The sequence below is a fragment of the Pagrus pagrus genome (assembly GCF_965226575.1).
Source record: "Pagrus pagrus genome assembly, chromosome: 17".
Lineage (NCBI taxonomy): Eukaryota > Metazoa > Chordata > Actinopteri > Spariformes > Sparidae > Pagrus > Pagrus pagrus.
Window position 1 is genome coordinate 20,289,109 of NC_140201.1, and position 53,654 is coordinate 20,342,762.

The 53,654-nt window shown below is 41.5% G+C and overlaps 2 protein-coding genes across 7 annotated transcripts; one reads left to right on the top strand and one right to left on the bottom strand.

The window, feature by feature from the left end:
• Positions 1-2,887: 2,887 nt before the first annotated feature.
• On the bottom strand, positions 2,888-19,625 carry topaz1 (testis and ovary specific TOPAZ 1). 6 transcript variants are annotated; one of them, XM_084379610.1, is made up of 21 exons: positions 18,642-19,625; positions 14,991-17,826; positions 14,849-14,898; positions 12,808-12,908; positions 12,329-12,375; positions 12,174-12,241; positions 11,926-11,984; positions 10,621-10,707; positions 10,291-10,348; positions 9,977-10,128; positions 9,741-9,833; positions 8,768-8,874; positions 8,534-8,597; positions 8,264-8,435; positions 8,081-8,181; positions 7,468-7,633; positions 5,880-6,032; positions 4,348-4,551; positions 4,044-4,227; positions 3,639-3,697; positions 2,888-3,441 (listed from the first exon to the last, which is right to left on the bottom strand). In XM_084379610.1, the coding sequence occupies exons 1-21, from the start codon at positions 19,459-19,461 to the stop codon at positions 3,422-3,424; spliced, it is 5,601 nt and encodes a 1,866-aa protein (XP_084235736.1). In that variant the 5' UTR covers positions 19,462-19,625; the 3' UTR covers positions 2,888-3,421. The 6 variants fall into 6 exon arrangements, with proteins under 6 accessions (XP_084235736.1, XP_084235735.1, XP_084235738.1 ...); XM_084379609.1 differs by having other exon boundaries at positions 2,888-3,697; XM_084379612.1 differs by having other exon boundaries at positions 2,888-3,697; positions 19,182-19,623.
• A 23,980-nt stretch (positions 19,626-43,605) lies between these two features.
• abhd5b (abhydrolase domain containing 5, lysophosphatidic acid acyltransferase b) lies at positions 43,606-47,705 on the top strand. Its single transcript, XM_084378786.1, has 7 exons — positions 43,606-43,675; positions 44,462-44,544; positions 44,743-45,139; positions 45,378-45,529; positions 46,153-46,264; positions 46,346-46,526; positions 47,335-47,705. The coding sequence occupies exons 1-7, from the start codon at positions 43,632-43,634 to the stop codon at positions 47,479-47,481; spliced, it is 1,116 nt and encodes a 371-aa protein (XP_084234912.1). The 5' UTR covers positions 43,606-43,631; the 3' UTR covers positions 47,482-47,705.
• The last annotated feature ends 5,949 nt before the right edge of the window (positions 47,706-53,654 follow it).

A 53,654-nucleotide genomic window follows, 5' to 3' on the forward strand; every position in this document is an offset into this window, starting at 1 on the left:
AAAGAACAACAGTGACTGGGACAAAAAGGGGGAGATGGCGAGTTGATTTACAGCAACCTCATGAGGTGATCAAAGTAAGCGAGGGCAGATAAAGGGATGACGCTTTTGACAACATGCCAGAGGTTATGTTGATACACCAAAGTGAGGACGCATTCCTCCTGAAGGAATACTCCACAAAGCAGTATGTTTCACACAGGCCCTTCATGAAGCCACCGCAGGCAACTCATGAGTCCTTTTGACTCAGGCTGCAGAATCAGCACATAAAGTTCTCTTTTCTATGAGACAGAAGAAGAATTTGCTCTTTCATTCGAGGCAGCATCAGCCCTGAGATGACACATGCTCAGGTCTGGAGGGCAGTCAAGGTTACAGTGAGACTTGAGGCAACGTGGTGGTCTTAACTTGTTTAAGACGGCACACACACACAAACAGTTCTGTGTGAGGATTATCTCTATCCCTGGATGACACACCCTTCAGCAGCAGTGTTTTGGCTCTGGTTTTTTCCATTATTTCAAGCACATCATCTGACTTTAAGCCCTCCTAGTTAGAATCACAGTAGAATGTATCCGCCTGCAGTGTTCATTCTTGTATATGTAAACAATCATTACTTTGCCAGTGAAGACGATGATTTTATATCATTACAATAACAGCTGTTATAACTGTTTAACAATATTTTCACTCAATATCTGTGTATACAGCAGCCTACACTTAAGGGTGTCTGGGGTTGGGTAGTTGGGGATTATATGTAATAGAGACTATGTAATCAGATTACGATAATAAGTGACTAGAATCAGCCCAGAATACATTTTAAAATCTGTGTAAACAGATTATAATTACATTGTCAAGGATTACTTGATTACATTTCGGATAACGTCTTTAAACTGTGGCAATTTTAAAGCTATGAAACTTTTGTAACACTTTGTAATAACCATCATTAAAATGGTAAAGTTATTGTTAATTACATTTTTGTTATTTCACTGTTAAAAACAATAAAAATGCTTATTGTTATTAACCGCTCTGTATTATAAACATTGTATAAATTGTGAAATAACTATTAACTAAAGTTTAATAAACTATACATTTTATATTTATTAATGATGGTTATTTAAATTTAAACTTTTACTCATGATAACCAACTCTATTAAAGCAACATTATGTTGAAATTGGCATTTTGTGTGATTTGGCGCCCCCCACAATTTCTGAGTGCAACACCACTGTTGCAAATACAAATCCAAGGTCTGTAACAATCCATCATATGTAATGTGGGTGCTAACTACAAGCAAAACTGAAAACGTCATAACAATGTTATGACTTGAAACTTGTATGTTGAAGTTAACATGTATGTAACAATGTGATCCTACTCTCACTGAAGTTACAGTGCAGAAACAAGTGATGGGGGGCAGAGTGGCTGAGACAGAGACACCATTCACCCTATTACAAGACACTGTACCATCAACATGATGTTGAAGCTGTTATTTTAAGGTAAAAAAAAGTTGCATAATGTTGCTTTAACTGATAAAATTTACTTTTATGAATTTTTCTTTTTTTTACATTGACATTCACATTTTTACTAATGGACATTTTCCATTAGTGCTCCTCTTTAGTGCTCTTTAGAGTCCACACAGTACAACTGTAGTTTATGTCAGTACTGTTTTTGTAACGGTAATTTGTCCTCCACGTATACCCCAGTCCCGCTTTCTTTCAATTGTTATAATTATCAACAAATACATTATTAACGTTTTATCAAATATTTATATACTGCTTTTTAAATGCTGACTGAAAGTGCGCTTATTGGTGTGGGCCTACAGGGCCTGTGTTTGCTGCCATTAGTCTCCAATTTGCTGCAGCACTGAGTGGGACATCACATGGTGAAGGGCAAGATGTCAGATAGAAAAGCTGCATTTTTAGCGTGTGTTTCCTGTGTCAACTATGTAATGTCTCCCTCCACTCTGGTTATCATAGACATGTAATTGTTGCCAAAGAAATCAAACTGTAGGTGCTGGGTGAGTGTTAACTTAGTTTCTACTTTTCTGAAAAATAATCACCATTTTTTGTGGCATCTCATTAATCATGCTTTAAATGACTACTCATCTGACCACAGATCAGTACTTCCCCCTGGTGGTTCAGTCGCTCTGTAACACCTTTAAGCACTAAGAGAGGGAGCCACCTGCAGCTCTTTGAACTGACCGCAAAAAAATGAGAAAAATAATCAAAATTTCTTTTTAAATCTGTGAAAATGGATGCAAGTCTTGTGTTTGATTAAAGTTACTCCAAACACATTTTGTCACTGCTTCTAAAGCACAGAGGAGTACGTATGTCTGACTAATGTAGCCTTTGAAACAGGTAACACCGTGCAAGTGGATCAACAGCACTTCTGCATAACCACTGTCCTCATAGGTTGTGTCATGGTAACTGTAAACATTATCAAAAATAGTGTAGGCTCCATGGAAGTGCAGCTACCATCATTAGTAATGAAGGCTGCAGAGGCTAATTATGCGTCAGCTGGACATGAAAACAAAAAGCTATTTGTCTTTAATTAGAGCACCATCATTAGTCTAACCAACTGTGACTGTAGGATTTCGCTGCTTGAAGAGCAAACGTGTTATCATACTTCACTGTCGGCCATGTCACAGTTACGCATGATGAGGACGTAGCGCCAAAAAGGTTCACCCGTTCCAGTCTTTTGACAACCTTATGGAGTATTAGGAAACTGGGCTCTCTACTGCAGGGGGTTAGCAGTGATACTACATTTTCACACCGCTACCCTCATCACCACTGAGTGGTTAAACACACCACCATGCAGATACGATGAATGAAGACAGACACAAAAAGCACAAAACAATGGCAATGTATTTTAAACACAAATCAAGAAACACTACAGACTCAAACTTTTTGGAGCAGAACAGCTTTTTTTTAATATATAAAAACTTCATACAAAGAAAATGTAAATCACAGCTGTTAGACCAGCAACATTTGAGGTTTTGAGAATCAGTAATATAATTTGGTAACATAATACTGTCAGAGACTAAACACCTTCATAAATATTTACCTATATACACTCAGATGTTATTTACATATTTGTTTTAAACCAAATCTACTAACCTGACAAAATGATGCTGCACTTTGTTCCCCAACAGACTTATTTTTTCAAACAGTAAATCACACAAACACTGAGTGACATTAAGCAAAGACAAAACAGCTAAAAGAACTCTTCAGCAAACAACAAGGAATTAACATAAAAATCCTTCAACATATTTTAAAACAAATTTGAACAAAAATAAATTGTCAGCTTTGAAAAAAATGAAAGTTCTGGCGTCAGTCTTTGGTTGTGATTTTCTGCTTCTTAGTCAAAAAATTTAATTATGACCATCAGTGTCACAGACGTACAGCCAACAGAAATGCACGGGTTCGTTTTTTCCTGATTTCATTGGATGTTTTCAGAGTCTGGATCATAAGCAGTTTCAAGGGAAAGAAAAGTATTTGAGGGACTGCAGTTTGGGTTCAGTGTGCCCACACCTCTTTGGCCCACAAATGATTGTGTCGAAGCCAGCACCGAGCAGAGGAAATGTCGAGGGTGAACACTTGCTCCTGTGAGGAGTTTACTGCTTTGTAGTGAATAAGTAGTTTAGGCTGAAGGATACAAGCTGCAGAGAGGAGGCGGCTTCCGGCTGAGAGGTACTCACTCTCACAACTTTGAGTCCTGGAGGAGGAAGCAGCAACACAATGTAAATACACATCATGTAACATGACCATGGTTGTTGCTCAGGCTGCAATTAATGAATATTTTCATTATTGATTAATAAATCTATTAACCATCAAGTCTATGAAGGGTAAAAAAATGAAAATGCTCATAACAATTCCCCAAAGTGCCATCTTCAATTCACTTATTTTGTCCAAACCAGTCCAAAACCTAAATTGAACCCAACCAGCAAATGTTTGACATTTCTGCTTGTAAAATCAGATTTTAAAATACTTAGCAACTTATTTTCTTTTGATTGATTAATCATTGCAGCTCTAGTTCTCACACACGTAATCACACACATTACCTTTTGAGAGTGATGCTGAGGCAGCAAGGGGTCGTCTCTGAAAGATGGATAACTGTTGCGTTGACAGTGATTAGCATCTCAAAGGTGAGAGCCAGCTCCACCTCCCCCAGTTCACAGGGAACGATCAGTGCCATGAAACCAGGGGGGGCCGACACACCCGGGTAGTACCCCACACTCAGAGAGTCTGATGAATAGGAGTTAAATTAAAATTAAAATATTAATCCAACAACAACAGCCAAACTCATTCATTTGTCTAGTCTTTCTGGTCAATGTTAATATAACTGAAGTAGACTATGATACTCACGTCTGAAGACTTCCCGTGCCCGGAGCCAGAGGTTTTGCTTGGCCAGTTTGTGTAGAAGTATCTGCAGCATAGCTTGGTCAACTGCCAGGTTTTTAGAGAGCATGAAGTCCACCGTGTCCGACGCTACAGGTAGTTTCTGTCTGTCCACACACACTTGCAGGTGAGAGTTAAACAGAGGGCAGTACCTGGAGATATTGATCAGGTCTGAGGAAAACAAAACACACAAACAATTAAATGCAAAAACATTCTGAAGGCTGCAAGTGGAATCTTCTTAAGGCTTTACAGATAAGCAACTAGACCTACTTACCTATTTAACTTTAAGGTCAGCCAGCATATTAAAATTCCATAAGGATTTTACATAAATATCATTGTTTTTTACCTTACAAGTAGGGGTGGGCGATATGGCAAAAATATCATATCACGATTTTTTAAAAATAAAATCACGATTTCGATTTTATCACGATCCTAAATCGAAAAAAGAACGATTTAGGCCAAAGAACCTTTCTGAACAGATTTTAATTTAAATAGTTGCAGTTTTGCCAACATGTGCAAACAACGTCAACATACTAAAAGGTAAACAACACTGATAAAGTGCACTCTTGCAACATAAAAGGTAGCTTTCAATAAACATGAAAGTAACATATCAATGAAGACATTACTGTTTGTTTTATTCAACACAGTCATTTGAACAGGATTTAAGTATATCAAAACACTAAATAGCTTATTGAAAAGGGTCAAATAAGTCCGTCAGTGGTCGGACTATCCGACGGGGGGGGGGGATATAGCGCATTTACCGTTTATTAGCGGCCAAGCGCGACCTGTGTGTGTCCGCACCCAAAAGAGGCGGCAGGTGGAGGGGCTAACTGGCAGAGATGAGAGATGGTGAAACGCTGTTTTGTTTTTGTTTTTTAAAAAGCGGCCAACTCCTCCGTCTGGCTTTCAGCCATGACTCTCCATGCGACTACCGCTACACACATAAACAAGGACGCGGGTAAGAAAGCACGTCACTGCTTGTAATTCGCTACGATTGGTCGGTCAGGTTGACGACGTAATACGTTTGGTGCGTCGGTGCATAAGCATAGAACTACAATTTATAGAATGTGCCCTAGACGATCCCTACGATCTCTGCACTTTGGCAGATCGTCTACACATTCTAATCCTTCACGATCTAATATCGTCATATCGCACACCCCTACTTACAAGTACTACATCTATTTGTCTTTTTTTTTTACTGCAGTGGGAAAACATGACAAAACACAGCTGCTCAGATTGATAAATGATTTGCCTAAAATTTGAGTCAAAGTCTTGTAAAATGTTTGGGAAAGTGTTGAGAGCTCACAGGATTGACTTCTGTCATTTACAAACAAGCTACACGTCTCAGCGTTATCCAAACACAGTTAGTTTATTCTGGGTCACACTGACTGATAGACGTGTCAAACAACCTCAGCATACATAGGTATAAAAATGGCATGTTTAATTTCAAAACAGTGATTTTTAACATTAAAGGCAATATTTATTTTTAATTCTCTCACCATTCGGCTCCTTGAGTCCAGGGAGGTTACAGAGAACGTCCAGCGTGTCTCTGTGAGATGTTTTCTCAGCCAGACGCATCAACACACGAGCCCTACTCTCCAGGTCAGCGGGCTCACACGGCCACAAGCTCGAACTCAGGAACCATTTGTTTTCTGAATTAACAGATGGAAAGACAAAACACAAAATATGCCATGTACAAGACAACAAGTAAAAGGACCAAAAACAGATGGTACATCTTGGTATATATTTCAAGTATCCCATAAAATATTGAATGGATGTAGTCTTTTTCGCTTTCTTTTCTACAACAGGGCATGTAGAGTACTTCTAGAGTACATCTGTCAGCTCACACTTAATGCAGAGAATTTACTACCCTGATTCGAAAAAAGTTGGGAGGTTGTGTAAAATATAAATAAAACCAGACTGCAAAGTAACTGTTGACCGACAACAGTTTTACTTTTTATGTATTCCCCTTAACTTAGACACACTTAATTGTCATTCAGTGAGCAACAAGTGAACACGGAACGAAATTTCGTTTCAGAGGCTCAGCATAGAATTAAAAAATGAAAGTATATCAAAAAAAACAAAAAAAATACCACAATAAGAATAATACATATCAAAAACAAACATATTGGAAGTGCAAATTATTGAAAGTGACATTAAGAGTACAGGTTAAGTGGTCTGGCTGCTCAGAAGCACATTTCTCCATGCTGGTAAATTCTGCTTCATAGAGCTGATCTTTATAATAACCTCATGAATTCATAAAGTATCGCCTTTTATGTGTTCCTGACACGCAGAACGGTGCATCTTTGGCAACAATGAAATTAAAGGGACAATGGACTTGTACAATCATCAGTAGGGAGAGGTTTTTTGATGCCTGCAGCCTGTATGACTGTGTTCAAGTGTCTGCTTCTCATGTCTGAGGATTAAATACATAACACAACTACAAACAGCAGTGACACGATGTTCAAGAGATGATCAGTGTGTTTTCTTGCCACATTTGCTAGTGGCACGCAGATAAAATTTAACAGAAAATGAAACTATCACTGCAGAATGTGAGCCGACCACGGAGCAACGCACCACAGCACAACACACTCTGTCTGAACAGCCTGATTAGTTAAATGGGCGCTATGGGTCATATTGCTAACATTTTTATGTAGACCATAAAACCATGATTATGATTGTGAATTAATAATTAATTAATTAATTAATAATTTTTACATGAAAGCCATTTTAGATTTGTGGGAATCAGCATCGAGTATTGTATTATTACCAATCTGAAAATGTCTAAAATGTCTGACAGTGTACCATCAAATGATCCGATCAAAACACACTATCTGCTTCCAAACACAATTAAACTAATTTATCCAACAACAATATAAATATTAATTTTGTTTAACAGGTGATTCATATCAGATACTTCACCTTACTATACCTCTATATTCAAACCACTGATACTTTGATACCAAGTATATTTTAATTTGAGGCAAAAAGGCAGGCTATACGTCACATCCGTGAGTTGTCAAACTGTGCATGAGGTCAGCTAAGCCAATCACAGCTACCTCTGCACTCGAGGGTCAGAACTGTTACCTCGGAGGGTGTTTAGAGCTCCCTCAACGCTGCCACTGAGGAGGAAGAGCTCTGTGGCCACAGTGACCAGGTAGCAGCATGACGCTCCATCCTCGTTCCCAAATAAACCCTTCAGTGTGGCGTAGTTGACTTTGGAAGTGGACAGCACCTCCACCACCCTCCGACCCTACACGCACGCACCAAACACACATACAAGGTAACATCCATTTGCTAACATTGCAGCATCTCAGATTGATCATCTTTTGAAAAATGTGATGTTCTGTCATAACGTCGTTGTATATTGGCAGCATTTTTGTGTTTCAGTATTACAAAAAAAAAAAACTATACATGTGTGCGTAACAAAAAAGAAGAACATAGAGCTGATTTGATTAATTTCGATGTTTGTTTTTTTAACAATATGGAAATCAATTTGTTAAAATGTAAGTTAACAGGCTTTTTTCATTCAATAACACCGATTATACCTGGATACTTATGCTCACTTAAGTCAAGACAGCCCAGGAAAGGGCAACATCAATGATGTGCAATAGGAATGCATCATTTCCAGGACTGTCCTGACTCAAGATGGCTCAAGAGGGCCATGACAGAGATCAGATGTAAACATGAGTTTATGTACCTTAGCCCACTGATGTGTTTTGTAGTATCTTAACATGAGAGAGACTCCGATTCTGCCTAAAAAGCTCTTGACCAGGCTGTCTTCATCTTCATTCTGACACACTAAAAACAAGAATAATCAAATTTTCAGAAGTCAACATGGGAAATTAGTCACTACAAATTACATAACATAACAGGTTTCTACCTGTCTCAGCGAAGGTGGCAAATGGCAGTGACAGTTTGTCTTTGCTCTCAGACAGCAGTGCTATAGCGATACGACCACTGATTTGCTCCATGTGGTTGAGACGGTGGCTGGGTGGACAGTTGGACTTGAAGACCTCCCCCATCCGCCTCCAGTCCTCTTGCTTTGTACAAAGCTGTAAAAACAGAAAAGCAGGCGTGAATACAATGAATTCAGAAATATACATTTTTTGGAGAAGTTGACAAAAGTAGTCGACTGAAGAGAAGAACCAACCTCTATTTCCACAATGGCATGGGCCAAATTCAGGTACTCTGGAAAGGGTGCATTGGTGGATAACCTTTCATAATGAAAAAATTAGAGATTGGACAACTTACATTAAAAATAAATAAAAGGCACACAACATTTCACAAATAGTTATAAATATATATAATATAAATGACTACTTGTTTAAGAGTGTTGTGACTGAGTTCGTGTTCGATATGTTGGGGCTAAAGAAGTATCACTTACTTGTGGTTGCCAGACAGCGAGTTTGGAGAGACTGTCTGCTGGACCTCAGGAGTGTTTTTTACACAGTCAAGGCAGTCCAAGCTCAGCACGAGGCCAACACTGGCCATCTGTCAGCAAATATGTACAATTAATTCTTCCACATGAAGCATAAGAAACATGAAGAAATATCATTTTTTAACTCAAAGTGTGTGGGAATCAATGTTAGAGTTTGATTTCCTGCACGCATTTCGTTCCAATTCACAAGGTGTTGATTCGATTAAATTCAATATCGATTCAGCTGGGAATGTTTAAGTTACAGAGCTAATGTTGCTTGAATTAAAAGAGAAGTCATGCCGTAAATTGTAGAAGGAACCCTCTAACCTGGTGCATTACTAAAAATAGGAATGTTTACATTAAGAATCGAATAAAATGTTTGGGACGTTTGTGGTTAAATTCTGCCTATGAATGGAATAGTATTATGATTTTAGCCTCTAATTACAAAAATGCTGTAATGAAAGAACAGGTATTTCAACCAAGAAAACATTTCTAAACAACCTTTGTGGACATTCAAATAGAGACTTGAATGCACCATCAAGTCCCTGTCAGCACCCACATGCTTTGATGTAAAAAGCAAGGTAGATTTCAGAGTTTATGAGGCGCACCTGAATGCCCCATGAAATCATGGTGCTGTATGTGGGATTCTCAGACACAGACAGAGGAGCAGAAGCAGCCCGTCCGTTAACGACACCATAACACGGTACAGACTCTCAGGACGGATTTTAATTACATGTCTGCTTTGGTTCTAACATTTATCTGCCAGTGCGAAACAAATCTACCAGCATTTGGCATTTGGTGGGTGTTAATTTTGGATGTGCATCCATGGAAAAAGGCATATATTTAAAGATCAATGTCTGGATTTAATTTTATGAATCACTATCAATCTGAATCGGAAAATCATTTTTGTTTTTTTTAAACCCAGCCCTGGTCAACATACCTTGGATGTGAGCTGTATGAGTTCAGGTACAAAACCCATTAGACCTTTTTCTCTCACAAAGTTGAAGAGAGCCAACAGGAACTCATGGCCAGGCTAACAAGACAGGAAGACAGAGTTCAACATTTATTCTTGTGGCCTTAATAATAATTAAAATAGAGCATGCCCTGCCCTCTACTGGACTACAAGCTGTACTGCAGCATGACAATTGTTCAAAGATGGGTGAAAACTTCACTGACCACTATCTTGTGGGCCAAGCTGACGCTGAGGACTGAGAAGACATCAGACACCAGGCTCGCTTTGAGCAGAGCCCAGAGGAGATTCAGAAGCACCGGCATGGAGAAATACACTCCTGGTGGGTTGTTGTGGTAGTAGCCCGTAAACACAGCTCCTGGTAGAGAGGACAGATGTTGACGTTAAGGTAAAATAAAACTTAAATGAGGACATTTAAACAAACATTTGCTTTGGAGTAACATTCTGTTTAATTCACCCATGAACACTGTATAAACTGTGTCCATTTGGGGTTAAATTATTGGACAATCTAAAACCTTGCCTGCTTTTTGAAGGCACATTGGGTTTTTGATGAATCGTGAAACAGTTTCAACGCAGAACTGAAAGAGAAGGAAAAAAGGTAAAGTGACTCCACAATTCTGTAGTGTGGACTTACAGCTACAGCACAGCAGAGGGTGATGTTGCCTCAGAAAGCTTTAGCATTACTTCACTTTCCAGCCAATGGCTTTGAACATCAGATCTAAGTGACTTAAATATCTACTTTCCTTGATGAAAGAAAGGTCCGGTATAGATCTGTCCATCCCTGCAGTGTATTAATGGTTTGAATTGCTGCAGACAAGTTAAAAAAATATTAATTTCATTCAGAGCGTACCTTCTCGTCCCCCTCCACAGGCACATGCTGGAAGTGACACATCTTGAACCCACAGGACAGCGACTCACTGAAGTACTGCCTGCAGTACTGAGGGTTGACAGGAGGAGAGAGTCACTACATTACTTCTTTTAAATTAAAAAAATCATGTCTGCAGCAGGAGAATCAACGACAAAATTTTATTAAATACCATTAACAAGCTGAGCGGCTATGAAATACATCTCTAGGCATTACTTTTCTGCCTGTAGCCAAATATTCATCAATACTATGATGTCTGAAAAATTGATCTTTTAATTTAACTAAATTAAAACTCATCTCGGTTTTCCAAAATATGAATCCTATACATGAATTTAATGGTGCATTTAAGTTTTAAAATTATGTTCGTTGCCTAAACCCGTGTGCACCAGCACACTTTGAACCTTATTTCTGATGTTTCTCCTGCATCGTATCTGGTCATACAGTTAAGGTGCTTTTTTCCCCTTTACATTGGAATAATTCTTAAAAAGGTCTCACATGACAAAAATGTTTCTAATTTCACATCAGAACGCACAGAGCGGATAACCTGGCCCCAAGTATATTTATTCCAGGGTTGTTTACAGCCATCAGACACATATTCAATTCTTCAAGACCTCTGAAAGATTATTTTTAACCAAATTCTAAAATCTTAATCTTAATCTTTTTCTAATTCAAGTATAAAAAGTAAGACCTTATGAAGAATGAACTATATGTGGTCCAGTGCAGAGGTAAATTAAATTAGATAAAATTATTGGCGATTAAGACCTTACAAATTCAAATGTAATGACTTTTAAGGCCTTCATATATAAAAACTAGAATTTTAGATATTTTAAAGGACTTGAACACAACATGATTTAGTCACACGTCATCTTTTTATGTTCTTTAAAAATCACATGTGGCGCAACCTTTCAGAAATAATCATACTATGCTATTCTTTCTAGAACTGACACACCACTACTACAAATGAAGCACAAAAATTTGTTTTGTTCTTTGCTCTTTACAATTATCCATTACCCCAGGCATTGAGTTACAGAGATCCCGCAGCTATCTCGTTTTATATTCACATTTGTTCGTATTTAAACATTCTTCAGTCTTCGGTATGGACTCACACTTGAAAACTAGCCCCCAGTGTCAACGGGTCATATCTTACCACCTAGAGAAACTTGTCTAGCACCGATTCATTTTTGCCAGATTCTTTAGAAAAATACAATGCATTCTAAAGCCAATAAACATGCTCAAAAAAGTGGTAATTTTAGTGTTAAGACAGTGACTGTTGTTTATTTTCCTACTTACAGTTACAGATTTCTGGTGCCTAGTGTCGGCCATGTTTACTGGGTTTGTGATCCATGGTCCTGTGCAGAGAGCAAAGGAGCAAAAGAACAGTCATATACAGAAATTCAAGATTTTACTCTACATAAGACACACCAGACTGAACAGTTATGTCGTCAACAGAATTAAAAGTTATCCTGCAGACAAGATGCAAAAAGTGACACCAGTTTAAAAATGTGTCTCCGTCTCTATGCTGTTTTAATTCCACTCACCATTTTTGACGCTCATAAGTGGAGGGATGTGATTGTGCAGGGAGTTCACAGTCTGGATGGGATGGCTCCTATTACAGGACATAAACACAGTGATTATCAAAATAATGAAAGATAACTGGGCCAAAGACATGTTTCAATGTGTGACAAACAGCTACCTTTCCTGGCCTTTGCTTTCATGATTGTTGTTGGCATCAGGCTGACCCTGTTCAAAAACACCAAACATATTTAACATAGTAAGCAGTAACTGTTTGTAGTTAACTAAGACTGTTTGGTAACAATTATGTGCCATTACATCTTCCATAATTCATCCATGACATCTTATCTTAATGCAGCAGACACAGTGCTCTGCTAGTAGTGTGCATGTTGTTATGTGAAATTATGAACAGGTTTATTAATTCCTGCAAAATCCTAGGTGGATTTAGCTGAAACTATTATTTCAAAAAGGTACCCAACACAGATTATTTCGGAATATTGCATTCTGCTCCTTGTCTCTTTTCATTCTAGTTGGGGGAGGCATTGTAAATGTTTTGTTTCTCTACAACTGCTATGAAGTTATACTGGTGCTTTTGCAGACAGTCCCAGGAAGTGTTGTCCTTGTCCACTATATGACACAGCATTAGACGCACTACATTACCATTTTTTCGGTTTGCTTTTCTGTGGCAGACCATGTGCTGCTTTGGGTTTTGGAAGGCGAGTTGCTACACTTGGGTCTCCAGGGCCTGGTGTTGCTCTCCTCTGAAAAATACAAACAAACAAAAATTTAAATCACAGGATGGTTTTAGAATAAAATACTACACATTTAATAAACTTATTTTTTATGTAAGGAGTTAAGAGTTACACATCAGCTGGGAAATTGATGCATTGCTCAGTCTGCAAAGAGCATTTAGTAGTACTGGGCGGTATACCGGTTCACACCGAATACCGGTGTATATTTTTGTTATGATATGAATTTTTAATGTACCGCCATACCGGTGTATTTGATTACACGCTGTGCGACACTGTTGCAGACCGGACCCTTTTCAATGTTGCGCTTCTAACGCGTGGTGTGACTGCGAGGCGTGGTGAGGGTAAACAGTAGTGCTCTGGTGTTACGTTACGGTGAAGATGGATAGGATAGACATTAGCCTCATTCACACTGCCGTTTCAATGCGGGGATCCTGCGCCAATTCTCCGCATCCTCCTTTGTGTGAAAGTCTCAGATGCGGCGAGGGGTGAAATTTCGCTGCGCCTCTGATGCAGCTCTGGAGGTAATATCAGAGGCGCAGTATTGGCGAACCGAACCAGTATGAACGGATAAGCCGGCGGCGCAGAGTGAAAGTGTGTCGGTCTAATGGTGTTCACTGTCTGATAACTGCACAGGTCCTTCATTCAACAAAATATAGATAAATGTCCCACAAAGCAACGTTACATGACCATACCACAGTAACGTAGTAACTGGTCGTGTCTTTGGCAACTTATATGAGGAAAAAAATACTGCAGTTATTCGTGGAGAAGTGCCTGTCCGACCGACTATTTCTGCCCAAAAAACAGCGTTTGTCCCCGGCAAAAAACTTTAACTCACCAACTGTTTGTCGCGGTGAAATAAATCACCACCATGGTCAGCCCTCCCGACCGAGACTTCAGTGAACTTTCCCCCATAAACAGCCTCCCTCCCCGCGAGTGATAGAGTCAGACAGTGTCCCGTTTACTGATGGTGATTATGTTATTAAGAGAAAAACGTAACTGTCATTTTCCAGGGTGTTTGGTGTGTCAGGATCCCAATCACAGCACATTATGACAGCATCCATATGATTATAAACAGTCAGCAGGTACATGTTTAGATTAACAGGAGGACACAGGGAAACACCTTGAAAAAAACACATACGTCAACATCATGACGTGTACCGTCACACCTCTTTTGGAGCCGCGGCCTCTTCACCAAGTCACACTTGTTTTATATTTCCTTTTTAGATTTACTTGAATACTGTGTAATGTACCTGGGCTTGAACTTGAAGCAAAAGTATAATTATTACAAGTTGCACTACTTTTTGTATTGGTTTTATAAAAGATGTTTGTGAAATCTGCACAGTAAAAGTTCTGAGTTTTGACTGCAATTGTCTTTGCATTCTGATTCCTCACTTCATTAGAATCATGAGTGGCTCTTTTTTGTAAACAGCATCATTTTCTGGGGCCATGCAAACCTGTATTACTACTAGTGTGGAATTATTCTACAATATTCACTCATCATGACAGTAAAATAGACCATCCTAAGTCAATCTACTGAAGTAATTCCTCTCTCAACCAGTAGAAAATGCCGTGAACACCTAATTATGCATGAAAAAAAAAAATACCGTCATATACCATGAAACCGTTAGAATTTTGAAAAATACACATTTTACACACACACACACACACACACACACACACTTTTGGTCATACCAATTTAGAATTTAGCATAAAAAAATCTGCACAAACATGATTTATTTGATAGAGATGTCTATGACTAGTGTGTTCTACTCTGGTTAATTTAAATTTGTGTCTCACAAGTGACTAGTAGGCTAGAAAATACCCAGTATGAGGATCTGTAGCCTCAGCTAGTGTCTATGCATCAATGCCATTACCAATTAGCAATGAGCATGTGATACAATCTAAAATATATATCATATAATGGATTCTGACTGGTGCACTGTCCATACCTGTGATATCAGGGCTGTCGCAGTGAAAATCAATACTAACTGGGGTCAATCTGAAACACAAATAACACAGTAATTTCATTTGTAATGAACAACACAATTCATCTGTGACTGTCAGGAGATGCTATCAAACATGAGACCTTACCTTTGTTCAAACTGTGCTCCGTCCGTCCTTGGCAGCAGCTTTTTCACCACTGCAACAGGTCTGTTTCTAGGGGCCTGAGTAAGCCTGGCAGGGCCCAGTTTCAGTACACTTTCCTGGGTGAGGTTTTCAAACAGCTCTGGGTCTTCCTGAATCACATCGACAAGCAGGATATCATGCTCGTAAGCTGTGAACTCATCCAAAATGCACTGCTGAGTATCACCAGCTGCCTCTGTTTTAATCTGATCCCTTTCATTGCAGGCTATTTCAGATGGACTTGAACCCTCGTCTCGAGCAGAACATAGCTCTTCATCATGACTGAAGGTTACACGATCCTCTTCATCACTGCTGGGAGCAGAGCAAGGTTCTGTAAGAACACCTGAGGCAACGGTTGCCTTTATTTGAGGGTCCGAGGGAAGTTGGTCAGATTGTTTGTTACCCTGTTCCACATCATCTTCACAGTCAGTTTGATCCTGGCTTTCCTCTCCATTACAATCATTTTCTTCATTGGTGCTAGGAGAAGACTGGGGTTCGCTTAGAGGAGTCCGAGGTTTGAAATTCGTTGAGGATCCTTCCAATTCTTCAATATCATGTTCGAGAAAATCCTTGGCATTTTCATTATTGGTGTTAACAATTTGTGGCATGTGACATCCAGGTGACATTTTGCGTTTGCAGGTGCCTTTTTTTATTTCCTCCTCCTCTTCATCCGGACAGCCTGGGCTTTTGGGCAGGAAGCTTGTCCATGAGTGCCGTTGTGGTGAAGTGACAGGGGAGAGCATTGTTGGAAGCATAAACTCGGTTTCTACACACTTTCCTGTGAGAGCATTGTGCAACGAGCTCTCTTGCAGAAGATGATGGTTAATGGGGCTTGTTTTGTAATATGGCTCCAGCTTTGGTGGGCACCTGCCTCTGACAATTTCTTCATTGCTCTCTTGCTCATCTTGAGGCAGGAGGAGGGAGGATTCACATGAATGAAAAAAGTCAGAGTTGTGCGGAGAAGGAGAGGATGAGGAACTGCATGTCATTCTGGTTTCTTCGCAGTAGAACAATGTCTTTTCCACTGCTTTGGTTAAAGAAGAATGAGACAAGCCAACACTTTTGACTTTGCTCAGAAGGAACGATGAAGGCGGGAGAGAGGACAGTGTGGCTGAGGGGCTGCTCAAACCACCCTGCGTGAATGCAGATGACATGGAAGACAAACTGGTAGCAGTTTCCCAGTCACTCAGGCCGAGTGCTGAGGGGGACGGGGTAGAGGTGGAGCTGTCGGTTTGAGGTCCATTAACTGGCAAAGATGAGGCTGAGGCTGCTTCCGTGCCAGGCTCTTTTCCATGCTGACTTGGCCTGGATAGAGTAGCTGTATCTGAGGGAAGACCGGTTAGTGATTCTTCAGGCTCCATTAGGTGAGGCGCAAACTCTATGTTTCTGTTGTCTGAACAGTATGAAGACATATTACCATGTCTTTTTCGATTTCTCTCTGCTAAAATGCTTTCTCCATCCTCTTCTAGATTCTCGTCAATTTGATGAGAAGTCTGATGAGTGGTGTCTGAAGAGGAGTCTGTAGGTTCATTTGGGAGTGTTTCATTGGTCCGGCTGCTGGGTAAACCTGGCAGCTTTTGGTTTATTTGAGAGTCACTGTCATCAGATGGATCTACAGGCTGTGCTTCACATGCTGTGGTACCAGCATTTGTTTTAAGGGTCCGGCCACTGTTAGCGAAGGGCCAGGACATGTATGTGCGTGCACACAAAAAATGTTTTTTTCTGAAATAAACTCTCACTCTCTGGCAGGTGAGAGACTCTTGGTCATCCCTATCCACCTCGTTCCTCTCACAGAACAGCTCTGATGACATCTGTGCTGCATCAGATTCTTTCTCACCACAAGGTTTCTTGTGGACACAGTTTTCTTCCACAGCTGAGCCAAAAGTGCTGCTGCCCCCAACTGCATGCTCTGAACACGACTGGCTGTCATCAGATGTCCAAAAGCAAGTTTTCTCTTTGTCTCTGGAGTCAGTTTTTGCTGGGTTTTTGCAACCAATGCTTTTTAAATCCGGGGTGGATGAAAAATTCCTATCTTGGGCACTCTCCCCAAGCTTTATTCTTTTGTCTGTGCGAATCTCAGCTCCCATGAGGTGAGATCCTGGCCCAGGATCCTCCCCATCATCTCTGTCCCACATGCCAGACCTGCACTCTCCCTTTTTTGCACGTTTACCTAGTAAGAAAGAAGCAGAACAGGTTGCAGAACCTTCACTTGTCCTGCTCTTGAGGAAACGACATGTGGTATGACTGGATAACGTCTGTGCATCTGTACGTTCTTTCAGGTGCCTCTGGTGTTCAGCCAGACTCTGAGACGGACAGGCGCTCTTCTCAGACTGAACCCTGGCACAAAACTCTTTTTTTCTTGCCAGAGCACCTTCCTTGTTTTCATGTTTGTTATGCCCCAAACAACCGGGCCCAAACCGAAATCCAGCTCTCATGTCCTTGAAGCAATGCACAACTTTGGTCTTGAGAACATCCGGCAACACGAAGCCAGAATCATGGCACAAGGCATCACAGTTTTGGGCTACGTCACAAAGCGCCACCTTTGGGTACTGGCCTATCCATATGATAATCTTCTGAGAGGACTCAACAACTTTGTTTCCTTCTTTGAGATTTACCTCAACCATAGGCTGCTCTGGCACTGGGCTACTGCTTTTTTGCTCTTGCTTACCCAACCTCTTCCGCTGAACAGCAATATATTTACAGTCACCACAGAGATCACAGCCGAAGACTTTGAAAGCTCTTCTCAAAGACCCTTCTGAACCAGCAAGTCCAGTGGGGCTTGGGTGAGTGTTTCTATCAACGTCTGAAAGTGGAAACAAAAACTTGTCAAATAGTGCAGAAGTGAATGCAACAATTTCAAGTCGGGGTTGGGTTGACTGCATGGATTCCCACCAGAGTCAACCGCACTGTCTGGATGAAACTGTCCCAAAGGGGCAGTGCATATCCAACATCACTACACAGCGTTTTAATCTGCTTTGTCACAATGTGATAGATTTGATTGAGAACTGGTAAGCAGAGAAGATTACAGAACCCCAATGGAGATGTTTAAACTTAACCCCCCCTTTTTTTTTTTAGTAAAACGTCCTGGCCCATTATCAAATTAATCCAAATGATAAATCAAGCTCAGTCTGAATCACAACAAATCAAAAGTCCTCCAGGTGGCTTCCCAAGAGCAATCTAAATAAAGAGCCCTGAGGGTCAAAGCTAGCAGTGTGCAGGGGTCTCTTCAAAACATGGCAGTCCACCTGGAGCGGTTTACCTCACTGGTGTTAGCTGCCAGTTAGCATCTTTAATAATTCAGTTTAGGAAAAAAAAATTCTGGCCTCGAAAATTTCAGTGGTACTTGTGGCACTGATTTTAACGAACCCCCTTAAAACGTTAGTTATCCACTGACTGAAAACCTTTCACGTACTGAGGTCAGTAAACAAAACATGTAGCCGCGTTGTTAGCTTAGCAAAAAAACAGCACGTTAGCATAAAGTTAGCGACACGTTTTTACCTACCAAAAAATGCTCAGTTACAAACTGTTAGCTGGAGTCCAGTGCCAGTAACTTAACGCTTTTTCTGATGACTGATTAACTAACCAAACTTGAGCAAACACAGCTAAAGTGCACCTTACTTGACAGTGTGGTGGGTTGGCCGGTTGGCACTTGTCCTGCGATTGCAGCGGCGGACTGAGGATCCCACCCAGCGGATCTGGCCTTCACTGTGCTTTGACCCGCTCTGGCCCTGACCCTGCCGCTTTTAGCAACGTGGGTCACACGACTTTTACGTTTAATCGGCCCTTGTTTGAATTTACCTCTACCAGATGCTTTACCTACATTTGACTTTAGATCCAATGGTTTTTCGCTCTTAGGGATCTTAGTGACCACGCTACCTAACTTAATCTGGGACATTTTGCACCTCGGTGTCACCCGGCGGTGCACCGCTGCCTGTTTAAGCAACGTCTGAACGTGGTCTGAATCAGTGCAGAAGCACCAAGTACACCTGAACCTGAGGAAGCTGAGCTTTCTGAGGTAGTTCTGCCTGCTCTTGCTCCTGGTGTTTGGTTTGCTCTGGTGATACTTGCCTCTAGTGAGCGGACCCTGTAGTTTTAACTCCCTGCTTTCATTACCTTTGCATGACACAATGTTATTTCTCCTCCTTGCCTTCTGCGTACCTACGCAGTTCTCCACCGGCTCTTCCTCAGGGATGTTAGCGGTCAGTTTTTCCTGGCCCATTTGTTCTGTTAACAAAGTTTGGACGGGTTCATTGTTGCTAGAGACTGTCTCTTTCACTGACACTGGTTCAGAAACTAGCTGGTTTTCCTTGGTTTGAGGGTCAGCTGTAGCGGTATTCAGCGACGTCGGGACTCGTCTCCGCCGCGGTGCCGTTTTCAGCCCAATAACGTCTTTTATCGCGTCTCGGTTAAGTTTCACCCTGCTGGAACACGGGAACATGCTGCCAGTTAAAACAACGACTATCAAAAGTTACTAAATAGTGCTATTAAAAGCGCTTTCGAGTGAGGGTTGAACTTTTTACAATTAAACCTCCGTTACGACGCCAACACTAGCTCCGACCATCTTTCCCTGCTGCTCTGATTTATTCTCTACACGTTGACATGGGAACGAAGGTGTGTGCTGGCCATTGCGCATGCGCATTGTGTCTTATCTGGACATTCCTTTCATTTTTGCACTTGGATTAAAGAGGCACTATGTCGTTATGGAGAAGTAATTCAGACTGAGTTTTAATAAATCAAATATTAATGAGGTAAAAATACAAACTCAGAATTCTTTTTTTTTCGATTACTGAATAAACAAGCTGTTCTCAGAGGAAAATAAGGTCCCAAGAGCACTGTGTGTGAAGCTAGAAAGGTGGCAGGGTCTGCCACATGTAAACATAGTAAAACAGTGTGGTCACTTTGTTTATTCAGTCATGAAAATGAAGACAATGTGTTCATTCAGTCAATGAAGCTCTTTCTCTTCTGATTACAATTTCTTCCCCAGAACTACATAGTGCACCTTTAAGTATGTAAATGTCCTTTGACCTATCAACACACATTGGTCAAGCTTTTCAAGAAGTGGCACATACAACCACAGAGTGACAAAGAAAACTAAGGTGAAAATAAAATAGATGCACAGAGGTAGGGACCTTTACATTTTAAAACTACAGGCCTACATAGTTCACTGGAAAATATTTATCTATATTACAGCAACATTGTGTGTGATTTAATTCCTAAAATGAATAGTGATGTTTATCACAGGTCTGGGTAGGTATCAACTGTTAAGAGATGTACACAAATTGCAATACTGCTGTAATTATCCTACATCCAAACACTAAAACTAAGCCTTACTCAAACTGGAAATGGGGAGAAACGAAAGGGAAAACGTAGTGGCCGAAAGCATTAGGATTCAGTACTGATGGACAAATGTATATCCATTCTGAAATAACTGCAAGTGATCAGTTTTAGTTTGATAACTTTAACACTGAAAACATCATTGTCCAATACACTACGCATCACCTTAAAAGTATCACAGCCGACTTGTATTATTTTTACACATGAGAGTCAGTCACATGAGGGTAAGAAATTAAATAAAGAATATTAGAGAATAAGCATTTATACAGGGGAAATAACATCTTGGATTTCTTTTTAACAATATTGTCCTATATGTTCCTCACATATAAAAGGTTTCCTGCCACCCTTTGTGCTTGGGTGTGTTTCAGGCGACTTTACCACACAGGATTATGCAATCACATTCTGTCTCATATTTGAAAAGAGATCACTTTGCGCTGAAATTTAAGAGTGCTGACAGCGCTCATCATGGGGCAGGCAGATATATCCGTTTCCTGCTCTCGCCCTAAATCCAATACCCAAGAATCATGTCTGGTAATGGGAATTTGGTTTCTACATAACGTAGCAACGTCTAAGTAAATAGTTTAAATGAACAAACAGTAGGTAATGTATTTGTGGGACCATTTTAATGGTCTTAATGGAGACCCAAAATATCTAACAAATAAAGGCCCAACAGTGGTGCCCTGTGGGATCCCATTGTCACCCGACTACAACAAATTGCCATCTGTAAGCCAATAGTGAGTATTTGGTCCCTAAAATTTCTCATATTTTTTTATTATTTGGAAGAAAAAATGCAGTCATTTTGTACAAAATACAACAAATAAAAATGACACAATTTTCAAACCCAATGAGAACTTTATTTTCCTTGTCATTCCTTAATGTTTATTGAGTTATTTAAAGTATAAAGCCACACACATATTTTTGGATAAATACTTCATTTATTTATTTGGGGAAATCTCATTATCCTCGCTGTATGTGATATATACTGTGATATAGTTTTGAAGATGTATTTTATGTCTGTAATACATTTTCCTGATTCATAATTTCAGAGGACATGATGCAGAGGGAATACACAAATCCATCAGCATTTCATCAGCCATAAAAAGGTAAACTGGGTAAATTGACAGAGATGAACTGACAAGATGTGAGGGGTGAGGGTGAGACCCTGGTGTTGGGAAGTAGCCGGTCCCTGGACTGCGGCGGCCTGATTCACAACACCAGCTGTCCCGCCCCACCATGCCAACAGACGGCGCTCTGATGGTGGAAGTTTTTTTCCATTGGAAAGCAGAGAAGTGGTTCCGTCTCATTGCGTCCTCCCCCGGGGTACAGAGTCGGCGCTCCCTCTTTCCTAATCTTTGCCACATCTGTGACAGCTGTGGAAAGAGAACATGCAAATTAGGTTCGGAGGAAACCATTCGAGGTGAGGAGAGAGAGACACTGAGACGTGAGGCAACTTTCTCTGGGTTCCTCTTGTTGAGTTCTCATCATAAATCCAGACATGAGGGATTCTGGGAGTCTCTGCCCCACCTCTCTACACCTGACAGGCATTAGACCACCCACAACCCCCTGCTTCAACCCTGGTGCTTCAGCACTCCACAGCTCCAATAACATCCACTATGCAAATTTTATAATCACACCACAGCAATGAGGGATGTGTGTGTACGTACAGTGGAGAGGAATATAAGCTTTTACTTAGCATATGAAATGAGTTGGGATTAGAATGAGATAAAGAGCAGAGTGAAGAGCAGAGGGAGTGTTACGAGAGAGGTCACTCATAATTTTGCTTCTGTGAAGCACTTTAAATCTTCCTGACTGCTCTCACAGGCACTGGAATAGCACGCTGGGCTCAACCAAGTGATAAAAGAACACTGGCAGTTTCACCAATAATTGTGCACTTCAAATTAAAATGCTGTAGAATATCCGCATGATAAAAGGACAGAAAAATCGGGAGCATTTATTTATAGGAGAGGGAGAATCACCTCAACTCTTCAAGCTCAGACCATTGAGGTTGATTCCTACCAATCATTTAGTTTTTTGACTTCAGGCTTTTAGCTGATGCTCATTTCTGGGGCTCATGACGGTTCAGCGTCTTGTTGTAGGACAGACCAATAGGTAGAAGTCTGCATGGCTGCAGCTAACGATTATTGTCATTATTCGTTATTCTTTTGATTTTTGTCTCTACAAATCAATTAATGTAATATAACAAAAAATCTTAAAAGATGAATCGATTATTTTAAAAGATTAGTTAATGACTGATTTTCTGTCAAACAACTTGTCAGTTTATAGCCTTATTAATTGCTTCAGGCTTTGAGTCCAAAAGCCTCTCGGACAAGCACTAATGACTAAATGTCTCCAGGTCTAATTAGACAGGAAATTTAGAAACAATAACTTTTTAAAAACACCAGGTAAATGTTTGATCTATGCCTTGTTGACTGAGGAAAACTAAACCTTATAACCTGAACACTGTGCTCAAAATAGTCTTCTTTTGGTGGCTGTGTGGTGAAAAGCTGAGGAGGTGAATTAAAAGAGGCTCAGATGTCTGTTTAAAGTTGCAGAATAGACAGGAAGCACTGCCTATCTATCATTAAGTTGAGTTAAATGTTGACAGAGACACACGGGGCAGGTTAAAATACAGCTAGCCTCTCGGCAGGTGATGGGAAATAATGTCACTTTCCTTCAGGTGCAAATCTTCTTACAGCCAACTAAAATGACAGAGAAATATGTGCGTAAATCAAGTGTTGAAGAAATCGTACTTTGCTTTGTTTGCTCCCCCTCTCTCTGTTTGGCATGCAAGGCACTGTATGAGCACAGCAGTTCCTCTCACACTTGTCTCCTCATGCGTTGCTGTCCACTGAGACAAACCTCTCTAGAGAAAAAGTACGGTTTTATCATGAATAATGTGAGACCTTACATTACTGTGTCCCCTTCTGCAGATAATTCAAGCATATGCACATCAGCGTGAAAAAAAAATGCACCATTGTGAAATCAAGGTTTGGCTATATGTACAATTCATATTTGCATTTATTTTAACAGGAAAATGTTTTGCCGATGTGCATCGTGTACGTCCATTTTATGTGAAAGGGTCTAAAATGTGTGCAGCTTGTTTTTACGGTTACATTCACATGTTTAGCTGTGTTGTTAGATGGAAATGCAGCAATTAGATCTGATTTATTTAATTGGCACTGGGGGAGAAAGAGGTGCTTGAAGAATAAATACTAAGGAGTGGTGGACAAAAAACCTGACGCATGAATTTCATGGGCAGGAGATTCTAAACGAGGAGCTAAAGCAAATGTTCAACGCATAAAAGATTAAATGTAAATGTATTGTCTATTTGTGCAACATAAGTAGCCCTTAATTTAGACTGTTACTAAGAGATTTGTTGCTTTTTACTCCTTTGTGTAGCCCAGCATGAAGAGCAGACGTTAGATTGGAGGCGTGGAACTATACGATCTATATTCTCCTGCACTCGCATCTATTTCTTTGTCTTTCACTGGACCGGTGTGAAGCTGACGGGAACGCGAGCAGCAGCTGAATTCCTTTAAATAGCCCTGCCTGCCTCATCATATGGTTGCTATGGCAGCCAGCCCCTCGTTTCAAGATATCGTCCACATGCTTCGAGAGACCTCCTCCACCTGAACGCTATAGATCCGCGCCGCTGCTCTGTGGAAAAGAGATGTGCCGAGCAGCCACTTAACGGCACATGTGAATATTGCTCAGTGTGTCTACATGTCGACGGCGTGAGGAAATAATCAATATTTGAGCTGTGCATTTGTGGGTGAGATCAATCTGCTGCCGTCGTAGCTTGGTGGTTCAGAAAAGACAAGTGTTTGAAGGAAATGAGGAAGGGAGGGAAAAAAAAAATGTTAAGCAGGTAAGGAATACGATGGGAAAAATCCGATGTTGGAGGGAAACGAGATCAAAAGTGAAGCAGATGAGTGAACAGCTGGTACAAGAAATGAGGTGATGGAGAGAGAAATGAAGGGTGAAAGAGAGGATGAATGCTCTGTGACATTTTGGAGAGAACGAAGGAATTGAGCGATATAGCTAGGAGAGTACGATAGCAGATCTCTTTCTTTTCTTAATAACTCCTTCCTTTCTCCTGTCTGCTTTTTAACCACCTCCTCTTCTCATTTCTGCCATTCCCAGCCCCCATCCTTTGTCTCGCCTCCTGCTCCTCTCTCCTCAGCTTTTACCCAGGCTCTCAATTAGTCGTATGTTTAGCTGAGGGTCAAACAGGACATTTATAGTGTAGGATTGTGGGCAGCCGGTGTGTGAGCGAGGACATCTACATGGATGCACCTCTCAAGCTGACTTTGTCCTGAATCTCTCCCCTAAGTGCACTCAGAAAACTATTGTGAGGCTCAAAGGTGTGAAATCAATTACAGGGAGCGGGAGGGAGAGGCAGACTTTCAGGGTATCAGCAGGTTTTTACAAAGCCAAATTTAAAGAGCTTTTTAATGCTACCTGGAAGGGAATTGAAGATCAATTTAACCACTAAAATTTGGAACAAAAACCTGTCAAAGCTGGGTTATTTCTGACTGAAAAAGAATGATCAAATGCAAGTTATTAAATGTATATTGTATGGATAAAGACTGCATTAAACTCACAGTTGTATTTGCATTATTTCACTGTATTTTAATTCATGTTGAATTATGTAATTTATTCATTTCAATTATGCCATCATTTAATATGGTGCAAGATAAAGAAATAAATGTAATTGATTAAAACATTTTAATAAATTGCACACACAGACTTGGAGACAGTCATTTCATATAAGACATACATTTTCATTGTATTTTGCAGCCAAATGGTAAAAAAGAATCAAGAGAACCTACGGTACTCATTTTGAAAGGTAAGATTTTTAGGTCTAAAGACAAACTCAACAGTACGTAGCCAGATATATTTTGAACTTACCATATCAGAATCAATTTAAATCTGTGTGAGATGAGTTTAAACAGTCCTCACAAACATCCGCTTTGCCTTTGTCCACGTAGCCTAAAAGGGAGACAAATCAGTAAAAGGTGGTCATGAGACAAATCCATATGCAGCTGTTTGCGTTTTTCAAATCATTTGAGTGAGGGAAATGGGTCTACAAGAGAGGAGAAGTCAAAGCGAAGTCGATAGAGATGGCACCCTCAATTTCCTCTTAAAACACACAGGCAGGCTGATTGCATTTGAGAGAGTTGGGCGCGCCTCAGCATCTCCTAATGCGTCTGTAAATTGAGTTGGAAAATGACGACGTCTGTTGTCTGCACTTGGGATGGAAGCCAGGGAGGCAGAAAGCTTTGCTGAGCAGAACATCTCCCCCCATCTCTGCATTTTAGACCCACACTATTAACCAGCAGACCTCCACTTGTCACTATCACTATATTTCTTAAGTTTTCTATACACTACACTGGAAGCTTTACCTTTTTTTGTGCATGCCACGTCATCTTTCCTCTCTCTCTCTATCTTTAAATCAGACAATAAATGACTGCAATAATAGAAATGAACGGTCTCCTGCATTACGATACATTATTTTGTGCATTAATGTTATCTGCTGTAATACACTGGAAGGCTGAGAGGTGTTAGTGAGTGCATAATAGAAATGACTCTGTGTTTTGTGTCCATTATGAAGGAGCTGTGGTGGTCAGCTCTGAGAGCAGCAGCGATAAGGATGCCGGCTGAACATTTGCCAAGCATCCATTTCCTCTTTACTCGAGTATAAAAGGCCTTTTGCCAAACACAGGTACACACACACACACACACACACACACACAGACTGCTGTCCTCATGTTGCCTTTACTCAAAGGTGAACATCAATATCTTTCCAATTAAATAGGTTAACACAACAAGATTATGGCTTTACCCCGGCCTTTCTAACTTGATCTCTTTTATGGTCTTATTTCAAAATCGTTGTTAGCATAGCAGTGAGTACCAGAAGCTCTTTTAAATGGGAGGCAATAATATTAAATGGGCCTCTGGTCGCACCGCTTATTGTAGCTTTCCAGTAGCTCATACAATAATTATCAGATGATATAACTAACAAAATAGTTTTAAACGTGCATATTTCTCTCATTTTGAAAACAAAGGTCTTTGAGATAACCCAGAGTAATTGTCATCATATAAAATAACACTAATAAAATCACATTTTATCCTTTCTCAATCCTTAATTCTGTATTTTTTAAGATAGTTATTATCTTCATATCATTATCTTTTACAGTTTTTTTTTTTTTACAAAAAAATGTCCGCCCTTTAGCTGCGCTTTTAGCCCGAGTCTACTGTATTTACGGACGTTAAACAAATGGTTCCATTATAACCATATAGGAGTAGCTGAGAGAAGCATTATTCACTCCAATCAATAGTAAATAGCAGAGGTTTCTTGCATTCTCACACACATCTACAGACAAATCGTTCACGGTGTCTTGCGTGTGAACATACAGCGGGGCATTCATCGTCCCTCCTCTCCGCCGCTTCTCCTCCATACGACTGAAAGGTGTGACCACAGCATTGCTCGACAAATGCATTAGAAACAGCGGCAGAGATTTTAATGTGTAAGCCCCGACCCTCGGCTGTCACATTCAAGACTCGGCACATTCACACACACACACACTCTTTCTCTCTCTCTCTCTCTCTCTCTCTGAAACGAGCACACAAGCCGCACACCCACACAGTTGCGATAAGGCCTGAGCGCTGGTAGTCATTTAGTTCAGCTTTGTCTTTTTTACAGCATTTCCCTGATGAACTGCAGAAAATGCTAACACATGCAGTATTTGAATTATTAGCAAAACGGCACAGCGTTAACATAATCCAGTGATGCTTATAATCTGTGCTCTGTGTGTGTGTGTGTGTGTGTAGCCTAATATGAAAGGAAGAAAAAGTGGGTATGTAAATGAGAGAATGCTGCTTATCTCGGTACAGAAGTGTGCGTGGCTGCGCGTGTGTGTGTGTGTGTGTGTTTAAGAAGGTACCCACCTCTGAAAGCTGCTCCTTCTCCGAGATATCATATTGGACGAGTGTAATAAGAGAATTGATGTGGGAAAAAATTGACTTAAGAGGAGTCGTTGCTCTTTTTGTGTCAAAGTATAAAGAAACACAAGCATAAATCAAACAAACAAAATTGCCATCGCTCAATATCTCCTCTAAGACTACAATGAAACATTGGTCTTTGTGCTACAATAAAACCACTGCATGTCTCTTGACTTGTCCTATTGACTGTTATAAATCAGGAACAGCAGCAGTGTTTTATGGATGGCTCGGGATCGCCCCCCTCTTTCTCTTGTGTAAGTATATTATTTGATTGTCTGGCCTTTGGTTTAAGTGCAGATCTATAAATTTACAAGTTCCTGCCTGATGCTTACAGATGATTTTGGCACAGAGGCGTGCCAAAGGCGCACTAACCCTGATGACTCCTGCAGGTTGCCAGTTCTGGGCTGGGCAGGGCTGGGCCGGCCTGGCTGGGCGGATAGCGGGCTGGATGGCCGACTGGGTGCTGGGCTGGCGAGGCAGAGAGCTGTAAAGAAACAACAAGGTCAGCTGTTTGGCGGAACACATTCAGCACCTTCATGCTGGTGTGTGAAAATGCCGACGTTCTGAAGATGGTGGACGTGGCGCTGAAGGGACTCCGGCATCTCCCGGCACCATCGCTATCTACAGCGGAGAGGCGAGCTTTATTTTCAAAGCTAAACGTAGGCTCTTTTTATAGGTGCCAGGACACACAATCATCAAATGTTACAGTGAGGAGGTTTGGCATAATGGCTCCTACAGTCTAGGTATATTGAGCTTGGTAATTATGGATTAGCAGAGATCTCTAGTGAGCAGAGACTTCCCCTGACACAAAGCAGTCAGTAAAAAGCAAAAGCAGGATTACTCTCACAGAGTTAGCACAAACACACAGAACAAACACACGTATAGGCAAACAGGCATTCACACAGACACATGCGCAGCTATACACGCACACACCTTAGACCTACACACGCTTGTCGGCCATCACAGACAGCGTGCCGGCTCGGCAGCCATTTTGCAGGGCTGCTCTGGAATGTTCAATTAGGGTAATTGTTGCTTACGCCATCATTTCTCAGCAGTACAGACGTCATATATGTAACAAAGTACCAGTTCAGTCACCGTACGGGCTACACTCACCTCGCGCTATCCAAATTATAGAAAAAGAATCCTGATTCTGTGTCTCCGATGTCTTTTGTCAGCGCAGAGGCCCCTTAGTGTAAACCAGGACATACATGACGGGCCGACATGTCAGTTATTGTGCAGCCATGTGTGAACTGCACATGGCGTGAATGTATGTACGCTGCAAGGCTCGCTGTAACGTATGTGGCGAGGAGTGGCGGTGGTGGTGGTTGTGGTGGGGGGGCACGCCCTACTGATTGTCAGTGCTCACATATGGAGGAGGGGGATGAGTGTGTGCATGCCAGCTCAGAGAAAAGAGAGAGGAAATAGGAAGAGTGAGAAATGGAATAAAATGGAAGAGGAGGGAGACAGAGGGAGAGCAGAGAGAAGGGCACTGAAAGAGAAATGTACAGCTTGTTCTCGTCGCCACCATTTTTACACACACACTATGCAATTTGGTCAGTGTTAATTCGGTTTTCGGAGAAGCCGCGGACTAAAGATGTAGATTACTCCGCTCTTGTAACATATATAACGTTCAGACAATAGAGGACAATGACAGCCCACACCTGTCACACACCATACTCTGTCTTAATATAAAGAACGATGAATGCTGTCTTTGTCAAATACTTAATTCTGCTTTTCCAGGTTATCACTCACCGAATGGCTCAGTGTCACTGTAGGTGAATGCATGACCTGTGCACTTGCATGTCGAGAGTTCGAGCCCAGCTCTCCACCCATGCAGACCCTCTCTAGCCTAACTTTTCTGTCTTGCCCACACGGTACTAACCAATAAGCGCCACAAAAATGATCTGAAAAAGATGAAGTCGTCACTTCTTACATAAGAGATATTTTTGTCCGAAGAAAATGGGTCTTTCTGAATGTAGGATATTGTCTTCTTTGAATACAGAATAATGTCATTTAAGAGTTCACCTATCCGATACAGCATCTGTTAAACCAAAAAAGCTTTGACTAGTCCTAAAACGCCGACATACAGTACTCCAAACTACACTCGACTACACCCCCCCTCCCCTCACGAAGATCTGCAATCACATGGGCAGGATTTAACAAAGGCCACATAAGGATAAGAGCACATCTAGTACTGTAGCTGACACAAAGAAAGGATTGATAATCTAGTGTCATACAGACAGGGTTCAACCAGTCTACAGCCTTGCGAGACGGACGCTGATTGTGGCTCCGCTGGTGCTGCATGACGGTGGAGAGTCGGGGTGGGATGACGAGCGGCTGTCAAACAGGACAGGTTGAATGAGGGCGTCGGGCACCGAAAGGGAGAGAAGACGGAGAACACCGCAGCGCAATGCGCACATGTGATCTTCTGGGGATGAAGGCCACCTCACTGGACAAGCTCAGACATGATGATCAGACACACATGCGAAGGTGCCCTGCATATACGTGACCATTCAACATACGAACCCTCCCCCCCCCCCACCCACCTACATGCATGCTCGCTCAGAGTATGACATGAGACTGCACATATGATCTGCCACCCTTTGTCTGGGTTTATCGGTCAGCAATGGCCGGCAGTTCGGCACATTATGCTCCTGCTCCCATTCTTTTCCTCTCGCATGCGCACACACACACTCTCTCTCTCTCACACACACACACACACACACACACACACCGGCAGTCATGTGCATGGCAGATGACCCCTCCTCAGACACATGTGTTTTAAGCTCATTCTCTATGGTATGTCTGTCACACATTACAGTAGTGTCATGACCGCCAACCAAACCCCCCCCCCCCCTCCTCTCAGCCTCCGTGTCCTCAGAACACACCCCCACCCCCACCACAACCCCAACCCCCACCCACCGGGTGATCATCTGCTGTGACCGTGTCCTCCTATCACCGTGAGTCAGGAGTGTTCGACAGCGATGGGTGGGTGGGAGTTGGGGAGGGGGGGGGTATGGGGTGGGGTGGGGGGGGCACCCTATTTGACTTCTTTTCTTTTTCCGATCAGACGTGATTGCTGACAGAGAGAACTTTCCCACCCATCAGCAGCAGTGTGAGCGGTGCTACAGCGCCAGACAGAGGGGACCCTTTGTCTCCCACCACCACACTGGGAGGGATGGCGTATGTACACACACACACATATACTGTACATTCTGGCATGGCTACATACGTACACACGCACACACATACACACACACACTGACAGCAACCACGCACATGCTCACACACTACACTGCTACACTATTAGTACAGTGTTAAATCACAGGATGCAAAAGTGACAATACCCACATCCTGGAGCACATCAGCGGCCGCACACCTGTATATGTTCATCTGTTCAGTTTGACATATCCCTATGAGGAGACAATGTGGAATCACTTAAATGGGCGCATGCACAGGATGTGTGATAAAATGTATGTGTGTGAGAATGTGTGTGCGTGTCCTCAGACTCACCTGGCAGCACCCCTGGAGCTGGTTGTCGTGGTAATGCAGCCTCAACTGGGGTTGCAGAGCTGTGACACCTGATGTCCCTCCTCCCTCCTCACTCTCACTCTCTCTGCTGTAGTATAGGATCAGTAGCTACACCCTAGCACTGACAGAAGAGGGGGAGACAGAGAGGAGGGGTTCTTATCCAGCCTGGCGGATCATACCACCAGCTGCCCGCAGACGAGGGGACGCCGGAGGGCAGAGCTGGTAGGGATGGACCTGATAACGCTCCATCGAGCTGCCTCCGAACCACCCTGCTGTCTGCGCTGAGATGGTCTCTCCCTGCTCCTGCTGCTTTGATTGGACGCCGTGCTTCCTCCTTCATCAAAATGTAAAATTCCAAGACAGAGAGAGTAGTGCAGCGTTTGTGTGTGTGTGTGTGTGTGAGAAAAAGAGAGAGTGTGTGTCTGAGAGGAAGACAGACAATGCAAGAGAAAAAATGTGTACCTTCTATGTGTATTCGAGAAATATTTGTCATGCAGACCAGTATGACTGTACGCACGAATATACGTGTGCGTGTGTGAGCGAATGTGTGTTTGCCGGAGTGTTCATGTAAATGTGTGTGTTTGCGCCTTTGTGTCAGGGAGACGATATACAGGATGCCATTGTCTGTGTGGGCGTGTGATGGAGGAAGAGGTAGTCGAGGGAGAGACACAAGACAAAGAGAGCGAGAGATAGGAAGACATGGTGAGTGTGTGTCTGTGCATGTGTGTGTGTCTGTGAGACGGAAAAAGAAAAAGAGAGCAGTGTGTACGGCCTGAGAGCTGTCATCATTAGTCTCTGCAGCGGCTGGTGTTGGGCTGCAAAGGGGCTTGTCAGTCAGTTTCTGTCACAACATGTCACACTGAACGGACACACACACACACACACACACTTTCCCAGAGGATATCATGTCAAGATGGGGGCCGGTTTACTCTGACAAGCTGATCCAACTCCCCCCTTCAACCTTTCACCCCGCTCTTCTGACTCCCCTGCAACGGTGTCAGGCGCAGGTTCAATCTCCTATTTGTCGGTTTCACTGAGCATTTGACAAAAGGTAGAATAAGACGACGTAGGAGAGGAGTAAGACAACAACACACAGAAAGGCAGTAAAAAGGGCGAGAAAGTGGCAAGAGGCAGATGGCAGCGAGCGCTCATACACGGCCGAGTCTCCTGAGAACTAACCGGTGAAATACTGCTGACTCACTGTACTCTGGCAGGCCCTAAAACACACACAGATTAACCTCTACATCCAGTAGATTCACTGAAGACTATTCAAAACAAAAACATTGATTACTGATAGTATCAATGTAGGGGTGAGTAAAAAAGATCACACAACGAACAGCGTTTTGTTCCCTTCCAATCGATCCCCTGCAGTTCGCTGCAGTTTTATCCCCGCACATAAAACAGACCTTCCCTTTTTCCTGGCTTTTCTCTGTCTCTCTCCTGCTGCCGATTTAATTACCTTCTATATTTATCGGAGCTCAAGATGCTATTTTGGTTTCGAGACTCTTGTCACTGATATCGGGAGGCTACATTATTCAGAGTGAGAGCACTGGGGGCCGTCACACAGAACAAGAGCGCTGTTGTTAACCCTATGGAGAAGGATGGAGGATGTGTCACACTTACAACATGGCTGATCGTATGTGTGTGTGTGTGTGTGTGTGTGAGTTCTAACCTTCTTGCTTTATACACTGTGACACTGTGATTTTGCACAAAGTGTGGAAGGGACTGTTAATGGACTAGTGTAAGGTGTGGTCCGTCTGTCTTGTGTCTCCATTTTCCGACTGCGCCGTCTTAAATCTCAGCTCGGAGCATCGGGAGAGAGAAGAAGAACATTTCACACAAACACCCACATTTAAGGATACAAACAGGTTACCACAAACACAAGAGGTGCACGTATGCTTGTGCACAGCATGCCCGTGCACGCACGCACACACACACACACACACACACACACACACACACACACACACACACACACACACACACACACACACACACAAAGCGACACACACAGCTGGTATGGATCGGTGTCCTCCATATTTGGTTGTGATTTATGATTGCTCTTCAGTAGAGGCCACAGTCATCTGGGAGATGATGGCCATATTGATCTGATAAACAGTTTCATTTACTGCCATAGCCCACCATTCATACTCACACTCACACACTCTCTGGCATGTGCACGTTCACACACACGCACACACACAGATACGCAGCAAAGACACATAGATTCACAGCAGGAATAACCCAGCTTTCTGCTTCATCAATTCCCCACCTCCTCCACGTCTGCTTTTCTGTTTCTCTGCTCTTTCTCTTCTCCTCCCCCCAGGCCACCTCACCCTCTCCTCTGCTCTCAACACGCTTTAACCCGTTCCTTTTCTGCCCTCGTTCTCGTTCTTTCTACCAGCATCCTCTGCCAGTCACCTGCTTCTCTACCAATGTTCTCCCCCACGCACCGCGGCCTCTTTGTTTCTCCGTTTAGCTCCACATGACTTCATGCTAAGGTTATATCTCGGTTTGCCAACGTTTCCCAGCAGGCATTTGACAGTAACATGTGGGGGGTGGCTGACGTGCAAAAGACATGTTAAAGCATAGGTTCAGATATTTCTAGTTGAAAGAGTTAGGGGAAGCTTTTATCTTTTCTTCCTGTCCATATTGACAGAGAAGCGATACGTTAATGAGGGTGGGGGGGAGGACAGCATCTGCAGGAATAGTTTAGCCAAAATGAATATGAGGCGTCAGTGGTTAGAAAAACCGAGAGGGTATCTTTATCATGGCAGCCCCACGTAGGATTATTGCTGTTTAGTCAGGGTAGCAAACACAAAAAGAGGAATTTATGTACAAAAAGGTGGTCAAAGATAATTTTGATTTACTAACTCAGCCTAGTGAAGCCTCCAATGAGCTTCAGCTAAACTTTGGAATGTACTATTCCTCAGAGAGAGACGCTGAGCTTCTGGAGCTCTCTTTATGCTTGACATAACTCTTCCCGTCACCTTGTATATACAAACAATTGTAACACTATGAATGTCTTCATTAGGCTTCATTATCTTAACCTAAGAGTGTGTGTCATTATATTCATATTTCACTGACTCTCTCTATAACGAAAGTTTTTCCAACCCGCCTTCTAAGTGTGATGTGATCAGGCGACACTTTGTACAGTCAGCTCAAATCAGTTCTCTGCCAGTATAGAGAGAAGGAACAGTGATGAATGTAGCTCAGTACATTTAATCAAGTATCATGCTTAAGTACAATTTTGATATTTTCCTCTGAGAACAGCTTGTTTATTCAGTAATGGAAAATATATATATATATATTTCTGAGTTTGTATCCATTCCTTAATATTAATATTAATATTGTAAATATAAAAATTCTGAGGTTGAATTTCTTCTCCAAAACTACACAGTGCTCCATTAAGTACGACTTTTGGGTGCATACATAAGGAATCTGAGTATTGTAAGATGGACATTGAAAAATCTGAATGTATCCTTTAAAACAGCACTGACAGCTGTTGGGATGTGAAAGATTTTTAAGTCCTGAGTTAGCAAAATGTAACAGCAATGTCCAATTGTGAACATTATCTATATGCTAATATTAAGCTCTATATTTACACTGTTTTTCAGTGTTGGTATAGGCGAACCTACTGTATCATCATCTAAGCAAATATTTACTTGTTTGCTTTTACCGCAATTGCACATCAGCACAGCAGCATCCAGCTTTTATCTGTAACTGATGTTACTACAACATATCAAACTAGTGAGCTATGGTAGTTGCCAACGGGCCAGTGTAGCAACAGTAAGGGTCAAGATTGTGCTCCAAAATGCCAATAATCGTTGCTCTGGTGTTGCAACACAGTGCTCCACCACAGTAGCCAAAGAGTCAGTGTGGCAAAATGGTGATATGTTACCCCCCAGGCGGTTTATAGTCACGGCCAATAACACAAAAAATAGCTTGGCTGTTTCATGTGTTAGATATTAAACACTATCAGGCAGTGTCGCCCACTGCAGCAATGATGGACCACAGACACATCAAAACGCTCTTTATTCCATTAGTCCATTATATTTTTAATTCAATTTTTTAATACTGATGTCAGGAATTAATCCGGCATTAGAAGGACTAATGTTTTCCAGAGTTTCACTGCTGTTTAATTGGTGTTATGGGTCAAACTGCCTTAATTAGCCCTGCTGCTAACTCTAAAATTAGTTAGAGAGTTTGATGACGGTCTGAATGTTCATTCAAAGGCTTTTCAAGTCTGTAAAGAGTCACGTTCTGGGATGAGACTCTGTACAGGTGAGCTTTTTTGCAATGAAATTGGCTGAATGTAAAGATATATTGAATATCAATCCTCAAAATTGGTCTAACTATCTTCGTGTCTCTTTCTGTGTGTGTGTGTATATCATTTGTGAGTAAACAGATAATGTTAGAGGAGGGGGATGGAGGAAAAAGAAACACCAGTGAGTGCACAACATATTCACACACACACACACACACACACACACACACACACACACACACACACACACACACACACACACACACACACACACACACACACACACAACGTAGACTAGAAGGCTTTCAGTTTCTAAATCAATCCCACATCCGTAGCTAATGCAGTGCTGGGCCCTCTTCAGGAAGCATTAGGCCTATTAGTCAAAGTGCGTACGCATTCCTGTATGTGTGTGTGTGTGTGTGTATGTGTGTTTGAGTGTGTGTAGAAGCCGCACACTCAGCAGTAGCCGATCTCAGTGGATCCTGTGGGGTCAGCAGGTGCAACAGGGAATGAGGGACCATCTTATTGTGTATGTGTGCATGTGTGTGTGTGTGTGTGTCTGTGTGTGTGTGTGTGTGTGTGTGTGTTCCCTCCCCTCGATATCCTCTGGGCTCTTTATCGCTCTAAAATTATCCTCCATTTACTGGAAGACACTGGACAGACTGAGAGTGAAAGAGAAATACGGACACTCTAGTTTGAATGTCTTCCTGGATCACTTATGGATGCAGAACTAAGAGACAAACAGACTTCTTGCTTCGTCAAATAATCCAATTTAATAAGTGGGGATAAGTTAAGAAGTCTGATAGATAGGCAGACTTATGACGCCTCAGCTAACCAGAGGAGACATTTTAGCTTTCAAAACAAAACATCTGGGAGGCCCATGTGACATTAGCACTGAAGCTAGATTTATAGTTGTGTGTTAAGTGGTTATGGCATGGCTGCGAAACATGTAGCCCCCGTAGCTATACAGCAGGACACTATGTATGCTACAGAGGTAACACATGAAGACAGCAAGAACTGTGATTGGTAACATGGACTGCAAATGGCTTTAATACCACATGTACAATAGTCACTGTAATAGTTCCTCCTATCCATACTGACGCTCCCTGTTTGTGTCATTGCACTTTCATTGGAAACAGGGATTTTGCGCCAAAAACACTGGGATTTTGGAAGATAACTGCTTGTTTTGAACAAGTAAAAGTGCATTTTTGTACAGAATGATAAGATGTTGATTTTGCCCCCCATCTCTTTCATTGGCATTGGTTTAGAAAGGGATCTCTGCTTGTTGTTGAAAGATAGACTTTTAAAAATGTGAGCCTTTTCTTAAAAGAAGCTGAAGAAAGACTCAGCAGTCTTTTCAGTTACACACATCTAACAAAGCCGTCCTCACTGCAAACATTCAGCTCACCCACCATGCTCCCTGCTACAGTATACACAGCGAGTTAAATAAAGCAAATATTTTATTCTATTCTAAAACAGTATTTCATATTCAGTAATGAGACATGTTGAAATAGAAGTTGCCAGGATGTAAGTCCAGTTAGGTAGTTAAACTGTACACTTTAGCATATAAATATGATTATTGTGGGGAAAATATTTAAAGCATGGTATGACCTGATCACGTACAACACATCTGTCTAAAGTTGCTATCAGCAGCTGAAATCTGTCACTGAAATATAAATCAAAACCTCAGCAGCAGGACTCCCTTTAAGCCCTTGTGTCAACTATAAATCCAGTTCAGGTTGTTTAGCTCCTCATACTACATACATATTGGCTTGCATTGACTGCAACCAATGAGTATTTTCTTTATCAGTTATTCTGTTTTATCTGTAAAATGTAAAATAAATAAATAAATAAAAATGCTCATTACAATTTTCAGGAGCCCAGAGTGACATATATAAATTGCTTCTTTTGTCCCACCAACAGTGCAGAACCCAAAGAAATTTATAAATGACAAAAAAGGAGTACATCCCTTACATTTAAGAAGCTGTAATGAATGTAAAAATGACTGAAACAATTGAATGGTTATCAAGACAGTTAGCAGCTAATTTTCAATTGATCAACTAATCCATTTGTCGACTAATTGTTGCAGCTCTAATAAGGAGTCAGTTAACACATTTTCAGATAAAACATAATTCTCTCTCACCAGTCTGAACTGGAATTTTGACAGGAGCTGTGTGTTTCTGAAAATTAAAAAGCAACGTGTCTCTCTTGAAACAGTGTCCCTGTTACTCTGGATAACCCACATACAACCCCAATTCCAAAAAAGGTGGGGACGCTGTGTAAAACGTAAATAAAACCAGAATGCAATCATCTACAAACTAACTGTGTTTACAGACAACAGTTTTACCCGGTGTTGCTGAGCCCATGTAGTAATATTCTTTATACAATCATGTGTTTTACAAAGTGGTGAACCACGCCCCATCCCTGCTCGTTAACAGCTGAGCCTTTGGAGGATGCTCTTTTCATACCCAATCACGATACTATCACCAGTTATCAATGAACCGGTTTACCTGTGGAATGTTGTGTTTTTGGAGCATTCCACAACATTACCTGTCTTTTGTTGCTCCTGTCCCAACTTGTGTTAAACATATTGCTGGCATAAAATTCAGAATAAGCATGTATTTACAAAAATAAATGACATTGATGAGGTCAAACATTAAATATATTGTGTCATTGTACTGTTTTCAGTTGAATATTTGTCAAAATGATCAGCAAATAATCACATTCAGTTTTCTTTATGTTTTAAACAGCGTCTCAACTTTAGTACGGTAAGGTTGCCTTATAGCAAGAGTGTCCTTGGTTCAATTCCCGGCTGAGGCCTTTCTATGTGGAGTTTGCATATTCTCCCAAGTTAGGATAACTTGTTACTCTAAATTTAATGTCATCTGGGATCGGCTCCAGCCCCCGGTGGCCCTGCACAGGGTTGGTGGTTACAGCTAATCGATGGATAGATAGGTTGTAGTTTTCTAAGGGACAATTTCTCAGTAGAAAATAGGTCCCAGTGAGATTTTTGTATAACTGGCGCTGTTTTGGAAAAACTTGTTTAGGCTGAATTTTTTTAATTTGAAAAAAAAAGGGCAGCTAGGCGGATATTGGCAGATACGTCTGCGTATCAGATAGCAGTTAACCAACGTCATCTGCCTACAGCAAAGTCAACAGCAAACTCTGCAGTTCAACCTCTGTCTCTCTGCTTGAAGGAGCCACTGACCCCAGTAATTGTATCAGTCTGTCTTCAAGCAGAAAGTTTCAGTGTCTCGTGATAGTCTGAATACTGCTCTGAGACAAATCTCCCAAATCACCTTAACACTAATAAAATATTCTCAGAGAACTCATCACTGTTTTTAAAAAATATATTCTCAGAGCTGCTCTAATAAATTTGTTTTAGATATTTTAACAATGGGTGACTAAATACTTGTACATCATCCTTTCATCTCTTAAATGGCCCTCCATTTCCACTTTTGTCTCCTATCCTCATATGGCCTCCTGACCCCTCCTCCTCACCCTGTTTTTGTCCCTGAAGATTTTCACATCCCAAGGTGGATCAAGTCTCTGCAAAATCAATATTGTCCATTCATGTGGGTGCAGCTCGTGCAAGATCAAGTGAAAACGCACACTAATACATAAACACACAGATGTTGCTGCGCCAGTAAGATTACACTGTGTATGTACGACCCCCGAGACTGAAAGGAGATGGACCGAAATGGGATTTGTTGTTACTGCCAAATAAACTGAAGTTGCTTTGAATTATCTCAGCGTGCTCATGATGGAAGGAATATCAGGAACACCCATAGAAATAATAGCCCTTACTAATGCCGGCAGTAAGTACTCAGATCAGTCAGACAGAGCCGGTTAATAGACCCGTAGAGATGCTGAGGATAGAAATGAGGGTAGAGGATGGAGAGAGTCAGTGGAAAAGTGAGAGGGAGGAGAGGAAGGAGGAAACTAGCGGAGAAAGCGAGACAGAGAGACTGGCCATTATAAATCATATCCGCTGTTGGCGCCGGCCACGTATCCTAGCAACCAGACAGACCCACCGCCTCTCCTCCATCCCCTTTCTATCTTCTGCTAACAGCTTGGTCACTCTTATTACCCATACTGCACTGGGCCATGGCCCAAAAAAACTCATGAGAGAGTGCGGTTTGTGCGCACAGCTAACGGACTGATCTACTGTGGGTTTGTGTTATGCTAATCAGACCTAATAGCAGCTGACCCCAGAACAGTGCACTGTGAGCATCTAATAGACAGACAGCACACACGAGCACCCACACACAATGATGGGAAATATAACAGCGACATGTTCAATCTCCTTCCCTCCCTGTCCTTTTTTGTCATTAACCAACTCACGTACTAATCTATAGACATACACAAAAAAGATGGTTGAATCTCCAAGATTATATAACATAAATAAATATATGTTAAATAACATATATTACTAATTTTATTTTATTACGACTATATGAGGTCACCAAACTTCATGTACTAATAAGAATGATGAAGGCTTAAATTAACGCCTGTGACGAATCTAGTGGGAGAGTCTGTTCACACACAGCTAACTGGGTCTAATTAGGCTTAAGTGGAAACGCCTGTGTGGGTTAAATTTGTTCCTCATCTGCTTTGTATTTTGGCGTAAACAGCAATGTCAGGTGAACTTTGCTCACATTATCCACCACCGTTTGTGTCACACGGACAGGCAGAGTGTGTCGTGTCTAAATGAACCCATGTCTCGGAGGGAAAAGTACAGGTATAAATAATGAAATTAATGACGGCTGAATTCCATTGAGCTGCTTCAGCTCCTGGGTCCTGAGGTCACACTATGATGGCTTACGAGGCCACTTGATTAGAACGGAGAACTCTTTAATGACATGATCGTCCTATAGAACCCACCAAAATATTTGTTTACAATAACCTCCAGGTAGATAACCACGTAGCTTACGTCAGAGGTAAGGTTAGGTCGCATCATGATGTTTAACTAAGTATCATATAACATTACAGTTAAGACTGAAAATGGAAACAGAGATAAACAAGTTTGCCAATTTCACAACTCTCAGCAATACAGATTAAGAGACAGCTGTCTAACTGAAAGTGACTGTAGTCGTCTGTAGTGAAAAAGGCTTATGGCCTTTACTGTTTTGTACTTACAGGAAATGATGCAATAATCAAAGACATGTTTTTAAAGATGTTTTCAGGGCTGTCTCAATACTATCTTTTATTTATTTATTTGCAGCTGGATCAATTTCCTTTTGCATTGCATTGTGGGACAATGGTGTACATCAGCAGCACACACACAAACTGAACATTTTTATAATCTAACTTAATTCCTTTAAGTATACTTAAGGATAAGTTCCCCCAAAAATGAAAATTCAGTTATCATCTACTCAATCGCATGTGGATGGAAAGTCAGGTGATTCGTAGCGCTTTACAGAGAAACAGCGTTGCATTTTCTTTAACAACTGAAGTAGATGAGACTCGTTCTGAAACGTAAATAATGGAGCCATTTTATGTTTTATCGGTTGTTTGTTTTTTAATGTTTAAAAGTCCCCATCTACTTCAGCTGTTTAGGAGAATGCTGCAATGCTGTTTTGCTGTGAAGCTTCATTTTTTTTTTTTTTTTAACTTTGAAACTTTAATCGACTTTCCATCAGCAAGTGGTTGAGTAGATAATGACTGAATTTTTATATTTGGGTGAACTTATCCATTCATTTTATCACTTTTCCAGTGTGAACACACTCCACACACAGACTGTTTAAAACTAGTATGTATTATGGAACTGGGACACAGTTTTATGGTCAAATTCCAGAAACCAACTGAAATCCAAGCCGATTTTTATGTTTTTTTCCGACCACCTATGCCTTCTCAATCTTACTAACGTGGGGACTGCATTTGGTTTCTGTAGAAACTTCAGCAGAGATTCAGCAGCAAATTCTGCATGCCATGACCACCATAGGATGCCTGCACCCACCACAGTAAAGTGCTACCTGAGTTGGCACCATTCACACCTCCAAGGAAAATGAGATTACACAATCAGACAATTTAGACTAAATTGTATTGGCTTTGCCTCTTCCTCCTGATTGTCCCAGGACTGATGAGACTGAACAGATTCTTTCCTAAGTCAATTTACTGCCAGATCACGGGTTACTGATTTTGAGCGTCTGATAAAACAAGAGAAAGAGGATAAACAGTGTAACCTCTGGCTAGCATGACGAGCATTTATTTGCAAGACTCAGTGAGTGGGCCAGCTCCGTGCCGCAGCTTTATACTCCCCACTAAAAGCTTCACCCAGTTACTGGTCTCCAGACAGCTACTGTCTTATACTAACGCTTCTCCTCTATGGGCTTGACTACAGCCTCATTGTCTACTTGCTTATGAAATTTTGAGTGCTCAGCAGAGTGAACGGACAGTAACACACAGAGAGTGTGTGCATCTATGAGAGCAAAGGAAATGAACCACTCAGGAACCACTCAGTCAGCCCATAGTCCGTGAGCCAGCAGAAGTGGGTGGGATGAGAGGAAAATGATGTTTGAAGAATGAAGGACAAAGCAGCCAGAGATGGAGAGAGAGAGAGTGTGTGTGTGTGTGTGTGTGTGTGTGTGTGTGTGTGTGTGTGTGTATGTGTGTGCGTGCGTGTATACTAATAGAACACAAGTACGCCACCTTGTGGGCCAGGACTGGCAGGGCTACCCTCAAATCGTCCTTGACCTGTGAGAGAGTAAAAATCACAAATCATCTAATAAGCAGATCAGCTGTTTTTCAAGTGATAATATTCAGGCACACCATGTTTGAGAAAACAATATCTGAGTAAAGCTGGTCAGGTACCCTCTTTTCTTTCTTTCATGATGTACATAATATATATAATGTATGTTGTTTGTAGACTGGGTTCATTAGGTAGCTCTTCTTTCCCAACATCTCCAAAAGTCAAAAATAACTCTTCAAACACTCAGTGAACACTGACTGCTGGAGGAATAATTTCTTGAAGGATGCTTCCGACCTTTCCAAGGATAAAACCTATGTAAATCTTTAAGATAAACCTCCTTTTAAGAATTAATGAGATTCAAGGTGAGACTCAAAAGTAAAAAAAAAAAAGAAAAAAAGGTGCTATTCCTATAGCAGCAGTCTGGATCATACTGTTCACTCAAATCCTTGATGATGACATGAAATTAACTTTGCCTCTGATCTTAAATCATCTTATCTTAAATTATAATAAGAAATGTATGCAGATAAGCAAAGTTTAATCTCTTTGTGTTTTTCTGTCTATCAGCCAAGATATTAGCTTGAGGAAGGCCAAAGTCATCTGCCTCGGTTTGTCATTGAACTAGACCCACAAGGAACATTGAAATTTATTTTTTCTGCCCCTCCAGGCAGTGTCAGTGTATTTAATTAGTAATTAATTTGACTTTATTTTTGGTGTTTTCATTATTAATTTACAGCATCTTAAGCAAGTGCTTCCACCGGCTGTTTAGTGAAGGCTAATTCTGTAAAAGGTAAAATACAGTAGCTCATGCAGAAGCCATTTCCACCAGCTTCAGAATATAAAAGCTAGCCAAAATGCTATATTCCTCCTATCCTTAAAAACGTTTAGCTGGTGTGTAATTACGGCATTAACTAAAGTAATGCTCAAATTAATTTTTTTAATTTTATTTATTTATTATTGTATGTGCCAAATATATTAAGGAAAAATGTGACCTTAACAGCATAAACAGCTAGTGTTAGCTGGCTGTACATTAAGCTCAATTTGTGACGTTGTAACGGAAACCTTAATTGCTACAGGTTATGCTAATTGACATGCTAATGCATTAACCCCACAACCCCCCACTTGTTCTTGTATTTTTTACTTATTCTTTTAATGTTTAATTGCATCATTCTTAATTTTTAAATGGGTCGTGGGGGCGAAAGTTGTTTTTTTTTTTATTAAATATTACCTGTGTTGTATGAAGTCACTGGAGGTCAGCTGTTTACCTTAACTTTGGCTCATTGATTATGTTGTGGCTCAGGGCCGAAACGCTTCTTAATGCTTCAGAATCCATGTAAAGCACATCTTCATGAAGACAGCACATATTGGCAGACATCTTCTGCCAGCACACGAGAACAACATGGAGTTAAAACATAAACGCAGCCCACCCATGGACCTACAACTAGCCCACCTGAGCCGAGGACCAGGCAGGTTCACATCACGCTGCCGCCTTCAGGGACAATTGGACATACAACCGTTGAGCCCTCTTGAACAACTCAAACTCCTAAAATTGCCAAAGAATTTACCGGGTGCAAAACTAAGCAAAAAAAAGAGGTTTTCATTACCACATCAAATACCAATTAAATCACATACTCAACGGACACATAGGGAATAAATTACATTTTGTTATTAGTTGTAATCTATACATCAACTTGAATTTCATTCTTTACGCGATGTACCGGAACGCAGCATAAAAAGAGTGCGACTATTTTCTGACATAGTCGCGAGACCACAATTACACACCATGCGAAGGATGGCGGAGGAGATCCAGCCTGCCAAGGAGCAGAGGTGAGTTTTTCACCTTTACCAACGCTTTTACTTGCGTTATCTTCCATCTGTGGTTAGTAATGTGAGTTTGCATGTTGTTTCTTCTTCCGCTTTACGCTGACATCAACCAAACTGTGTTCTTGAACCAGAACTAGCCCCGCGAAACGTCATCTTTCTTAACGAGCTTAGCCGAAAACAATCCAAACCTCCGTCACAATTGCGCTTTTTTAATGTAAACTGGGTTAATGTCAAATATCCAGTTGTCGTTGAATACCAGTTTAGATGTACCGTTTCATCTGCTTAATTCGGGGAACAAAGTGTTCCCTTGACAGATTGTTATTCTTATAGAATAAAAAATAAAACAACAACTTTATTTAAGTCGTTCACGAAATCTTTGCCGTCTTTTTTCTGTTACAGACATTGAATTTGTGTCACCAAACTGTCTTTTGGTGCATTTGATGTAACTGTTATGCCGAATGGTTCCTAGTAGTCTTTGACAGTGTATAATAAAAACACGTCACCATGAATTTGACAGTTGCTATTTTAATGGCCATTGGGCATGAAGTTCTCTAAATACTAAAAGGGTAGCCTATCTGGGCTGCACTTTGTTTACTCTTTGCATGCTGTCCAGTTATTACAAAACTGAGATTTTAGAGAAGTCTTTTATAGATTGCACACCATCAGCACAGATAGCAGAAATGTCACGAGGTCAAAGTTCAATTCATAGTTTGTCTTTGTCTGCGTTTGCATGTACTTTATGTGTTCTGTCTGCCTGCTTCGGTTGCATGTTCCCTGTCTGAGTCACAGCTCCTGGATATTAAGTTGGCTTCCCTCCTGGTGCCCCACGTCTCCCTCTCAGCTTAAAGATGCGGAAGAAAAAATGCTCAAGAGTAAGTGTGTCTTGAAGAACTGTTGACCCACTTATGAGAGCTTTTTTTTTTTTTAAATTTCGTATAAAAAGGGGTCAAAAATAGAAGGAGTGCTTATTGAACAAACAAATCATTGTGAAGCAGTCAGGATGAGTCCCATTTCCCCTTCTTCTTCTTTCTCCATCTATCCTTGTCCCATACTTCTCCCCTGTACTGCAGGTGTGAACCGGCCTTTCTCCAGACAGCACGTCAGGATATCCAGCAGCAACTATTTGTGGACCTTAGCTTTTTCCACTCATCCACACTCCGTCCCAGAGCCCCCTGCCCAGTCCAGGCCCCCCCTGGTCCTGCTGCATGGCTTCGGAGGCGGGGTTGCCCTATGGGCCCAAAACTTGGACTCTCTCTCCAGCAGCGGACCGGTCTACGCTCTAGACCTGCTGGGCTTCGGCAGGAGCAGCCGCCCCCTGTTCGCAAGTAACCCAGAGGGGGCTGAGGAGCAGTTCATGACAGCCCTGGAGGAGTGGAGGGAGAAGGTGGGACTGGAGGAGATGGTGCTGCTGGGACACAACCTCGGAGGATACCTGTCTGCTGCCTACACACTCAAATACCCACACAGGTGCTTTGGTGTGTGTGTGTGTGTGTGTGTGTGTGTGTGTGTGTGTGTGTGTGTGTGTGTGTGTGTGTGTGTGTGAGAGAGGGCAGAAGCTTCACTTGAACAACTTCCTGCAATATTAGGGAACCGCCTTTTTCATGTACTCTCTTACACTCAAATAAACAAATAAATGTGTATTTGTAATTTAAATGTAACATTGAATTTGTACATTTATTAAGTAACTGTGCGTGCATGTGTGCAGGGTAAAACACCTGCTGCTGGTGGAGCCATGGGGGTTCCCAGCTCGCCCAGAGAACCCGAACCACAACTCCATCCCAGTGTGGATCAGAGCTATGGGGGCTGTCATGAGCCCCTTTAACCCGCTGGCTGGACTCAGACTGGCCGGACCTCTAGGTCAGCACACACACATATACACACTGCACATTAACACACTCATGTATTCTTTGTTCTATTATTATAGTATTATATTGAGTGTACAAATTTAAGCTGTGGCTTGCTAAAAATGATTAGGTTTATCAATTTAAAAACATCAAAATACAGAAAAATTTAAAGCAAACCTTTGATTTAATTAGTGTTAAAAATAAGAACATGACTGTGATGACTTCACCAGCTCATGCCAGTTGTATTGTTAGATTGCTTTCAAATGGTTTTCCACATTAAAGATACATTCCTGTAAACACTTTAGCTTCCTAACACAAAAAAAGATGTAGCTTCTGGTCCCTGTGGCTCTGCCTTGTCACCGCTTTGATTGTTTTCAGTTGACTGAAAAAGACAAACATGTTAGGTTTGTTTTTCCCCATCAGCCACTTTCTGTCATCTGCTTTTGAAAGAATTTCTGAAAAGTCAGTCCCGCTCTTAAACAGAGAAATTGTGTCCTTTTCCTAAATATTTTCTGGTTAGATCTGCATGGCACAAAATATGAAAAATTGGAGAGGTTAAAAGAGGCTGTCATTGTTCCTTTCAGTGGTCTGGAACTAATATCTGGAATTAAATTTCCTTGTTTTCTGTTTTCGCAGGTCCAATGCTGGTCCAGACAATCAGATCAGACTTTAAGCAGAAGTACTCTTCTGTTTTTGACGACAACACAGTATCTGACTACATCTACCATCTGAACGCCCAGACTCCAAGGTGAGGAAGCGATATGTACTGATCTTCTATTTCTCTCAAAGAACATCATACTATCTCCAACATTATGTCTTTGTGTTTCAGTGGAGAGACGGCCTTCAAGAACATGACCATTCCCTACGGCTGGGCTAAGAGGCCCATGCTGGAGAGGATCGGCCAGGTCCAGGGCGACGTTCCCATTTCCTTCATCTATGGATCACGCTCCAGCATTGACAGTGACTCTGGGTACGCGTTCAAGAAAACCAGACCGGATGTGAAAATCAGGGTAGGTTCTATAGACTGATTTTATTTGTAACTTCAATTTCATGTTTGCTTTATTTAAGTGGATCCAAAATTTAAAGGGACAGTTCACACAAAAATCCAAAATACATTTATTCTTCTCAATTTTTTTAATGTGAGTTGCCGAGTCTTGTAGATATCGGCCTTATGTCTCTCGAATTTTGTGTGGGAAGCACTTTCTGCCGAACTACACCCGCAGCCCATATCACCACAAGGAAGGAAGCATGCATCTACTCATGGACGTAAACATCAGTGGCGTCCTACTCGACTGAGCTGTAACGTTAGCTAGCTTATTTAGCTAGCCTCTTGTCCATGAGTGGATTCCTTCTCCGCGGTGACACGGTTGGCAGATGTAGTTTAGTAGAAAGAAAAAAGTTCCTACATGAAGCTGCTCACAACAAAGTCTGTGGATTATTTTCAGTAACTGGGTCATGATTTCTAGAAAGAGACCGGGTGCCATCTAGTTACATTATATTCAGAGAGAAGGCCGGTTTCATCAAATCTTGGCAACTCAAAGCAAAACAGTCCAAATGGATAAACAGCAATAAGGGTAAAAGGAGAAATATGTACAGCATTTTTGATTTTTGGGTGACTATCCCTTAAAAATTATGTGGATGCTTAATTTTTAAATGTGATGAATACACTCATTTTGCAAAAATTTTTTTTTACAGAAAAGCGTTCTAACCAATAAATATTCATGAGATAAACCCATGCACACATGTTGGAAGATGAACCCCGACAGCTTCACCTCTAAATGACTCTTCCTGTACGACTCTGTGTTTTGTGTTTGTCAGGTGATCAGAGGAGCTGGTCATTATGTTTTCGCTGACCAGCCAGAAGACTTCAACCAGACAGTCCTTCAGATTCTCGCTAGGACAGAGAGGAAAAGTGAAGATTTGGGAACAAAGCAGCGAGAGCTTCCTCATTCAGACGGCACTTAGGAGGGCACAGAGTTTAACTAACCCATAGCTATGACTCAGTCACTACAGTTTAACTGTCACAACAGTTTAACTGTAAGCCTCTTTGTCACACACTTGACTCTGAAGAGAGACTTATCACTGACGGAGAACACTCTATCAAACACTCCCTAAGGTTGGGATGAAAGGTCAGATGATGCCACCAGCCTCATGTAAAGATGTTTTGTAAATAAATGCCAGATGCAGTCTGTTTTGCTCACTTAGTTTTCTTTTCAGTCCTTGAGCAACTCTTGTCGATAAAGAGACATCATCTCTCAAGGGAATTTCTTGTTTTGTGTGGAGGTCTAGGCAAAGTACACAAAATGTTCTTTTTCTGACCCCTCACCCGCTCTGTTTGAGATATGAGGGAGAAGTAAATAGGGCAAAGGGCTGATGTGTTTTTCAGGAAACTTCCTCACCTCTCCAGAGAGGCTCTGACACAGGCCGGCCAGCAGGTGGCAGCACAGCAACAGCCTGCTCACATCACCTCCCCTCTGCTTTGCAGAAGGGCAACAGTGAAACCCACACAAAGTGCCCTCACATGCATATTGAGTTGAGTGACCTACTCAGGAGACCTGGACAGTGATGCTTTAAGAGCAGCATGACACTCAGCTCTCTGCTAAGTCACAACTGCAGTGACAGAATAGGGTCAGAGATGTGTGTTGGACTAAAAATAGGCCTTCTGTTTTGACATGAGTTAAACAACTTGGTCCTGCATGCCTGTGACTGTGTAAGTTTGCAAAAATAGCTGGAGCAAAGAAGCCATTGTTTTTCATTTGATTGTTGTCCTTTTTATGTGACATTTTGTGGAATTGTCAGTTGCACTAATACACTCAAATTCATGCCTGCGTTTGACCATTTTAATGTTTTTTTCACACTGATTCTCTACTAGGATTGTTGCTATTAGATACGATAAAATACATTTTTATTTGAACATTAGAACAGTGTAAACATTTTCTAGTAGACACTCAAAACAAAAAGAAATGAACATGGAAATGAGCATAATATGTGACCTTTTAACTAATCATGTGCTGACCAACGTGTGGTTTTCTCCAATTGTATCCTGATGTGCTATTGAATATTGGTCGAGTTCCCCTTCAAGATAATATGTGTGGTTTTGGTGATGCCTATGGAGCAGTTCTTTTATGAGTGGGTCCCTGTTTTGCTAGTGCACATGGGCAATGAAGTGCACCTTCCTGCCCTCAGTTATAAGCTTTTCAACTGACTGATGCCGGTGGCCCATGGTGTGTAAATAAGCTCAGTAATGGGCCAATAAAGGCAAGAAAGAAGAAGACTTAGCAATAAAACTCGGATGCAAACACTGCTTTATTTATAATATTCAAACAAAACTGCTTTGGAAATGTATTTGTTAGATCTTTAATACCTGAAGCTTTTTATTTCAAATGAATGTCTCCAACAGCAGGATGGAGAAGGTGAAAGATGCTTTTAAAGGCTGCAGTTTAGTCAACTAATGGAGGAGGGAGCTGATCACCTGTAGATATATTATTTTGGCCTTTACCAGCCAACTGTACCTCTGTCTGTCTCTGTCATCTCTGAGACATCGACCCGGCCCACCCGAACTGTCTCCCGGCAACAGGGTAGCCAGGGAGACTGAGCCTTTTGGATCGCCGACCTGCAGGAAGTGATGCTGTGGTTGGACGGGGTAATTATGGGTTGTTTGTTTTCTTGAAGACGCTGGCTGGCTGCTTGTCAAGGCAGCGAGGAACATTCAGCAGGATCTACATGTGCACAGCCTCTCGGGGTTTGAAACGTGCACACACAGTGTGCCTGAGACTGTCCGTAATGCTCGCTGAATAAGCTTGCAGGCTTATTCATCGTGTCTCTGTCACCCACTCAGTCACATGGGCGCAAAATCATTTTCATTAGGAAAAGTGAAACAAGTGAGAAAAGTGAGAGGAGCTTTCATACTGAGTTTGGATGTAATTGAAGCTTGAAGGCCTGAAATAACTGCACATAAAAGGTGTGCGCACACACATTGTTGAATGCTGCTGGCACCCTATCCGTTTATCTTTAATCAGTCCTACCACATACAGAACTGCAGAGCCAAAGCATCAGGAGCTCAGTTTTAAAAGCTATCAGAAATATCTCTCCATTATTTGCAAGAGCTAACTGATATTTCGTTGATGATTCAGACTTATTTTAGGTCCTAAAAAAGTGTAATTGCACCCAATTCAGGAATATAAATCATGATGTGAATGAACGTGGAGTGCGTCCTGCAGAAGGCTGTCAATGACCAGCATCACTCTCTTTTGCCTAACACTATAGGTATCCATCACCTCAGTGCAGAAGCCCCGTACAGTTGTGGTCATTTTTCATGCGACAGTCCACTAGTGTAATGAGCTGCATGCATCAAGATCCGGCAGCCCCCCTCCCCTCTCGTCTGGACCAAACAATTATAGCCTGCTTATGAGTGACGGATGATATTTACAGTCCAGAGATGCATTTATACCACAGTTGGCAGCAAGGCTGACATTTGCACAATAAAAAAAGAGAAAATATTTCAGTGACGTCTGTGCAACACAACTATGCTGTGAACCAAAAAAAGTTGACTTTCTGTTCTACCAGTGATCTGAAAGGTGCAGTCATTTTCCCAGAGCTCCAGAAATTGTCAGTCTTTATGCAGTGAGAGCACTTCACAGCACCTCGCAGCTCTCACATTACACCAAAGGCGTCTGAGCCTAATGATCACAGCATTTTAATTCTGACTGAGTGCATCAGGAAAGACTAACAGAACCAGAGCTGGAGTTTGCCAGCTGGTTGTTTATTCTCTGCAGACACAGCACAGGAAAAGCTGTGGATGTGATGACTTCTCTTCAACCCCGCAGAAGGAATGAAATGGATCCAAAGAGGCATTGAGGCTTTTACATTGAGTCATCTCATCAGTGACATCACCAGGACTGACACTGAAGTGCTACTGATTCATAAAATCTTGCAAAGCGGGTAATTTCTCTCTCTTCACTGAAACTATTGATTCTGCATAACTAAATCTGGTCTGAGACACAGCCTGTCACCAGGCAAACCTCCATGCCTTCCCAACTGTGCGTGTACATTGATTTAAAAGCAGCATCCAAGTATTTACATATAATTCCATTATCATTTATTATTGTTCTGTATATAGATGACTAATTTAAATATCTGTCATTCATGGCGTCATGCTGAAGCTGGAAACATGTTAAACAGAACTTTTTCAAAGTTAGGGGACTCATCAAAGACACATGTTGGAAAGGTCAAAATATCTTCACTTTAAAGTAGCTATAATCAATATTTCTTAATTATTACATATTACATGAATACCTGAATGTGTTAAAGTATTGATAAAGACAAAAAGAATTATCACCCAACTCGGCAGTTTCCCATAGCGTCTTTCAGCTCATTGTTTTGGTTATTGCCCCGCAACTTTACTCTGTGATCAGCATCACTTTCCGCATTAGGCATCTGTTTTCATACATAAAGGTCTAAAAACCCACTGTAGCTACCTGCAAATCACCAAATAACAGAGTTAGCAATTAGCTTAGTGGCTAAAGAACCGGATATTCTCCTTAGAAGTAGGTAGAGGCCAAAAACAGAACTAAAAGGGAGCAAATATTGGACTACATTCCTCAGACAGCCTCCAAGTGACTCCAAATGAATGCTAATGCTGCTCAGCTGGATGTATACATAAGCAACCGCTGCATTTAAGTTTGCTAAATAAAAGGTAATGATATGTCTCTTTTGTATGCGCAGCTTGCTTCCACTGCCCCCATGTGGCCAACATTATTGCAGTTGTTCTCCAATACAATTTTGTGACTGCACTACAACATTCTGTAGAAATTGCCATTTTGTGTAATTTGGTCTGGGACCACTTTTTGTCTTCTCCTCACCCAAGGTGAAATATTTTCTCAGAGTTGGCCATTCTTTATCCAGAGCAACAGTAGACATGATCCAACCATTTTCACAGTCTGACTAACACTCTCCATGACCAGTAAATTGACTTTGGGAAGTAAAAATCAATGAATTGCTCCTTTAAAAACAAGCAATCAGTGTTTATTGTCACCCTCTTGACTAGTTTACCTCATTTGGAAAAAGATCCAGGCTACAACTGCTGATTACTTTAGAAACAAAGAGCCTTCCTGCCAGGATTTCTGCCTTGCGTTTGAGGAGACTCCCTCTGTGTGTTTTAAATTTGGGTAACATCCAAAAGGTGCCTTCTCATATTTAAGATCATTCAAAGCAGGTGTCCATCAGAACCAACAGGATGTGGCTTGGGAGGAAGTCTGCCATCCCCACTGATGTCCGTGCAACCAGTAACCTGTTTTGTCAATCCAACTCTATTTATGCTCCCCTGGGCTACAATTTGCTTTAGAAGTGAGTACAGTGTTCTAAAAGTGGCGGATTTGATTCATACCTCTGTTTCATAATGTGAGAAATTCTCATATTCTTAATGCTGCGACTTTAAAAGCTAACCTGCAGTCATCTCTGCCTCTGTGCTGCTTCATGATGTCCTGTTCAGCAGCAGTGTTGTGGCTGCCTGTTAAAGCTTTGATGCCCAGTCCTCTCCAGCTGCGTCCTGCCTTCTTCACAGTGCAAAGCATTTTTTGTTTTTTTTTCACATCCATTTCCTGGCTTTTGCCCTGCTGCTGTTTGCTCCTTCTATTCCTGGTCACATAATTTGAGTTTCACAGGGTTATTTGTTGTTAAACTGCCCTGGCTCCTGCTTTTCTCTGCGTAAGGCCTGTATAACTGTTCTTTTTTGATACCCTCTCTCTCCTGTTTGCCTTTACCCAGCCTGTCACGGCTAATGAAAATTTGCTTTTAATTGACTTGCTGTCCTCTCTCTCTCTCTCTCTCTTGCCTGCTCTCTCTGGCAGTCCTTGGTTTCACATTGTGTGAGATGGGCAAACATACTGTTTCAGTGAAATCAAACAGTGAAATCAAATGTACACACACACACACACACAAACAGAGCATCACCGCACACGCTCAATGTCAGATATAAAAAAGAAAATCAGATGGCCAAACAGTGTCTGTGTACTGTGAGACCACCTGCATTTCTGCAAATGTGTGTGTGTCTATGTGTGTCAGTGTGTGGTGTTGCTTGGGCATAGCCACAAAGAAACAAAGTTTTAAAATAACGGAGGAGTGTGTCTCGGCAGGCTGTATTTAGAGGTGTGGGATCCGTCTGTCTCCGCTGACTGTGTGTTTGTGTGAGTGTGTGTGTTCGTGGGAGCTTTGTTCCTTGAAGCAGTTTTATCAGCAGCTCTACTGACAGCCTGGTGGCAGGAGTTCAGCCTTAACATTCAGCTCCACCGACGGTCAGATTAAATGCTCTGCTGACAGACAGTCAGCAGGGCTGAAGGCCGCAGAGAGCCCACACAATGTAAAACCAGGAAGACAGACACAATTTACATAATTCTCAGGAACCAAGTGCATTAATGACTGACTGAAATAATCAATCATAGTGTTCTTACACAACCAGAAGAGAAAGAGCACAGTGATTCTCAGAAGGAAGGACAAAGTTCAATTGCTGGACTGATATCAAGTGTTAAAGATAGAGACGACTCATGTGAACTTCTCCCTTCAGTGTTGGACAGCTAGGTTATATTGCTCGACTGATATCATTTACAGCCACTATATGTAGACATTTTAATGGCTTAAGTTTTTATATGCATAGAAAATTAGTATATGCTTGTTGAAATGAGTGCAGTCTATAATATTTACATCTATTCTACAGCTCAACAATGTCAGACAGTTGTGGTAACCTAAATACATTCAAAAGCAGCTGTTATCAGGAGACACATAGACATATTTAAATGGGGACCATTTACCGCTGACATCACGCTCAGGGTGAGAAGCACAGATTTAAAATAGAACTAGCTGGTGAACGCAAAGAGAGCACCTATTCAGTCCAATGAGAATAGCTGGCCCGGTGCATACCAAGGATGTTATATTTTTGGCATATGCCAAAAAAAGTTTCTGGCTTCCGGGTTTACTTCCTGGTTATGCAGCCCACTGAATGTGTGCAGAACAGTTTCCTCTGCTGGCTCCACTTGTGAGTTCCTGCTCAGTACATGGACACAATGGATTCACTTTTCTTGGCTTGAGTCAGTTTTTTACAAATCTAAAAACCTACATAGATCAAAAATTCATAATAGAAAGAG

Excerpts from the sequence above, each read along its gene's own strand:
- abhd5b (XM_084378786.1), top strand. The coding sequence starts at position 43,632 with ATGCGAAGGATGGCGGAGGAGATCCAGCCTGCCAAGGAGCAGAG. Across the intron at positions 43,676-44,461 it reads CAGCCTGCCAAGGAGCAGAG|CTCCTGGATATTAAGTTGGC; the intron begins GTGAGTTTTTCA and ends TCTGAGTCACAG. Across the intron at positions 46,527-47,334 it reads GACCGGATGTGAAAATCAGG|GTGATCAGAGGAGCTGGTCA; the intron begins GTAGGTTCTATA and ends TGTGTTTGTCAG.
- topaz1 (XM_084379609.1), bottom strand. The coding sequence starts at position 19,461 with ATGTTCCCGTGTTCCAGCAGGGTGAAACTTAACCGAGACGCGATAAAA. Across the intron at positions 11,985-12,173 it reads ACTTATGAGCGTCAAAAATG|GACCATGGATCACAAACCCA; the intron begins GTGAGTGGAATT and ends CTCTCTGCACAG. Across the intron at positions 10,349-10,620 it reads CTGTGGAGGGGGACGAGAAG|TTCTGCGTTGAAACTGTTTC; the intron begins GTACGCTCTGAA and ends CTTCTCTTTCAG.